We start from the raw sequence: 72,089 nt of genomic DNA, 5'->3' as shown, positions 1-72,089 counted from the left end.
GAGAAAGGACAGCCTCTTCAATAAGTGCTGCTGGGAAAACTGGACAGGTACATGTAGAAGTATGAGATTACATCACTCCCTAACACCATACACAAAAATAACTTCAAAATGGATTAAAGGCCTAAATGTAAGGCCAGAAACTATCAAACTCTTAGAGGAAAACATAGGCAGAACACTCTATGACATAAATCACAGCAAGATCCTTTTTGACCCACCTCCTAGAGAAATGGAAATAAAAACAAAAGTAAACAAATGGGACCTAATGAAACTTCAAAGCTTTTGCACAGCAAAGGAAACCATAAACAAGACCAAAAGACAACCCTCAGAATGGGAGAAAATATTTGCAAATGAAGCAACTGACAAAGGATTAATCTCCAAAATTTATAAGCAGCTCATGCAGCTCAATAACAAAAACAACAAACAACCCAATCCAAAAATGGGCAGAAGACCTAAATAGACATTTCTCCAAAGAAGATATACAGACTGCCAACAAACACATGAAAGAATGCTCAACCTCATTAATCATTAGAGAAATGCAAATCAAAACTACAATGAGATATCATCTCACACCAGTCAGAATGGCCATCATCAAAAAATCTAGAAACAATAAATGCTGGAGAGGGTGTGGAGAAAAGGGAACCCTCTTGCACTGCTGGTGGGAATGTGAATTGGTACAGCCACTATGGAGAAAAGTATGGCAGTTCCTTAAAAAACTACAAATAGAGCTACCATGTGACCCAGCAATCCCACTACTGGGCGTATACCCTGAGAAAACCATAATTCAAAAAGAGTCATGTACCAAAATGTTCATTGCAGCTCTATTTACAATAGCCCAGAGATGGAAACAACCTAAGTGTCCATCATTGGAAGAATGGATAAAGAAGATGTGGCACATATATACAATGGAATATTACTCAGCCATAAAAAGAAACAAAATTGAGCTATTTGTAATGAGGTGGATAGACCTGGAGTCTGTCATACAGAGTGAAGTAAGTCAGAAAGAGAAAGACAAATACCGTATGCTAACACATATATATGGACTTTAAGGGAAAAAATGTCATGAAGAACCTAGGGGTAAGACAGGAATACAGACAGAGACCTACTAGAGAATGGACTTGAGGATATGTGGAGGGCGAAGGGTAAGCTGTGACAAAGCAAGAGAGAGGCATGGACATACATACACTATCAAACGTAAGGTACATAGCTAGTGGGGAACAGCTGCATAGCACAGGGAGATCAGCTCGGTGCTTTGTGACCACCTAGAGGGGTGGGATAGGGAGGGTGGGAGGGAGACACAAGAGTGAGGAGATATGGAACATATGTATATGTATAACTGATTCACTTTGTTATAAAGCAGAAACTAGCTCACCATTGTAAAGCAATTATACTCTAATAAAGATGTTAAAAAAAAAGAGGGATAAATAAAATGCATGGAGAAGCTGACCATTGAATTTAGCATTTTCGAAATAAAGAGGTTTTCAAAAAAAAAAAAAAATCTTCCAACAAACAAAAGTCCAGGACCAGATGGCTTCACAGGTGAATTCTATGAAACATTTAGAGAAGAGCTAACACTCACCTTTCTCAAACTCTTCCAAAAATTGTGGAGGAAGGAACACTCCCAAACGCATTCTATGAGGCGACCATCACCTTGATACCAAAACCAGACAAGGATACTACAAAAAAAGAAAATTACAGACCAGTATCACTGATGAATATAGATGAAAAAATCCTCAACAAAATACTAGCGAACAGAATCCAACAACACATTAAAAGGATCATACACCATGATTAAGTGGGATTTATCCCAGGGATGCAAGGATTCTTCAATATACGTAAATCATTCAATGTGATAAACCATATTAACAAATTGAAGAATAAAAACTATATGATCATTTCCATAGATGCAAAAAAAGCTTTTGACAAAATTCAACACCCATTTATGACAAAAACTCTCCAGAAAGTGGGCATAGGGAGAACTTACCTCAACATAATAAAGGCCATATACGACAAACCCACAGCAAACATCGTTCTCAGTGGTGAAAAACTGAAAGCATTTCCTCTAAGATCAGGAACAAGACAACAATGTCCACTCTCACCACTATTATTCAACATAGTTTTGGAAGTCTTAGCCATGGCAAGCAGAGAAGAAAAAGAAATACAAATTGGAAAAGAAGAAGTACAACTGTCAGTGTTGCAGATGACATGATGCTATACATAGAGAATCCTAAAGATGCCACCAGAAAACTACTAGAGCTAATCAATGAATTTGGTAAAGTTGCAGGATACAAAATTAATGCACAGAAATCTCTTGCATTCCTATACACTAATGATGAAAAATCTGAAAGAGAAATTAAGGAAACACTCCCACTTACCATTGCAACAAAAAGAATAAAATACCTAGGAATAAACCTACCTAGGGAGACAAAAGACCTGTATGCAGAAAAGTATAAGACACTGATGAAAGAAATTAAAGATGATACCAAGAGATGGAGAGATACACCATGTTCTTGGATTGGAAGAATCAATATTGTGAAAATGAGTATACTACCCAAAGCAATATACAGATTCAGTGCAATCCCTATCAAATTACCAATGGCAATTTTTACAGAACTAGAACAAAAAAATTTTTAATTTGTATGGAGACACAAAAGACCCCGAATAGCCAAAGCAGTCTTGAGGGGAAAAAATGGAGCTGGAGGCGTCAGACTCCCTGACTTCAGACTATACTACAAAGCAACAGTAATCAAGACAATATGGTACTGGCACAAAAACAGAAATATAGATCAATGGAAAAAGATAGAAAGCCCAGAGATAAACCTACGCACCTGTGGTCAACTAATCTATGACAAAGGAGACAAGGATATACAATGGAGAAAAGACAGTCTCTTCAATAAGTGGTGCTGGGAAAACTGGACAGCTACATGTAAAAGAATGAAATTAGAACACTCAGTAACACCATACACAAAAATGAACTCAAAATGTATTAGAGACCTAAATGTAAGACCAGACACTATAAAACTCTTAGAGGAAAACTAGGAAGAACACTCTATGACATAAATTACAGCAAGATATTTTTTGATCCACATCCTAGAGTAATGGAAATAAAAACAAAAATAAACAAATGGGACCTAATGAAACTTCAAAGCTTTTGCAAAGCAAAGGAAACCATAAACAAGACAAAAAGACAACCCTCAGAATGGGAGAAAATATTTGCCAACGAATCAACAGACAAAGGATTAATCTCCAAAGTATGTAAACAGCTCATGCAGCTGAATAGTAAAAAACAATGAACCCAATCCAAAAATGGGCAGACAAGCTAAATAGACATTTCTCCAAACAAGACATACAGGTGGCCAGGAAGCACATGAAAAGCTGCTCAACATCACTAATTATTAGAGAAATGCAGATCAAAACTACAATGAGGTATCAGCTCACAGCAGTCAGAATGGGCATCATCAGAAAATTTACAAACCATAAATGCTGGAGAGGGTGTGGAAAAAAGGGAACCCTCTTGCACTGTTGGTGGGACTGTAAATTGATACAACCACTATGGAGAACAGTATGGAGTTTCCTTAAAAAAACTAAAAATAGAATTACCATATGATCCAGTAATCCCACTACTGGGCATATACCCAGAGAAAACCATAATTCAGAAAGACACTTGCACCCCAATGTTCACTGAAGCACTATTTACAATAGCCAGGTCATGGAAGCAACCTAAATGTCCATCGACAGATGAATGGATAAAGAAGATGTGGTACATATATACAACGGACTATTACTCAGCCGTAAAAAGGAAAGAAATTGGGTCATTTTTGGAGACGTGGATGGATCTAGAGACTGTCATACAGAGTGAAGTAAGTCAGAAAGAGAAAAACAAATATCATATATTAACTTATATATGTGGAACCTAGAAAAATGGTACAGATGAACCGGTTTGCAGGGCAGAAATTGAGACACAGATGTAGAAGAGAAATGTATGGACACCAAGGGGGGAAGCAGTGCAGGGTGGTGGTGGTGGTGGTGGTGTGATTAATTGGGCGATTGGGATTGACATATATACACTGATGTGTATAAAATGGATGACTAATAAGAACCTGCTGTATAAAAAAATAAATAAAATTAAAAATTTTTTTTTAAAAAAGAAAAGAAGAAAAAAGAAGGCTGCCACCGGGCTTCAGGGAATGACCCACTTACAGCCAATTGCTTCCTTCCGGGTCATTCTGATGGATTAAACGAAGGACCATTTAAAACCACGGCCCAAAGAGCCAGAGGGAGAGGCTGTGGAGGGATGATGCAGCTGGAGCCCCATGCATGCTCGTGGAAGCTCGGTACCACCGTCAGGAAAAGCCCCAGGCACACAAGGGCAGCCTCAGCGAGCAGTCAGCTCGCACGAGCCACCTTGGCATAGATGCTGACCTCACTAGGCCAATTACAAAGAAGACCTTCAAGTAAAGTACGATAATTACAGAGTCCCGGGGGCCATCTGTTCGGCATGGGGCTTTGTCTGTCCTAACCTCTCTGCTTTCACTGCAAACTCAATACCCAGGGCCTCTGCTGTGCTGTGAACACTCTTAGTTTTGAGTGCATTTTCTATAAGGCGTCGGCAGGAAGAGTGTCTGAATAAGTTGTATTCCAGCACACCTCTGGGTTCATGTTGGATGTGGCTGGAGCTGTTTTGAACCAGGAAAACATCTGACTAAAGAATATTTCAGTCCAACAAGTATTGATATTTGCTGGGTCCCTCCTGCATTTCCAGTGCTACATTTGATGCTGGAACACAGAGATGAATAAGAGATGGCATCTTACCCTTAGTTAACAAATTACCATTGACTGAGGCCCTACCATGTGCCAAAGGCTTTACAAATGTTATTGTTCCTTATGACAACTTATTAAGGTTGATACCCCATTCATGTTACCAGTGACGAGTAGGAAGCCTAAAAACGTTAAGTTACAGGCTCAAGGTCACTCAACTAGTAAGGGTTGGAACTAGTAAGGGTCGAGTGGAGACAAAGATATAAAGCTTTTTTTTTTTTTTTTTTTTTGGCGATACGCGGGCCTCTCACTGCTGTGGCCTCTCCTGTTGCAGAGCACAGGCTCCGGACGCACAGGCTCCGCGGCATGTGGGATCTTCCTGGACCGGGGCACGAACCCGTGTCCCCTGCATCGGCAGGTGGACTCTCAACCACTGCGCCACCAGGGAAGCCCAGATATAAAGCTTTAACTACTATCCAGTCACTATAAACCCACATGCTATAAGTCAAGGCCAAGGGAATTGGACGCTGTAGCAGAAGTCAGAATGGAAGGCGGGAAGCAGTTCTGGAGTCCCTGCCACAGGCTGGAAGCTGTGTGCTTCTGGTTTCCCAACTCATTTGCAAATGGAAAATATTATTATGGTTTCTGGAGGAATAGACACCCTCTCTCGCCATTTCTTTCGGGAGGGAGAAAGAATAGCAGGGTTACACGAATTCAACTCTTGATCCTCTTCCAACAAAGCTCTGCTGTGAAAGACGGCACCCCAGCCCATACTCCATCCCCTGAGGCAGGGAAGAACTCAAAAGCCCCTCTGACAACAGTGCAGACCAGTTTGCAAGGGCAGGACAGGCTCTGTGTTAACGGAGAAAACGTTTCCTCATTTGGGCTTTAGACTGTCGTGTCCTATGGGGGAAAATGTCTGTCCTTGGGAGAAATGCCAACTTTATTGATCTGTTAATAAAAGAACTGGCAGCTTATAGTTCTTGCCGATGAGGCAACTCAAATCAGAGAGGCCAGGTTCACCCTTGGCCATCAGACTGGAGTCCATCAGACCAATTGCACTTTCCCCCTTCCCCAGGCTTGTAAAACTGGGCAGTGCCCACCCGGCAGCACCCACCTGGCTGAAGCCTACACCCTGCTGTAGCCCAGGGGCCAGACCAAAAGGACACTCTGAAGGAAGAGGGAGGGGCCACGGGAGGGGAGGGCTCACCTGCGGGCAGGGGTGGAATCTATCCAAGTGGAGACTTAAGAAATGGGTGCTTATGGGGTGAGGGGTTATCCCGCAGGTGGGCAGGCAGGATAACGGGCTGGAGGGACAGTCCACTGGGGAACCTCTCCTTGCAAAGGCCAAAGTTCCTAGATGTTTTGTCTTATAAAACTCAAGGGGAAGTCCAAGTTCTCCCAAACCCTAACATTTGTCTCTTCTGCATCAAAATGTCCCTTCTGAAACGGACCCGACCTTCAGTAAAGAAACCTACATTGGCCCGCCTGCCTGCTGGGGGTGCTAGTTTTGTGGAAACTGACGCCGGTGACCTGGTTCCCTTCTACCCTCTCCTAGTGCAGAAGGGGCCTGGCCAATAAGGCAAACCACGCCTCTTGTCCACGTTTCATTTTTGCAAATGCTTTTCCGGGTTTTTCTTTTTCTTTCTTTCTTTTTTTTTTTTTTTTTTGCCGATATTATAGAGTTTTAAAAATGTATCTCATTTAAAAAGTTTGCATTTTCTCAATTCCTCAATTGGCCATTTGCATTTCCTTTCTGTGAACTTATCTGAGCCTTCCCCTATTTTTCCAGTGAGTTGCTCCTTTTACTTATTGGTTTGTGAGAATTCTCTTTATATTCTGGAAACGAGTAGTTTGCTGCATATTTTTAGTATCTTCTCATTTTGGTCCTTCTTTGTTTCCTTAATATATTGCCATTAGAAGATATACTTTTGGGCATCTCAAGATGAATCAGTCTTTTTATTTGCCTTTTGCTTTGTGTACCATCTCTAAGAAGATTGTCCCTATCTAAGGATCATAAATATATTCGCTGTGATTACCTGCTAATAATTTCATATACGGTGTTTATTTTCTAGCGTTAGGTCTCTCCAAGCCATTTGTAACTTTCTTGTGAAAAGTGGAGGAGGGGAATTTCCTCTCACCCCCACTAATCTGAAACTCTTAAATGCATCTAACCCTGCTTCTCCTTCTTACCACAGTTACAATGGAAAGAGAATCCTTCCTCCCCTCAAGGGCAAGCCATCCACTTGGGTTCTCACCTCTATGCCTCCCTTTCTCAAGAACTGCCTTCAGTTGTACCTTACCTGTCACCATCACCCCTTCCTTCCCTCTTGGATCACTTCCATCAGTACAAAGACATGGTTTAATTTCTTCCACCTTAAAAAAAAATACCTCCATCCTTTGGGGTAAGATGAAATAGTTTGCAACAGGACAGAGCTACAGCCAAGCCATAGCAAATCTGGATAAAAATAAAAATTGTATTTCCCAAAGCATTAGGGAGCTATGGAGCAACCAGGACCAGAGGAACTAAAATTCTGGAGAAGGGGAGACTTCTCAGAGGTGAGCATCTGCAAATGCTTTTCCCTTCTGGTCATTTGATGATTCTGGGTCCAGGCTAGAGGGTGAAATAAGGCTGGGACACAGGGCTGGTGTAGAGTGACAAAACTGGAGGCTTGGGGGGCCACAAACATCCAGCCAGATTCCACTCGAGACGAAACAAAGCAGGACCCTATGGTTCTTACCCCCCATGTCATCCATCTGCCTTTTGTCTGTAGAGAAACGTTAGTCAAAGAATAAGTTTAATCAGAGAAGTGAGAAAATGCAGAAACAAAGGAAAACAGTCAAATGAGACCAAATAATAATAGTTTAGTCATTAAGCAAAGTCAAGGACTTTATTTCCTCCTCAAGGGCTACAGATAATATTCTGAGCCATATCCTTTGAGCTGTCTTATAGATACCAAAGCCACCTCCAGGTGGAAGAAGTTAACTACATGATGACCAGACTGCAGCCGTGACATAAGCTGCCACAATTCTGAGAACTGGCCTCAAGGAAATGGGAACAAACCGACCCTGAAACTGAAGATTACTGTACTTAAAATAATCAAGATGATGCTGGTCAGACCACCGATGACCAATTTCAAGATGACTGTCAGAGCTGACTGTGCTGTTTCTGCATGTAGCCCCCTCCCTCCGCCTATAAAAGCTCTTGCCCGCTGATTGGGGGGAGGGGTAGTCAGCCTTTGGACACGAGTCCGCCCTTCCTCTCCCAGCTGCCAGCCTCTGAAATAAAGCAAACTTTCCTTTCCACCAACCTTGCCTCTTTATTGGCTTCAGAGCAGTGAGCAGCTGGACCTGTGTTTGGTAACAGAGATATGTGTTGAATTATGAAGCTGTGTGACGTCAGAGGCTGAAAAACTAAGCTGAAGACCTCTGAAAACAGACTAGAATTCTCTGGAGTCTCTTGAAAAGACAAAGGCTCACCAGGGGTTGGAGTGAGGACAACCTGGTAAGAGCTGAAAGTACGGGAGGGAGCAATGAACTGACATCAACCATCAGGCATCTGTGACTGCATTTTTCCTGAGGACACTGGCTGATTCTGATGCATTTGGCCAAAGTGGAGACTTGAGGGACCTCATACTTAGACCAGTGCCCTCTCCCCAAAGGGCTTTTAGAATAGAAGCGGCTCGGGGCAGGATGCTGAAGAGCAAAGCCAAGCCCCGAAAGACAGAACAGAATCTCCTGCGGTCTCTTTGCGCTGAGACAAAGCCCCACCAGGCTCTTGACTGAGAGCCACACTATAGACATAGGGTGAACTTGAGGGAGGTAGACTGATGCTCACTGGAACTGGAACTGGACCTTGATTCAATTCTCTTCTTATCAGAAGTAAGCTGTTCGGTATCTCACTCTGTCTGCTCAGCAGAGGAAACAGTTAACTCCATCTGGGGGAAGACAATACTATCTAGAACTTTTCCGGGATTTTATACCCACTATTTGGTATTCACTTAAAAATTACTCCCAAAGAAAAAACATGTAATTGAAAACCAAGTGAAAAAGCAGACTATAGAAGCAGACCCACTAGTAACCCAGAAGTATCAGAAAAGAACTTTAAAATCACTGAGGAGTATGTTTAAGGATACAGAAAGAATGATGGACAAAATGGTTCGAAAGAGATTATCAGAGAAGTTTCAAATCTATAAAAAAAAGCATCAAATGAACATTTTGGACCTGATAAATATAATATTTGCAGTTAAGAAATCAACTTATTGGTTTAAGAGCTGATTAGACACAGCAAATGACAAGATTAATAATGAACTGTAAAATAAGCCGATAGGAGACATCAAAATTGAAGCTCAGAGAGGAAAAATGTTTAAGCCTCAAATAAAGCAGAACAGGGCATAGGAGGCATGGTACACAATTTATAAGGTGTAGCAAAGTGTAACTGGAAGCACAGAAGAAGAGAGAGAGAATGAGAGGAATAACTGAAGCTATAATGACTGGGAATTTCCCAAAATATTAAAAAAAAACAGTTAAGTGAATTTTTGGATGTAGGGACAATACACATAAATCAGTTGCTTTTTGCTATACCAGCAGCAAACAAATATAACACAGAGTTTAAAATAACACCACTTAAAATAGCATTAGTCAAATACTTAAGAACAAGTTTAATAAAAATAGAGGAAAATTAAAGACAACCTAAGATATGGAGGGGAGGGACACACACTATCCTGAGATTGTAAGGTCCAATATGGTATGGATGTCAGTTCTCTTCAAACAGACCTATAGATACAACACAGTCCCAATCAGAATCCTAGCAGGCTTTCTGGAGGAGAGGGATGGTAATAAACTGATTCTAAAATTCATATGGAATTGCAAAGGTTAGAGAATAGCTGAATTAGGGTTCTACAGAGATACAGGACCAACAGGGCATGTGTGTATATGTACATATATGTATATAGAAAGAGATTTATTATAAGGAAATGGCTTACATGAATATGGATGTTGGCAAGTCCAGTATCTGCAGTGTGGGCTGTCGGGCTGGAGACCCAGGAGAGTCAAAGGTGCGCAACCTGGAGAGGCAGGAGAACCAATGATGCAGATGAAGTCCAAAGACAGTCTGCTGGAGAATTCCTCCTTGCCTGGGGAGGCCAGCCTTTTCAGTCTATTCAGGTCTTCAGCTGAGTGGACGAGGCCCACCCACAATGTGGAGAGCAATCTGCTTTACTCAAAGTTCACCGATTTAAATATTACTCTTATCCCAAAACACTGTCTGAGGTGACACATAAAATTAACCATCACATTATCCAGGCAATCTAGACGGAGAATAAAGCTAGGAGATTTATACTACAAGATATCCATACCTATTTTAAGGCTATAGTAATTAACAATGTGCTATTGACACAAGGATAAAAAAAAAAGAATGGAATAGAAAAGAAACTCCAGAAACAGACCCGTACATATATGTTCCAGATTTATGACAGAAGTGATAATACAATACAGGAGAGAAGGGATAGTCTTTTTAATAAATGGGATTAAGTTAATTTGATATTAACATGGAAAAAGATACTCTAGATCTTTTCCTCACATCACATACAAAGATAAATTGCATCTAAATATAAAAAGTAAAACAATAAAACCTTTAGAAGAAAACAGACTATATCTTCAATGCCTTGGAATAGACAAAACTTCCCCAAACGCTCATTCTTCAGTTCCATGGCTGCGTCGAGTTTCTTTTATCATCCTGCCAATTTAATACTGTTGATAGTTTGAAACAAGCAGAGCTGGAACTTGGATGTTTTTGCCTGTAATACTGCCTGAACCATCTCCATCCAGTCCATTTCTAGGAATCCCTGATTACTGAGTCACTCTTTTGTTTTATCATTAGTTCAAACGTTTATCAAGTGTGTACTTATGCCATTTCCTTTCCCAAACACTGTCATTGCTCCTGATCAACTTGATCAAAATCAACTAGTTGGATTGGCATCCTTGCAATGAAGCATCAGCATCCACCTCCCCACACATACCACGACCATATTCTCATCCTTCCTCTTATGATGAGCCTGCATCCTCAGCACTGGCTAATCCTCATTATTCTCTGACCTCCAAATACATCCTGAATGTCCCCTCTCCATGTCTTTATTCATGCTGGTGAACAACCCCATCTGTGCCATGCTGTTTCCAGGCTATCCGCCTCCAGTGTCCTGCCTGCCTTGGCCAATTTGGGCTCAGTACATGGGAGGAGATGAGCAGAATATGCAGAGATCTTGGTGACCAAGACCCAGCCTTCCAAGTCCTGCTCAGTGCCCATCTGCGGTCTAGAATCATCCCCTTAGGCTGAGTGCCCCAGCACCAGGACACCTGGACTTAAGGTTTGTGAAGGGCGCCCTCCGCTGGAGGAGGATAGCATTGGGTCCAGGCATGACTACACTGTCTTTTTTTTTTTTTTTAACATCTTTATTGGAGTATAATTGCTTTACAATGGTGTGTTAGTTTCTGCTTTATAACAAAGTGAATCAGTTATACATATACCTATGTTCCCATATCTCTTCCCGCTTGCATCTCCCTCCCTCCCACCCTCCCTATCCCACCCCTCTAGGTGGTCACAAAGCACGGAGCTGATATCCCCATGCGATGCACTAGCTATCTATTTTACGTTTGGTAGTGTATATATGTCCATGCCACTCTCTCACTTTGTCACAGCTTACCCTTCTCCCTCCCCATATCCTCAAGCACAGCAAAGGAAACCATAAACAAGACCAAAAGACAACCCTCCGAATTGGAGAGAATATTTGCAAATGAAGCAACTGACAAAGGATTAATCTCCAAAATTTACAAGCAGCTCATGCAGCTCAATAACAAAAACAACAAACAACCCAATCCAAAAATGGGCAGAAGATCTAAATAGACATTTCTCCAAAGAAGATATACAGACTGCCAACAAACACATGAAAGAATGCTCAACCTCATTAATCATTAGAGAAATGCAAAGCAAAACTACAATGAGATATCATCTCACACCAGTCAGAATGGCCATCATCAAAAAATCTACAAACAATAAATGCTGAAGAGGGTGTGGAGAAAAGGGAACCCTCTTGCACTGTTGGTGGGGATGTAAATTGATACGGCCACTATGGAGAACAGTATGGAGGTTCCTTAAAAAACTACAGATAACTACCATACGACCCAGCAATCCCACTACTGGGCATATACCCTGAGAAAACCATAATTCAAAAAGAGTCATGTACCAAAATGTTCATTGCAGCTCTATTTACAATTGCCAGGACATGGAAGCCACCTCAGTGTCCATCAACAGATGAATGGATAAAGAAGATGTGGCACATATATGCAATGGAATATTACTCAGCCATAAAAAGAAACGAAATTGAGTTATTTGTAGTGAGGTGGATGGAGCCAGAGTGTGTCATACAGAGTGAAGTAAGTCAGAAAGAGAAAAACAAATACCGTATGCTAACACATATAAACGGAATCTAAGGGAAAAAAAAAAGGTCATGAAGAACCTAAGGGTAAGATGGGAATAAAGACGCAGACCTGCTAGAGACTACACTGTCTATACAAGGCTCTGCCCGGAGCTATCCTGGAGAGATCAAAGGGCTTCCCAAAGGCTTTGGTGATACCCACCCCGGAGAGTGAATCCTTCAAATTGCAGGTACCAAAGATGGACACTTGGCCAGGAAACATTGCTGTATCTCAGACATGATATGGGCCTGCAATGGTCCAAAGGACATTGGTCCAAATTTCTGTTCTCATAGCCCGCCAGTGATCTTCCTTCCATGCAGGTCCAAGGGGCCCGGGATGGAGCCCATGGCATGAGAAGGGAGATCAGTGAAGCACTTCTGTTCATTTTCAGTGGCGTGAGGTGGGGATGACAGTCTCTAGCTCATGGAGTTGTTGGGAGACGTAGATGAGAGAACACATGTACAGTGCCTCATGTGGCACAGATGCTCTGCACGTATTGACCAATTCTGCCCCCACCCCACAGACAGCCACATACCTGCTCATCTTGGAGTGAGGTTGAGAATACTCGTACATATCTGTGATATGGAGTGACAGAGATAAATACTGGTTGCATTCGTGTTACAAAGGGTGGACTGATGGATTTTGCTCAGGAAGGGGACAGGTCTGGGAGCATAGCTAGGACCTGGCATTTTGCGAGTACTCGCTATGTGGTAGAGGCACTGCTCTTTACACACCATCTCATTGCATCCTCAGAGTAACCCAGTGGGGTTGGTGCTTATAGCAGACAGGCTCTGGGGAACCCCCTTGAGCCCTGACTCCCGATATCCACATCCTTGTATAATCCGTCACCCTCCTGAGTGTGGGCAGGACCTGCTCCTAACCAATAGAATATGGTAACAGATGTATGTGATCGTGTTATTCAAGACCGTAATGCCCCTCGTCTCCTACGGCCACTCCAATCCCACGATAGAAGGAAAAACACCAGGGGAGGAGGCGGAATTGCTGTGAAAAGAGGCTCTGCCTCTGCAGAAGCTGCACAGTGAGCTCCTCAGAGGCAGGCATCCTATGTGCCACTTACATCAGCCTGCCCAGAGGAACAGCGTCATCTCATTGCTCATTCTCAGATGAATAAGAATCACACTTGCGGTTTTCAACAAGAAAATGACCATATTCACGTTGCATTCATCAGAAGCCCAGGGTGCTTACCACACGGGCCTGCCTCTTGTGTCTGTGGCCTCCTGGCAAAGCAGAGCTAATAAGATGACCAGGCCAAGCGGGTGCTCCGGACCCCATGGTCAAGGATAGGGTGTGCAAGATGGCCACACACCCTCCTTCCTGTGGCCTGGTTTCCCTCACACTTTATACGATCCCGACTGCAAATGCCCCTGGGGCACTGGCTCATTTTCTGTGGAGAGGGAGCCTGATCTGCCCAGGAGGTTCCTTGGCCAGCTATCTCCAGGGGCAAGAATCCACTGAGCTCACTACCCCAAGGGTTCGTGATTGGGGTCCTGCTGAAGGAATGGCCCCGGGAAGATGCCCTGGAGGAAGGTCAGGGCGGTCCCTGCCAGCTCAGAATCTGGAGCTCGGAGGTTTGCATAAGGCCTGGCAAGTGCAGAGGATGCCAGCGATAGGCTGCGGAGGCATCAGCGGAAGCAGGGGAGCGTTGATCTTAAGGAACCAAACTGCCCCTGCGCAGCGGCCTGGGGTGGCTCTCTACCTGGGGAGCTTCTTATCCGCCGGCCCCTGAGGCTCCCGACTCCGGTCCGCGCACCTCCAGGCAGGTGGGCCCAGTTCCTCCGACTCCTGCTCTGTGGCCCCGCCCCTGCCTGCCCCCAGAGGCAGAGGGCTCCTCCCCGCTCTGGCTCTGCCCCTTATTCAACCCCCTCGCACCCTCACACCTGGGCTCGCTGGTCCCTGCGGCCCCTGCCAAGGCTCACGGGCCCCGCCCCCAGGATCACCGGCCCCACCCCACTCGGGAGCCAGTCCACTTAAGGAGGCTGAACACCTGGGAGGTTCCATGTGTGCCTCGAGGCCTGCGCTGGGCACAGCCTTGCAATGGAAGCAGAAGCTTCTCCGCCCCTTGGGTCGCCCCCATGCTGCCTGTGGTTCCGGAGGCCGGGCATCTACGAGGATGAGAATGGAAGGACCTGGGTGACTGTGGCCTTGCAGATCAGTCCCTCCCACAGAGCTTGGGGCAGGGGCTCCCCTGGCAGCACGGTGAGTCGTGGGACATGAGGGGAGGCAGCGGAAGGGTGGTACATGGACTTTAGCCCGTGGGGGCGCTGCATATTATGCAATGAGGATGCAGTTCTCACTGGCGCTGGAAAACTCGGCCTGTGTGGGTTTGAGCGTGCTGACCAGGAGCCCCTGCCTGGAGGGGCCACAGGCAGAGCTTATCTACAGGAGATGAGGCAGTCCTCCGTGGGGAGGCTGAGAGAGAGGTAGCTCAGGGCCTAGTGTTGCCCCTAGTGCATGCTGAAAAGGCTTCACACATCCGGCGGCTATTCAGGTGGGCTCTGCGGGATGAGTAGGAGTTCTCCAGGATCAGAAAGGAGACAGGACAAGCAAAAGCAAAAGCATTGCAATCTAGAGCAGCAGGTGGGCCAACAGTATAAAATTTACCTTGGCTTCAGGCTCCTCACCTGCAAAATGGGAATAATCTACCTCTGTGGAGGTCACAGACACAGCTCACCATCTGAATGGCCTGGGCGAGCATTTGAGAGGTAACACATTCTAGAATTCCACCTTGGAAACTGATTCAGGAGCCTTGGGTGGAGTCTAAGACCCTTTATGTTTTAAAAGCTCCCCAGGTGATAAGGATGATCACTCAGATTGGAAACAGCTGCCCTAAACTAGGGGTTTGGATCACAGCCCATCTTTGAGGGACAAAATATAAATACTTCAGGGTAATATGGTAAATACTTATCCAGGTATTAAATAAACAGTTCACGGTCATTTTAAACAATATAACACATTTCCTAGCTATCTTCAAATAGGTAATCCAGAAAGTTTTTTGTTGAGAACACTGAGTCTTTTCCACCCAATAAAGCATGCAGAAAATTCTGGACAAAATAGTTTCGTAAGTTTTCAAAAAGCATACAAAAGTGTTCAATGGGAAAAGAATGGATTCTTCAAATAACTTAGCCATGAGTGGGGGAGGGGAACCTGGAGGCTGAGCATGGCTTTCACAATTTGAAATGATTATTTCTGAATAGTAGATCTGGGTTTTCACATGCAGTCTTAGGATAGGAGATGGCTTTCTGAGCATGATCGAATGCAAGGGTCAGCAAACTTTCTGTAAAGAGTCTGATAGTAAAACTTTTCAGCTTTGCAGATGGTAAAGACTCCATAGCAACTACTCAACTCTGCCCTCTAGTGCAAATGCAGCCCAAGACAGCACACACAGGAAGAAGTGTTTGTTCATTTGCAATAAAGCTTTATTTACAAAAGCAGGTGGTGGGCCAGATTGGGCCCATACTGTGCAGACGCCTGATCTAAAGACAGAATCCAAAGGGAAAGAGATTTTGCCGCATAATTAAAAATATCCCTCTTGCAAAACCGGCTCATAAAGTTAGGACAACAAACAGAGAAAAATAACTTGCAACATGTATGACTGATAAAGGGCTAGATTCTTAACTTGGAAAAACGTTCAGCACAAAGACAAATACTCTGATAGAAAACTCTGTAAAAATCTTCCCATTTAGTTGCAAAACACATGGAGCTTTGATTATAGTCGTCTGGTGACTTTCCCTCATTTTTATACCTTTCTGGATTGGCTGATTTTTTTTTTCTTTTAATGTTCACAACAAGTAGTGATGGCCATGATCAAAACTACAAAATATTTTTAAGGGAAAACCCATCACTCCCAGATCCTGAGGTCTATGGATATCTTATTTTTATTTATTTATTTTTTTAGATCTCTTATTTTTAGAAAGAGAATTTTTAAAACTATGGAAGTGGCCAAGACAGAGGGCCAACAGAGTAATCAGTGTAGGCCCGATGTTGCGGACAGGCTGGAAACAGAGGCTAACTTTTCAGGGTGTGCTGGGGTGAGTGGGATGCAGGTCAGTGGGAGGATGGTACAGAGGAGGCCTGGAGAGAACTAGTCCAAGGAAAACCCCCAAGTGATGGTGCCAAGGCTCTGGGTGTGGGATTCTAAAGGCATGCCCATCGACCTGTGGTCTGGGCAGCCCACCAGCCGGGCCAGGGGATCCAGGACCCTGGTTGTGTGTGTGCAGCTCAACCGTCCCTGATGCGCCCCCTCCTCTCTGGTCCCTTCAGCATGAAATCAGCGTCACAGTCCACATGTGGCAGATGCCAGTGCACCCCCAGACGCCCAGGTCCCCCAGCCATCTGCTCGTGTTCGGGCTGCCCCCCAAGTGGGAGCTCTACCCCGGGCGAAGGTACCAAGCAACGGATTTGAGACTCTGGGAAATAGTGGACCATGGCCAGGCAAGTGCATGGTGGCCCAGGTGAGGGGGATGGGCATTAAGTAGTGACCGTAGGTGTGCAAAGTGGGGCAAAGGATAGGAGGGATCCCTTCCCCGGGCCCCTAAATCCACAAACCCGGGTTCCCATCTGCTTCATTTGGATAGAAGAGCATCTCCCAGGGGCTCTGATCACTGCTCCCCCGTTCTGCAGATCAACTCCATGGAGCAGCTGATCCTAAAACGTCTGCCAAGTGGGAGCCGCTGATGGGGCTGCTGTGTCAGGCCTGGAGCCTCGCAATGCGGACAGTGGACACTAGCAAGGAGGACGCCCCTCTTTACGGGAGGGCAATGCTGGTCACCTTGGCCTCAGGCTGCTCCCTGAGTTTTTCTTACATAGCCACCCGTTTACGCCCCCTCCCAACCCCAGTGGATGTGATTTCCACTGTGGACAGACCCTTAGTATGTTCACAAAACACTGAATAATGGTCATCATTTAATTCTCAAAAGAATTCTCTGAGGTGTACATATTAACATCCCGTGTTACAGATGAGCAAACAGGCTCTGAGGGCTGGAATGATTTCCCTGAAACCACAGAGCCTGGAAATAGCCGTGATCAAGCTTGGATCCAACGAACGTGGATCTCTAGGTCCGGCCGTGGCACTGGGGCGCCACAAGTCCAGTCAGTGGCAGTGGCCTTCAGGGACCCTGCGTCGACCCACAGAGCCTTCTTCCTGAGACTGGCAGCAGCTCGAACTGCACTGAGGGCCCGGAGCGGGGCTTTTGCCCTCCTACCCCTGGTCCTGCTCTGACGGGCCACCGCCCGGCTCTTCTGAGGTTCCCTGACTGTCACCTTTTGTCTCCTCCCAGGCCCTGCTGGCCCTGTGATGTTTATGCACTTGTTCTTTGGTTTGCACACCTACCAGGGCCTCCTTGGGGGGTCGGAGGCAGTGGGCCCCCTGTCCACTCTGCATTTCCCATTTCCCTCCGTCTGCGCTCAGGGTGACCTGCCATGGCTTCTCTTCCCCCTTTGTGTCCCTCACGCCGATCTTCCAGGTGCCACTCCCCCAAACACCTCCCCTCCATGCCCACCAGACCCAGTGCCCAGCCAGAGCCCCGAGCCTCCAGTGCAGCCTAAAATTGGAAACTTGCCCTCGGCCCTGCTTGGCCTCAGGCAGGGAGTGGCTTGAAGAGCGCCAGGTCTGGACTTGACACTCAGATGCGCCCTGGAGGTCACTTTTGCTGACGCTTTGGCCGGGAGTAGATCAAGTGCTGGGCAGGCTGTTAGCTCCTGAGCCTCAGTTAGCCCATCTGCGCAAGGGGCATGTGGAGCGACGGATTTGGCCTGTGGTTCTCCCGCCCCATCAGTCCCAGGAAGTGATGCTGGTCCCTGAAGGTCGCCTCCCAGTGCTGGGTAATTAAACGTCATTGCTCGTTCTTCAGCCTTTGTGCGGAATCGGAGCTTAGCTTAAACTGGTTCCTAGTGTAGCAACGCGGCAGCTGACACTGAAGGTAGGACTGCAGTTATCCCTTTAGTGTTTTTCCAAGCAGGGAAGGAAGTTGGGATTGGCCCATTTCAGCAGCAGGACGTCGGCAGAGGGTAAGGGAGTGGAGGGTGGGCTCTTCGTGAGGCTGGGCTATGAAAAGGCAAAGACTGTGGCAGCTGCAGCAGGAGATCCAGTAGCAGGCGTGAGCTTTCACAAGGGGTGATGTTCCCGCTTGTCCTGGGTGAAGAGGGAAGAGCCCTTGAGCGGGGAGGGGTGAGGCAGAGTCCGGGGCCCTGACGGGTCTTGCCCTTGGAAGCAGAGGGAGGAAGAGGACGGCGTGGATGCAGGGCAGGGCAGTAATTTGGTGACGGCAAGATGAGGGAATTCGCTCCCTCACACCCGTCATGAGAAGAGATCACCAACAGATTAAAGTCCTAACCTTAAAAATGAATCCGTAAAATTACTGAAGAAAGCGCAGGGGAGTATGTTCACGATCTTGGGATAGAAAACACCTTAAACAAGACAGAAAGCAAAAGACAGTGTGAGACAATTAACTTTCTCAAATTCAGCATTTTCTGTGTGACAAGATGCTAAAAAAGCAAGGGTGGAAATATCAGGACTAGATACAAAGCACTAGAGTGCAGAATACATAGAGAACTCCTAGAACTCCCTAAGAAAAGAAAAATGGGCGAATGCCAGGAATGAGCAATTTACAGAAGAGGAGACGCCCAACGTTGGGAAGTGCAGGTTTCAGAATTCAGAAATGTGTATCCTCGATTTTGGCAGAAGTCAAGCCTTAATGTTGTGGGAGTGGATCGTTATAGACACCCTGGAGGTTTGGTGGACAATTCAGAAGCATTTATCAAGTTTTAAAATGGCACACAGAGCCATACCTAGAGTATTTACCAAGAGCAGGGTTTCTAAGCTCAGCGCCGTGGACATTTGGACCAGATAATTCTTCATCATGAAAGGCTGTCCTGTGCACTGTAGGATATTTGGCACTATCCCTGGTCCCTGCCCATAAAGTGCTGGTAGTAGCCCTTTGCCCAACCCACCCACCAAGTTGTGATTGCCAAATGTCCCCCCCCACCCCGGGAGGGGTGCAAAATTTTCCCCAGTTGAGAATCACTGCCCTAGAAAAACACTTGCATGCATGCAGAAGAGGGAAGGGGAGGGAGTGCTGTGGTCACAACTCAAGTCCGCAGTGGAGGAGAGGTTAAGGAAAGGGAGACCCGAGAGCAGGGGCTGAGCTGAGCCCCTTCCACTTAGAAGCTCCTGTGATCTGACAAACTGGCTCTTCAGAAAACCCTCCTCCCCTCAGCTCGCCTTCCCCTCCCCTTGGCCTGAGATGGGTGGGGGCATGTCGGATGCAGCCTGCAGCCCAGCCACACACAGGGAAGGATTCCAGGAGACATACTGGGCAAGACTTCCCTCCTCCCTCCCCTTCCTGCCCCGACTCTGGGGCAGGAAAGGCAGCAGGCTCTCCTCTGCTTCTCCTAGGTCATGGAGCTCTGTTGCTAATATGCTCGAGGACAAGAAAAATCTGGAAATCCTTTCACAGGATGGCAGCCTGGCTGGCAAGGGTGCCGTGCTGCTGCGGAATCCAATTGCAAATGTCAGAAGCCTTTGATCTCTCTCCGTGTCCTTGGAACAAAGTCTAAGTCTGCCCTCCCCTCCAGGAGGTAGCTGTCTCAGGCCATCCAGGACAGAGGTTTGGCATGTGAGAGAGCAAAGAGAGCAGAAGCACATGGAAATGTTTAAAATCACTCCGGGGGCATATCCAGGAGTGCTTGCACCCACGAGCTCGAAGTCCGCAGTGCGGTCTCCCTCATCCTCTGCGCGGCTCCTGAATGCGTGTCTCCATGCGTTCATCAGTGGGGTGTGGGTCTGTGGTGTGGGGTCCTGGAGTCTGGGTCTAACACCTCTTGACAGTTTGCTTTGGTGCAGGTGAGAATATAGTTCTCAGTTCCATCTGCCCAGAGCTGAAGACTAAAAGCAGCTACTAGGGATTATGCTAATGACTTCGGGTGATGGACACAGGAGAGGTTGTCCCGCAGAACACAGGGAAAAATATCTTTTTGTAAAGGATGATGGGCAGCAACAGGTGGTTTAATTAGTATGTATAGGAGCCTCGTATGTCAGCATCACTCACCATGAAGGATGCTCTCTGCAGGAGTGTTCTCCCTCCACTCGGCCAAAACCAGGGGCCACGTTTGAAAGCCTGCACTACCCTTGTTGCCTACGCACTGACCAATGGGAACAGACGCTGGGCACACATCCTGGGATGCCTGCATCCTGGCTGAGCCCAGGCTTGGCCCTTCCCAGGCCCTTCCCACTGAACATCTTCCTCCGTGGGAACGATTAGATGTTACGTGCCAGATCTCTCTGCCCGGCCATATTTTTTTTTTTTTTTTTTTTTTTTTTTGCGGTACACGGGCCTCTCACTGTTGTGGCCTCTCCCGTTGCGGAGCACAGGCTCCGGACGCGCAGGCTCAGCGCCCATGGCTCACGGGCCCAGCCTCTCCGCGGCATGTGGGATCTTCCCGGACCAGGGCACAAATCCGTGTCCCCTGCATCGGCAGGCGGACTCTCAACCACTGTGCCACCAGGGAACCCCCCCCCCCCGGCCATATTGCTCATCTGTGTGTCTGTTTCTCCTCGTGTCTGGGAGCTCCTTGAGGGCATTTGGCCAAGTTCCACAAACATTTACAGAACCTCAACTCTGGGCCAGGCCTATGCTGAGTTGAAGGAAAGAGAAATGGGCAGGAATTCATCCCTGCCCTCAAGACTGAGCACATACCCAGGGGACTGTGCATCAGGGCTGAGTGCAAGGGAGGCCTATCAGAGTGTGTCAAGAGAAGGAGGGGGCGGGTGTCATGCAGCTGGGGGATCCGGGGAGGCTGCCTGGAGGAAGAAGCAGCGTAGAAGAATCCTCACCGTTACTCCATGCCCTGCCATCCTCACAGCACTTTATGTTACAGAGTCAAGGTGGAACAATGTGATGTGAAAGCTTGATCCTTAAAGCAAGCCCAGGAGGCAGGTCAGGCCCCGCAGTGTCTATTGTTCTACGTGAGGAACTCGGGCCTCAGCAATGTGCCCTGGTCCGTAGTCACCTGTGGCAAAGCCAGGGCTGGAGCTCAGGTCTCCCAGCTCCCCATCCCGGCTTTTCTCCTCTGCCCCACCAGGCAGAGTCTGTGGGAATGGAGAGGAACGGACAGATGCAAGAGCAGCTGAGGAGAGAGAATGGACAGAGTTTGGTGACCGAGCAGATGTGCGAGGATGGGAAAGCTAGAGACAGGTTGCCGCTCAGGGTCAGTGGTTTGGCCAGCGGGGTCCCGAGTTGGGAACATGCAAGGAGGCGAGGCAGAGATCCAGGGTCAATCAAGCCATGAGTTGGGTTTGGGATACTGAGTTTCAGATGCATGTGGGGTATCCATGTTGAAATGCCCTGGACACATGTGTGGGTCTAGAGAAAGGTTTGGGCTGAATTCATAGGTTGGGAGGTCATCATCAGAGGTCATTGCTGCCAGAGGAGAAGAGAGAACTATCTGGAACAGAGGTCAGCAAACTCTATACAGGGCCACACAGTATTTTTGGCTCTGCAGGCCACGTGGCCCTTGTAGCAACTCCTCAACTCTGCTATTGTAGCATGAAAGCAGCCACGCGAGACGCATAACAAATGGGCGTGGCTGTGTCCCAATAAAACCTTACTTACAAAAACGTTCAGCAGGCCAGATTTGGCTCCCTGGCCATAGTTTACTGATCCCTGATCTACAGAGCAGGTATGACAAGCAAAAAGAAAAATGCCAGATTCTTAGCATGACAGAGAAAGAATCAGCAAAGAAAACTAAGTAGAACCAGTCCAAAAGGTCCATGCTGGAAGGCAGCCAGCTGGAAGAGAGAGAAAAGTGTCTATGCAGAGAATGAGAAAAGGAGTGTAAAAAGGAAATATAATCTTCCTCTTAAAGATAGCAAATGGCTGAAAAAACAAGGCACCATCTTTGGCTGCCCAGGTACGCAACCCCGGGGACACCACCCGTTCATAGTGTGAGGGAACGGTGCCCCCCAGCGCTGTGCATGATGGTGGCCTGCTCCCCTCAAATGATTTATAACCACACAGAACATAACAAGTACAAGATAATGACCAAACACTAGAAAACACCACCACTGACAGTAAGTCCACAGGGACCTTGACCCTTGGCATTTCACAGGGCATCGTGCTGGTCACTCTATTGAAGACTTCGTGCTACTTGACCTGATGAGCAGGAAGTGGTCGGCACCCCAGCTGCCCTCATAAGATACATGTGTATCCAGAAATAGGAGTTAACCCCCCCATGAAGGTTCAGTGAGGTTTTAGGGTCTTGTGGTTTGTGGCAGGACAGGACATCTCCTCCAAGCTAGAACATGGCCTGCTTGAAGCGGGGCCCAGAGCAAGGGAGGGCTCTGCCACGGATCTGTCCTGCCATCAGGACCAAGTGATGCAGCAGCTCCGAAGGCAGTTTTCTGGTTCCCCGCTACGTGGAGCAGAGCGGCATTCTCAAGTGCAGTTCACGCTGCCCTCAAAAGCCAAGGAAGCCCAGCCAGTGCCAGGTCTCTTTAACAGTGGGAGACGAGAGGCGAGGGGAGGGGAGAGGTGTGAAAACTCCTTTAGCAGGATACCATTCATACAGCCCCTGCCCCGCAAAAAAATCATAAAATGATACCACATAGTTCATTAGGTATATGTAAGTATAGATACAGAGAAAAAGGACGACGATGATACATCCAGAAATAAAAATAGGAGTTAGGGGACCTCCCTGGTGGTGCAGTAGTTAGGACTCCATGCTCCCAGTGCAGGGGCCCAGGTTCGATTCCTGGTCTGTGAACCAGATCCCACATGCATGTCGCAACTAAGAGTCCACATGCCACAACTAAGGAGCCTGCCTGCTGCAACTAAGGAGCCCGCGAGCCACAACTAAGAAGCCCGCCTGCTGCAACGAAGACCCAATGCAACCAAATAAATAAATAATTATTTAAAAAAAAATAGCAGCTAGTACACCTGGGTTTCGGGTGTGGTCAAATTTGTAATGTTTTATTTTCTTATAAGGAAAATATACTTATGTCTCACTTGTGCAATTAAAGTTGATATTAAAGAACTGAAAAACAACCTCCCACCAAAAAATAATTACAGGTGGTTCTCCACCTACTTATCTTCACTGCCAGTACCTCTTCATCTTCCTATTTCCTACCTGGACTAGAGGGTGACAAACTGTAGCCTATGGGCCACCAGGCCCCCTGTTTTTATAAATAAAGTTTTATTAGCACACATCCACGCTCACCTTTATGTATTGCCAGTGGTTGCTTTCAACACGACAATGGCAGCTGTGTGGCTGCAACAGAGACCTTTATGGCCCACAAAGCCAAAAAGCTTTACTATCTGACCCTTTACAGAAAAGGGCCTCTGCCCTAGATGCCTTCATCGGTTTCTCCGCATCCAGGCCTGTGCCTCTACAGGAGGTGAGTCAGATGCTTCTTGGCTTCCCCAAGGCCCCTGGCACAAAATTATCTTCCTGGCCAGCAAGGCCTTTCTCAGGAACACGGGGCCTTGTCCGCCCCTGCCAGGCCTGCTTGGTGTTCCCCCCAGCTGAGAAGCCCACCCCTCGGCTCTCAGCACAGCTGGCACCGTCACCTCCGGTTCCAGCCCCAGTGTCGCCGCCTCAGGGGGGCTTGCTTGATTGGCCCACCCACAGTCGACCCTTCCTGCATCCCTGCTCACTGCCCCCTGTTAATCACCATCAAGGCACTTCCTTCTGGGCTGGGATGTGCACCTGCTGCGTGCATCTAGCTCAGGGCCAAGGACTGAGCTGAATACACGAATACTGGGAGCCAGAAGTAGGACGGATCCTGGCACCCTCTGGGCCACACACTTACTAACTTGGGGCAAGTAACCACACTGCTGAGCTTTAATTTTTCAGTAGGAAATCGGGGATAACAAGAGTACTTACTGCTTTGTGGGGTTAAAAGGAGATTATGTTAATCACGTATCACACTAACTAGTCCCTCTCTGGACAGAAGAGGTGACCAAGGTGCAGAAAGGGGCTGGTGCGACTCATTCCTGCAGGAAGTTAGTAAGTTGGGGCTGAAACCCCAGCCTCATGACTTTTTGTCCTGCGTTACAGGCCGTCAGCCTCGCATTGCCAACCAGTGGGCTAATTACACCGAGCCTTTTGGAACTGAAGGATAGGGGTCCCCCATTATCCATGGGGCATATGCTCCAAGGCCCCCAGTAGATGCCTGAAACCATGGATCGTACTGAACTCCCTCTATATTATGTTTTTTCCTATATGTACATACCTGTGATAAAGTTTAACTTATAAATTAGGCACAGTAAGAGATTAACAATAATAACTAATAACAAAATAGAACAATTATAATATACTGTAATAAAAGTTATATGAATGTGGTCTCTCTCTCAAAATAACTTACTGTAGATTTAATGCCTTTTCCATCTTTTTTTTTTTTTTTTTTTTTTTTTTTGCGGCCTCTCCCGTTTTGGAGCACAGGCTCCGGACGCGCAGGCTCAGCAGCCATGGCTCACGGGCCCAGCCACTCTGCAGCATGTAGGATCTACCCAGACCGGGGCACGAACCCGCGTCCCCTAGCATCGGCATGCGGACTCTCAACCACTGCGCCACCAGGGAAGCCCACCTTTTCTATCTTAATTAAGCGTTTATCATGCACTGTGGCCCTAACTTTTGTAGTTTGAGTTGCAGCAGCAAAATTAGCACGAATTTCTTTTTCCTTCTTCACAATTTCATGGAGAGAAGATTCCTTCTTACTGTAGAGCTTAATGGTATGATTTTTTTCTTTCGTTATTGAGAACTTTCACCTTTTTACTTAAATGAAGCACTTTACCGCTTCTCTTTGGTGTATCCGAATTGCCAGCATCACTACTCTTGTGCTTTGAGGCCATTATTAATAGGATAAGCGTTATTTAACACAAGCAGTGTGATACTGCAACAATTGATCTGATCAGCAAGATGGCTACTAAGTGACTAACAGCTGGGATATGCTGGAAAAGGGATGATTCATTGTCCTACACAGGACAGTGTGAGATTTCATCAAGTTACTCAGAATGGCCCACAATTTAAAACTTATGAATTGTTTATTTCTGGAATTTTCCATGTAATATGTTCTGACCCCAGTTGACTGTGGGTAACTGAAACAGTGGAAATCGAAACCACAGATAAGGGGAGACTCCCGTGGCTGTGTACATTTAAAGAATGCTGGGATTAACGAAAAGTCAGGATGCGATACTTACAAATCTCTGTCTAAAAGGATTTCTAGAAACGTGAGAGGGAAAAATGCATAATACCGAAGTTTTATTCTTTTGTTTATATATACAAAGACCTGTGTTTTAAGTAGCTACAAAGCTAACAATACAGTTTTATTTCAAGTTTACCTTTTCATTCTGTGGTATTAACACCTGGATAAATTCATTCTTAGGTAGCTTGAAGCAACCAGGGATGGGGGTGCCTGTCACCTTGCTAAACAGTCTCCAAGGGAAGTAGAAATGTTGAAAAAAGGCAGCTGTAACTTGGAGCAAAAATCGACCGAATTATTTGTGATTATATATGTCATGTTTTTTAAGGTGAGCCCCTCAAATAAACCAATTGTTTGACTCTTTTTTAATAGAGCAAATTGTATTGTTCTTGCAATATATTTCGTCTCTCTCTCTTTTTTTTTTTTTTTTTTTTTTTTTGCGGTACGCGGGCCTCTCACTGCTGTGGCCTCTCCTGTTGCGGAGCACAGGCTCCGGACGCGCAGGCTCAGCGGCCATGGCTCACGGGCCCAGCCTCTCCGCGGCATGTGGGATCTTCCCGGACCGGGGCATGAACCTGCATCCCCTGCATCGGCAGGCGGACTCTCAACCACTGCACCACCAGGGAAGCCCTATTTTTTATTTCTTTAGCTGAAGACCAAGTCATTCCTCCCCTCCTGTTTAAATAATATTAATAAAAATAACAGATATTGACATCTGGTTCGTCCCTCAACTTTTTATGATTCCTTTTTTTAGTAAGGTAAAATTATCTTAGAAAGTTTAAAAATTTTTCCCCTTAAGAACGCCGTTAATGATACTTTCCACTCAACACAGAAAATTTCATAAAGGAGGAATATTACAACTGATCGAATCTACTATGTGCCAGACACTTTCCAGCTTTTAGCTGATTTAATAGTCACAATGACATTCTGAGATAGGTTTCAACGCACCTATCTTACTACAGTGAGGAAACTGAGGCTCTGAGAAGTGAGACATTTTACTGTGGGTCTGAGTAAGAGGTGGACTGGGCTTCCATCCAAGCGTGTTTGTTTCCAAGTCTGTATAATATCATGGTGACTAATAAGAGCATGGACTTCAGCCAGGATCCCTGTGTTTGGATGCAGGTCTGCTACTTACTAGCTCTGTTAACTTAGAGCAAGGTAGGTAATCCCTCTAAGCCCGTTTTCTTGTGTGTAAAGGAGGCATCATTATAATAATATATCCCTGAGGGGTAGGTTCTCAGAATGGCTCTTACTTAGCCAAGCAGGCTTGCTTTCAGTCCTGGGCCTCCTCCTGGCCTTGGCCCTCTCCTGGAACACCCCAGGACATTTCTCAGCAGACCGAGTCTCACTTGATTTCCAGAAAGTGTTCCTTGATGAGTCCTGTTCGTTTGAACTCTCTCCCCTCCTCCCTCCCTTCCCAATTCAAACATTCTGAGCAGGTGTACTAGGAAGAAAGGAAGCAGAAAAAGAAAGAAAATAGAAAACCCGAAATTAACCACAGCAGCTCCGCCTCCTAGGAGAGATTCTTCTTGGAATGATTCATCCTTTATTTAGCAAAACACTTTGATGGGGCATTGAATTCAGAAAAGCTAGCCCCAAGTCAAACAGAACCAAGTTGTTCTGCATAATAAGGTAAGAATGTTAGCATTTCAAAGATTAGTTATAAGAAGGGAGGCGGGGGGGTCTGTGAAGGAGGGAAGAGCCCAGAAAGATGAGGTGATGGGCTTAGCGCGGAGGGGCTGGTAATGCTCTAACAATGGCTAAGGGGCTTTACAAAACCAGAGTGTTCAATATCCCACTTTAAAGCATAATCTGAGTGTTGAACCAAAAACCTCCCCAAACCCTCAAACTTAACTCCAAGCATGCCCCCAATGTCTGTCACCTGCAGCCCTCTGGTAAAGGAATGACAGAGGTGCCCAGTGGGAGGTGGGGTGATATGCATGGAACAGGAATGGGATGGATGGGAGATTACCCATAAACCAAGGAAAATCAGCAGATGCTAGAACTTGAAGTAAGGGGTGATGGGCAGATGTGTGACCCCATGAAATCTCTGGAGGGGTAGTGAAGTGTTATATGGAGGTCGGGGGGGGGTTCGAGCTAAATTAAATCTTGTCTATGAGGATGGGGTGCCCCGGGTGACAAACATACCACATCAAACACAGGGGATTTCACAATGAACCAGATGGGATTATCAAATTATGATCCAAGTCTATTATTCTTCTATAAGAGATGCTAAATCTGTGCGTGTCCCTTCCAGGACGAAGACTTACTATGGTTATCCATGGCCCTCAAGAGTCATAGGATCAGTAGGAATGAGACACTCAGATATTTAACCCAGTACAATCCAACCAAAAAGGTGGGAAAATGGACATGGCTTCTTGGTGCCGTTGGTTGGTGGGCTGATGAGGCCAGTGTTGAGCGGAGGCACCATCCAATCAGAGCAGCACAAAGTTCCCTAGATTTTAGGCTTTTTGGCTCTCCAAATTCACAGGCCCAGGTAACTGGCATCTTAACCAATGAAGCTGCTGTATAAAGTCCCGTATCATCTGGACCAGGTGCCAAAGTTGAGTTTATAAGTTTGATTACTGAGAAGTGCAAAGAGCTCTCCCATATTATTGAAATGTTCCATTTAATAGTTTCAAGGGCTATTGATTTTTCACCTCAAAACCATGAATGTTCAGCATTTTCTTGGAAAATTTCTCACTACAATTTATAAATTGTGTTTGCCCTAGGAGGTTCACTCACTAAAACTAGGAGGACTCACTCACTGACAATGACTTAACTGGACTAGTTCAAGATAACTTGTTTGGTATAAAGAGATGGGGGAGAATCTTTTAGAATTAGTATATTTCTAAAGACATTTCCCCTTTGTATATAAACTTGTTTTGTAAGCAAAATACAGTGACACTAACAAAGTGGCTTTAAAACACAATAAGGATCAGGGCAATTTAGTAACAATGGCATTGTTTCCAATCTCCTCAAAGCCCCTCACAAAATCCAGCAGAGCAACAAGGATAGAAATAGAAAAATAGTGTAGAAAGTAGAAATAAATCAGTAGAAGGATTCTTCCAAAGGAGTCAAGTGAAAGTGATGGATATAGGGGACAGGCAAAGAAGATCCAACATATACATAATAAATCCCCCCCACACCCCCCCAACCTCAGAAAAGTAAGGCTGTGGAGTAGAATATACAAAACTATTTTTTAAAAACTTTCCTGAAAATAAAACAAACAAAAAATAACTTGAACCTGTGTATTTAAAAAGGACATGATGTACCTGGGACATACAACCAAGAACAGTCAACTCCAAGACATAGTCTATTCAAATTATCAGATTTTATAGAATTGAAATCGTTTGGCATAAGGTAAAATGACCAAGTAACTTATATGGGATTAGACCTTCATTGTATACTTTTAAATTAAAACATAAGGGCATAAATGGAGTAACGAAGTACAGATACCCAAGAAAGAAAATGTGAGCCAATAATGATTTTATTCAGCCAAAGTGACCTTCAATTATAAAAGACATAAACTGTGATGAAGTTGAGGGAATCAGGGAATATTGCTTCTGTGTGCCCTTCCTGAGAGATCTACTAAACAATAAGTTTCAGACAATCAAGATTCTTTAGAGAAGCTTTTTGTAAGAACTACTTGTGAGCACTGAACATACGTAACTGTAGAATGAAGACTAGTTGGCACAAGGGTGAAAAATACTATGTTATATCCTCCAGTAATGAAGACATAATTCATCTATCAAAAATGGGGTGAGCAGGGAAAGATTATGTAGAAAGTAAGCTTGCTGGTTGCCTCCAAGGTATTATTTAGCACTAAATGGATATCACTTTAGATACTTTGGGGAGAGGAAGGGAGGGGAAGAAGAGGTTACTAATTTCAATAATGTTCATAGTAGGGAACCAAAAGACCTGCACCATCCAACATGGTAGCCACCAGACAGACATGGCTATTTAAAATTGTTTTTTTTGGCCATGCCGCTCAGCATGTGGGATCTTAGTTCCCTGACCAGGGATCGAACCTGCTCCACCTGCAGTGGAAGCACAGGGTCTTAACCAATGGACCACCAGGGAAGTCCTGGCTATTTGAATTTTAATTAGCAGTAAATAAAATTTAAAATTCAGTTTCTCAATCATATTAGCCACATTTCAAGTGCTCCATAAGCTACTACATGTAGCCAGTACACCTTCCACATTAGAGAACACAGATACATAACATGTCCATCATTATAGCAAGTTCTTTGGACAATGCTACAACAGATAGCATTTTTAAAAGAAGGAGTAATAATATTGCCCTAAGATATTAGTATAAAGGTAACCATTGAAACAAAATACCCAATCTATGGTATTTTGATTTGGCAGCCTAAGTAGATTAATACAGACAGCAATTCTCTCCATATTAATATACAGATTCAACACAGTCTCTATCAAAATACAAGCTGACTTCTTTTCAGAAATTGACAAGCTGGTCTTGAAATTCATATGGATATTCAAGGAATATGGAATGTGGAGTAATGAAAACAATCTTGAAAAAGAAGAACAGAGACTTCCCTGGCAGTCCAGAGGTTAAGACTCTGCTTCCACTGCAGGGGGCACGGGTTCAATCCCTGGGAACTAAGAGCCTGCATGCTGCACTGTGCAGCCAACAAAAAGGAAGAACCAAGTCGGAAGACTCACATGTCCCAATTTCAAAACTTACCACAAAGACATAGTGATCAAGACAGTGTGGTATGGGCATAAGGACAGGTATGTACATCAATCAGATAGAACTGAGGATCCAGAAATAAACCCTTACTTTTACAGTCAATTGACTTTTGACAAGAGTGCTGAGACAATTCAGTGGGAGGAAGAAGTCTCTATAACAAATGGTGCTGGGGCAACTGGCTATACACATGGACCCCTACCTCACAACATACATAAAAATTGACTCAAAGTGGACTATATACATTAATGTAAGAGTTTAAACTTTAAAACTCTTAGAAGAAAATGTAGAGTAACCTTATGACTGTGAAGGTTAGGCAAAGCCTTCTGTGATATTGGTTGGCCAAAAAGTTCGTCTGGGTTTTTCCATAACGTCTTACTAAAAACCCAAATGAACTTTTTGGCCAACCCAATATAATATCAAAAACACAAGTGATGGGCTTCCCTGGTGGCGCAGTGGTTGAGAATCCGCCTACCGATGCAGGGGACACGGGTTTGTGCACCGGTCTGGGAAGATCCCACATGCCGCAGAGCGGCTGGGCCCGTGAGGCATGGCTGCTGAGCCTGCGCGTCCGGAGCCTGCGCTCCACAACGGGAGAGGCCACAACAGTTGAGAGGCCCGCGTACCACAAAAACCAAAAAACAAAACAAAACAAAAAAACCCACAAGTGATAAAAAATAGATACATTAGATTCATCAAAATTTAAAAGTTTTGTGCTTTAAAGGATACCATCAACAAGTGAGAGGACAATACACAGATTGGGGGGAAATTTGTAAATTTTATCTGATAAGGAAGTTGAATCCAGAATATATAAAGAACTCATAACTTGGTAATAAAAAAGAAAATAACCCAATTTTTTAAAGTGGGCAATAAGTCATGATGACTTAATGTACAGCAAGGTTACTATAGTTAATAATACTGTATTACACATTTGAAATGTGCTAAGAGAGTAAAAATTATTTATCATCACAAGAAAGAAATCTATGTATGAGGTCTGATGTTAACTAGACTTACTGTGGTGATCTTTCCAGTGTGTACAAATATCAAATTACTACGTTGTATACCTGAAACTAGTATGTTTTATGTCAATTAAACCTCAACTAAAAAAATGGGCAAAAGATCTTAATAGCTCTTAATAGGCATTTCTCCAAAGAAGATATACAAATGGCCATGCCGTTTGATTTCTGATATACAAAATCAAAAGTACAAGGAGATATTTTATACCTTCTATATGGCTAGAATCAAAAAGCCCAATAACAAGTGTTGACAAGGATGTGAAGAAATCGAAACTCTCATACACTGTTGGTGGGAATGTGCAGCCACTTTGGAGAACAGTCTGGTAGTTCCTCAAAAAGTTAAAAAAAAGTTACCATATGACTCAGCAATTCCACTCCTACGTATATAACCCAGAGAAATGAAAACACGTGTCCACACAAAAACTGTGTGCGAATGTTTGTAGCAGCATTATTTATAACAGGCAAAAGGCAGAAATTACCCAAATGTCCATGATTGTATAAAATGGGGCATATGCATGTAATGGAATATTATTCAGTCATAAAAGGAATTAAATACTAATATACACCATAATATGTGTGAACCTTGACAATATTATGTTAAAGAATCCAGTCACAGACGAAGACATACTGTATGATGACATTTATACGAAATACGCAGAATAGGCAACCATGGTGATGGTTGTAAAACTGTGAATAGACTAAAAACAACTGAATTGGACACTTTGAAAGAGTGAATTGTATGGTACGTCAATTACATTTTTTTTTTTTTTTTTTTTTTTTGGCTGTGTTGGGTCTTCGTTTCTGCGCGAGGGCTTTCTCTAGTTGCGGTGAGCGGGGGCCACTCTTCATCGCGGTGCGCGGGCCCCTCACTGTCGCAGCCTCTCGTTGCGGAGCATGGGCTCCAGACGCGCAGGCTCAGTAGCTGTGGCGCACGGGCTCAGTTGCTCTGCAGCGTGTGGGATCTTCCCAGACCAGGGCTCGAACCCATGTCCCCTGCATTGGCAGGAAGATTTTCAACCACTGCGCCACCAGGGAAGCCCTGTCAATTACATTTTAGTAAAGCTGTTACATAAAATATCTATATAAAAATTTAAAAAGAAAATAAACACTCAAAAGAGCTAGAAAAGGGACAACAGAAACAAATATAGAACTAAAGAACTAAAGATAAAAACAGACATCAATGATATAGAAAACAAACGAACAAAACAACAGAATTAATAAATGAGTCAAAAAGTTGGCTGTTGGGGAAATAAAATAGACAAACCTAATTTTACTAAATGGGATAAAGCACAAAAAAGACAAAATAAGAAATGACAAGGGGCAATAATAATCCAGAGAGAATATTAAAATCCCAGAGACTATTTTGAATACCTATGAAAATAAAATATAAAACCTAGATGAAATGGATCCTTTTCTAGGAAAATTTATTTAACCAAAGTTGAATCCAGTACAGCTAAAAAGCTTAAACAGCCAATTTCCACCGAAGAAACAGGAAGTTGTAGAAGTGCTCCTTCCAGAAAAGCACCAGGCTTGAATGGAATTCTCCCAAGCTAAAAAAAAAAGATAATCTTAACGCAGTTTACAGTAGTACAGGGTAGAACAAAAGAAAAGCCTCTAAGTTATTTTTATGAAGTGAATACAACTTTTATGCCAAAATCTGACAAAGATTGAGAGGGGGGAAAAAAGAAAAAAATTCAGACCATTTTAACTATGATGCAAAAATTTAAAATAAAATATTAGCAAAGAGATCCACCAATACATTAATGCGTTATTCATCATGATCAACTGTGGTTCATTCCAGGAATGTAAGAAAGAGTCAATACCCTCATATCAATATAATACTAATAGAGTTTAATAAAAGTATCATCTAATCATCTCCTTAGACTTCAAAAGGCATGTAACAAAATTCAATACCTGTTCATGTTAAAAATTCTAAAATAGGAATTGAAAGATACTTCTTTAACTTGATAAAATATAAATATTTCAGCTGCAAAGACAGGATCATACTTAACAGGGAAACTCCAGAGGCCTTCCCAATAAAGTTAAGAAAATAAAAGAATGCCTATTACTGCTTATGATAGCTTTGGAGATATTAGACAAGAAAAAGAAACTACAACAATAAGAGTTAAGAAGGAAGAGGTAATAATATCTCTACTTGCAGATGCTATCACCATGTATCTGGAATACCCAAAGAATAAATTAAAACTACTGTAAATAGTAGGATATTTTAGCTGGAGAGGGTGTGGAGAAAAGGGAACCCTCCTGCACTGTTGGTGAGAATGTAAATCGGTGCAGCCACTATGGAAAACAGTATGGAGTTTCCTTAAAAAACTAAAAATAGAGTTACCGTATGATCCAGCAATTCCGCTCCTGGGCACATATCCAGAAAAGACGAAAACTCTAATTCAGAAGGACACATGCACCCCAATGTTCACAGCAGCACTATTTACAACTGTCAAGACATGGAAGCAACCTAAATGTCCATCAACAGATGAATGGATAAAGAAGGTGTGGTATACATACATACAATGGAATATTACTCAGCCATAAAAAAGAATGAAATAATGCCATTTGTAGCAACATGGATGGACCTAGAAATTTTCATACTAAGTGAAGTCAGACAGAAAAAGATAAATATTATATGATATCACTTATATGTGGAATCTGAAAACTAACACAAATGAACTTATTTACAAAACAGAAACAGACTCACAGGCACAGAAAACAAACTTACAGTTACCAAAGGGGAAGTGGGGGGGGGATAAATTGGGAGTATGGGATTAACAGATGCACACGACCATATATAAAACAGATGAACAACAAGGATTTACTGTATATCACAGGGAACTATATTCAACATCCTGTAATAAACTATAATGGAAAAAAATTGAAAAAAGAATATAGATATATACATATAAATATATGTATAACCAAATCACTTTGTTACACACCTGAACTAACACAATATTGTAAATCAGCTATATTTCAATTTAAAAAATAATAAGGTATTTTAGTAATATAGCAGAATATAAAATTGACATACAGAAAATAATAGCTATTTTATACACACATGCATACACATACACCCCTCAAGCAATATCCTATTAAAAGATATAATGAAAGGGAAGACACCATTACGATAACAAAAAGTAAATTAAATGTCTGAGAATAGTTGCAACAAGAATATGCAAAACTTTTACAGGGAGATCAGCTTGGTGCTTTGTAACCACCTAGAGGGGTGGGATAGGGAGGGTGGGAGGGAGACGCAAGAGGGAGGAGATATGGGGACATATGTATATGTATAGCTGATTCACTTTGTTACACAGCAGAAACTCACACACCATTGTAAAGCAATTATACTCCAATAAAGATGTTAAAAAAAAAAGATCCTGCACATGGCAACGAAGATAGTGCGTGCCGCAACTAAGACCTGGCACAGCCAAATAAAGAAAAAAAAGAAAGAAAAAGAATACGCAAAACTTTTATGATTAAAACTATAAAACATTCCTGAAAGACACAAATGTATAATTAAATAAAAGAGAAACCATATTCTTGGACAGGAATGATGGTACATCATAAAGATGCCAAAGGCGCAGATGACAGGTTGATGGCGAACGTCATGACGGATGATAGATCAGTCTCACCCAGAGTGGTACCCTGACATCATGCGCTTCCTGACCTGATGCAATGAGCAGCACACAGCACCACCTGTGGGTATCTGTGCCCAAAGAATTAAACCAGAATCTAATCAAGTCTCTAAAGACAGGAAATAAGAGGAAGAGAAACATATTAAAGGACATTCTGGGATGCCGTCCACCAAATCCAGAACGTCTACAGGACAGTTTACCTGGTTTGTTCTAAGGAAGGAAGTGGGTTATAGATCACAAGAGACTTGAGATGCATCAACCACACGCAGTCTGAGTCTTGATTTAAACCAGCTGCAGAAAGACATTTGAGATAACGGGAAATGTGAAAACAGACTGGGCTTTAGATGTATTGAGGAATTATAGTTAATTTTATTAGGGGTGACAATGGTATTGTGGCTATCAGGAATAAAAAGTTTTCTCTGTGGAGATACATAATAAAATACTTGTGGGTGAAATATTAAGCCTTTAAAATACTTCAGCAAAAACACAAACCCTAACTTTGTATGGGGGGAAATGAAACAAGACTGGCGTGATGCTGATCGCGGCTCAAGCTCTCTGTCAGACGCCAACATACATCTGTGCCTGGGCCCATCCCACTCAGCTTCCTCAGGAATGCTGGTCCTTTGACTACAGACTCTCTGCTCTGCCTCATCAGCTTGTCCCTTCTGCTGGCCTTTTCCTTGGGCTGCACACACGGGCTCCATCACCTCCCGCTGAAGCTGCCTCGACGCCACCCTCCTCCACAGCAAAGCTCCTAGAAGGGCTGCCTCTCCCCACCTCCCCTTCCCTCCTACGCCTACCCCAACCGGGCCATGCCCCTGTCACAGCAAACTTTCCCTGACAGTGTCACCACCAGCCTCCACGTGGCCAAATCTGATACCCACTTCTCTCTATGCAGCCCCTCATCGGCGTGCTCCCCAGCCCACCACAGCGGCCCTCTGGAAACACTTGCTTCCAGGTTTCAAAGATGCCACCATCTCTCCAAGAGGGACCTAGGTCAGGCCCCTGGCTTTCACTGCTATTGATATCTTAATGATTTCTACATTGATATTTTTAGTCCTGACCTGAGTTCTAGATCCATATTCAATCAACAGTCTATCGACTCGCCAACTGGAGGTGTCACTATTCCATCATTGTCCACCCAGCTGTCTCAGCCACAACCCCAAAGTCATTCTTGTTGTGGAAAACTGAGATTCTGCATCACATTTATAGTTAATTTATTAGGGCCACTTATGCTCATAAAAGAGCATTTTCTTTTAGTGAGAAGATCTTTTGCTGTTTCAGTTTCCATAGCAAATTTTTTAAAAAAATAATTTATTTTTGGCTGTGTTGGGTCTTCGTTGCTGTGCACGGGCTTCCTCTAGTTGCGGTGAGCGGGGGCTGCCCTTCATGGCGGTGCACGGGCTTTTCATTGCGGTGGCTTCTCTCCTTGTGGAGCACAGGCTCTAGGCGCATGGGCTTCAGTAGTTGTGGCTCGTAGGCTCTAGAGCGCAGGCTCAGTAGTTGTGGCGCATGGGCTTAGTTGCTCCGCGGCACGTGGGATCTTCCTGGACCAGGGCTCGAACCCCTGTTCCCTGCACTGGCAGGCGGATTCTTAACCATTGTACCACCGGACAAGCCCTCCGTAGCAAATTAAACCTGCACAGCACTTGCATCTCCTCGTCCTGGGACTCTCCTGCCTGATTTAAGAAGAATCTAGATCCCTCTCATTTTCAAGGTTCAATCTTAAAGGCTACCTACACAGGTGGGAATTCCTTCACCACCTGACCTACCTCGCTACCAGGTTACTGTGTTCTGTTTTCATTGCAGGATTTTGCACGTTCCAAGCTTCTTGTTCTTCTTTTTCCAGAATGAAAGCTGCATGAGAGCAGCTTAGCTTTGTTCACTGCTGTATCTGCAGCCCTCAGCAGAGTTCACGGTGATGGCCAAAGGTTCACGAACAAGAGAAGTTTGCACAAGAACTGTCTTGGTCTGCTCGGGCTGCTGTAACAGAACACAACAGACTCCGTGTGGTGTGGTGGTGGCAGCTTAAAGCACAGAGGTTTATTTCTCACAGTTCTGAGGCTGGAAGTCCAACATTAAGGTGCTGGCAGATCCAGTGTCTGGTGAGGGCCTCCTCCTGGCTCGCTGACAGCTGTCTGTTCGCTGTGTCCTCACCTGGCATTTCCCGGGTGCGTGCAGGTGGAGAGAGTGATCTTTCTCTCTTCTTCTCCTTAAAAAGGCACTAATTCCATCATGAACGCCCCATCCTCAGGACCTCTTCTCACCCTAATCACCTCCCAAAGGTCCCACCTCCAAATACACACGTTGGCGGTCAAGGCGTCAACATCTGAATTTGGGGGACACACAAGCATTTAGCTCCAAATGAGAACTTTCCTCTTCCTGGACCTGTTCCTAAAGTGAGGCCACTGGCTGATCACTGATGTTCCTCCTGGTCTGATGTTTTGACGCTTCGACAGACCAAACTTTTACACTGCCGAGCACCACGCAAGGCGATAGGGTTAAAATGATAAAAGATGCACACCTGGCACGCGTGGTACCCGACGCTTATCTGTCTAGGGCCGAGTAAGAAGACTGGGGTCAGAGAATAAAATATAGGAAATGTAGTATTTTCTTATATAATTCTCGTATTAGATACTTAACAACCTACTTGTGTCATTACCCTGACATCGCTCTGTGATGAAGAGCTATAGACTAAAGTCACACTAAGTGGAGAGGAGCAGTATTCCACACAGAATGGATTCCTTTGACTGGAAGGCATCCCTTTGTAATGCCTGAGGTCCTGCTTACCTGTTCAGAAGGTAGACGAGGGGCAGCAGATCTTGAGAAGGAAGCAGGAGGCATCGGGGCTGGGCTGTGACTGCGGGGCACGTGAAGTAGGTAAGGGACTCTGGCTGGATGGCTGGGTACAGTTTCAGGGAGGAGGGACTCCTGCTGGGATTGGAACTACCCAGGTGAGGACAGAGGAGCTAGAGCTGGCTGGGCCAGGAGGGTGAGGAGGACAGGGCCGGGGGTGGGGGGTCTTGAATACCAGGAGATGCTGATTGAGACTTTTTGAGGTCACTTATTCCAATGGTTGTCAAAATTATACCTCTAAGAACACTGGGCTTTTGAGCATTTGGATTATACGGAAAAAAAAATAAAATTCCAACCTTTCCTCCAAAGTAAAAATATATATACACTAAATTCACGAATATTCTTTCCATTTCAAATATTCTTACTCAGTGACCATCTGCTCCCGCTTCTCTCCACTAGAATCTGGGTCAAGGATAGAAGCTGGTCCGGCACAAAGTTAGATGAACTGTCTTACATTTAATCAACCAACATTACAAAGTGTTCACGCTACATACAACTTCATAACATCCAGGTCTGCGGGCACCTGTAAAACAGGGGGACCTCCAACCTCTATCCTTCTACAGGTGGGCAACCCGAGGTCCCGTCCACAGTGCTCGCCTGTCCAGCCTCCTGCCACATCCCAGGCTGGGGACCGCTGACCGGCAGGCCTCTGGGTCCTGAGCACAGACCTGGGCCCTCCTCAGGCCTTCACTCGAGGCTGCTGGGGCAGGGGGCGCTGGCCGAGGTGTGGGCATGTGTGGGCCGGCGCCACAGGAGACAGCTGGTCCAGGGGCTCAGAGACCAGGCTCCGGCGAGTAGGTCCCATCCCCTACGGCCGGAAGGACACAGAGCTGAGGTGACAGAATGAGAAGCAGCCCAGGGCATTCCGGATGTGACGCTAGTTGCTGGGAGGGACAGAACGGGGACAGAGGCTGAAGACCATCGGGCCGCTGAGAAAGCCGGAGACACGGGTACGGCGGGGCAGGAGGAGGAAGCTGTACCCGCACACGACCTCTCCGGCAGGCAGGTCCGGTGTGGGGGGCTCATCCTCTGCCCATCCTTCCGCTCCTGGACCTGGGTGTGGCGGAGCAGAACACACAGGGCGGGTGCACGAAGGTGAACACGAGCACGAACATCGCCGCGGCAGGCTTGGGGTTCAGGGGGCGGGAGGAGATGGGAGCTGCAGGACCTGGGACGAGAGAAGACAGGGTCAAGGGCAAAGGGAAGGAAGGGGCAGGGTGTGGGGTGGGTGGGAGTGGAGCTGCCGGGAAGAGTCTGGACGGGCGAGCTGGGTGGTCGGTGCCGGTCTCCAGAGCCGAGGCCTTGCGTCCGAGCCAGCGGCTTGGTGTCGGAAGACCCAGATCTGAAACCTGGCTCTGTGACCTGGACCAGTCATTGTGCCTCTCAAAACCCCTTTTTATAACCTGTAAAGTTAATACTACCCAGCTTGGTTGATGCGATGATCAAGGGACAGTGGCCACACCTGTGAAGCACTGTGCAGCTAGCTGTGTGCCCCTAATATGAAGGGGGCCTAAAAATGGTTGGCTTCTGAGGTGTTAAAGGAGAGAGCCTGGATCCCCCACCCTGGGGACCATCGCAGGGCAGCGCAGTCGGGGGGTGGGAGTCAGTTCTGCCTTCACGGAGGGCAGGAGGGGCGTTCCCTCTCCTTGACCTGGCCCCGGGGGCTCACCTCGTCACTCATACTCTGGGTCTGCCATCTGCTCCAGGAGCATGTCCTCCGTGTCGCCAAACTGTGAGAGAGAAGGAGCTGGAGGCCAGAGTCCGGGATTCTCCTTCCCCTCCCGGCCCCTGGGCTTGGAGTGGCAGGCGGGAACTTGCATGGGGGGGACCCCAGGGGCCCCTCCTCCCACCAGCCTTCACCCTGGGACTGCCCGCCACAGAGGCTCCTGCCACCCAGGGGCTTCCGCTGGAGACCCCCGAGGGTGGTTGGTCATTTGCTTCTAATGTCTCTCCAATCTGGTCCTTTAAAAATCTGCATTTGTAAAGTCCCTCCATTGTTTTAGCTTCTGGTACAGAAATGGAGGGAACAGATAGACCACAGAGGCCAGACATGGGGGAAGGGGAGCAGGGCCACCCACGATGCCCTGACGGGTCCCCGGAGAAGCACACTTGCCTCGATGTGGTACACTATGCGCCAGAAGCTGGAGTCTGAGCCTCGGTACCTTCTTCCGGGGTAGAGCTGCCACATGACGGGCAGCAGGTACGGGCCCAGCTGGCTGGGGCACACAGGCTCCCCCAGGGGGACATCTTCCTGACGCATGAGGACTTGGAGGCTACTTTCTAACTGAAGAGAAGAGAAGGGCAGGGCACACTTCACGGTCCTGCAGGCACAAATACCCACGGTCCATCCTGCCACCCACCCAGCCCAGCCCGCATCTAAGATGCTGGTGGTCACTGTTCCCAGAAGCTCCAATCCCGAAGCCAGGCACGCTCCTCTCAGGGACTCTGGCTGGGCCGAGATGACCAGCACTCGAATGGGTCTAGATACCCAGACAGGGCCACAAAAGGTCCACTTCGTGACAAATGCCTGGTTGCCGGGGTATGCCATGGGGCCCCAGAGCTTCTGTAACTATGGAGTCTGGTGCCTATTTCAGCTGATGGGGGATTTTCTTGGATTCTTCTTTATCATACAACCTCTTTTAAACAAGATCTCCCCAGACCCCAGAATCAGGTGACAGCCCACTTGTCACCATCTCCGCCACTGTTACTGTTTCATCACCTCTCGCTGGGCTACTGTGACAACTGCCCATCTTGCCGCCTACTCGGCCCTGTGGCCCACAGCCGAGACTCAGCACCGCAGCCAGGTGTGCACCTAAAAATCACGTCACTCCCCTGCTGGCTGCCCTCCGACACCTTCCAATCGCAGGCAGATGAACTGAAATCTTCACCATGGCCCGAAGGCCCCCAGAGCGGCTCCCTGCCTCTCTCACCTCCTTCTGTTCCATCCTGGACCCTCCACCCATTCCAGCCACACAGGCCTCCTCGCAGTGTCTGGGATGTGCACACACCCAGAAATCTCTCACACCTGCTGTCCTCTGCCTGGAACATTCTCCCCTAAATCCATGAAGGGCTCACACCCTTTTTTTAAGGCAGGTCTCTGCTCAAATGTATGTCTATAAAGACAAATGTCAGCAAAATCCAACTTTTATGATATACATAAGAGGCATGTCCCAGATGTCCAGAAAGGTTTCAAAGAAAATGATGGGCAAAATGTGGCAGGCACATGCAAATTAAAACTCTGGAGGGGAGGGCTTCCCTGGTGGCGCAGTGGTTAAGAATCCACCTGCCAACGCAGAGGACACGGGTTCAAGCCCTGGACTGGGAAGATCCCACATGCCGCGGAGCAACTAAGCCCGTGCGCCACAACTACTGAGCCTGCATTCTAGAGCCTGGGAACCACAACTACTGAAGCCCACGAGCCTGGAGCCCATGCTCTGCAACAAGAGAAGCCACCACATGAGAAGCCCATGCACTGCAACGAAGAGTAGCTCCCGCTCGCCACAACTACAGAAAGCCTGAGCACAGCAACGAAGACCCAACACAGCCAAAAATAAATAAATTAAAAACAAACAAACAAGAAAAACTCTGGAGGACTAGCCTGAAGACCTCACCCCACTCATCCTTGCCTGCCCTCCCACTGTAGTTATCCTACAGAACTTACCACCGGCCTCAATTAGTGTGCTGTCCTTCTCCCCCAGCAGAATGTCAGCTTCACAAGCAGTGAGATTTAATCACATTCACTGCAAAACCCCACAGCCTAGAATCCTGCTTGGCATAAAAATTGGACTCTTATCTTTGTTCAATGATTATTTTTCCAAAGTGGAAATAGCTTTTCAAAATTTTTGTCTATGAAGTAAATTAGAACTCACTGTTAAAAAATAATTCAGATCACCCTGCAAGGTGTAAGTGTGGAAATCACCATTCTTGCTGTGTTAGTATATAACCTTCCATGTCCTTTAACCATTTTACATTTGTTTATTCATCTCTCTCTTGTTGACTTATGTAAATCTTTACATATTAAGAATACTGGTCCTTTAAGTTATGTGGGGAAATTCCTGCCCCATGGTTTGCTAAAGGGTTATGTTTTGTCCAGAATTTATAATGATTAGGTGAAAAACTCTGCTTCGCAGTTTCAGCATCATGTTGAAGAAGATATGTCCCAACCAGAGATTAAAAAAAGATATTCACTTAAATTTTCCTCAAATACTTGACTTACAGTGAATATTTGACTTGATTTTTAAAAGTATATATACGGGGCTTCCCTGGTGGTGCAGTGGTTGAGAGTCCGCCTGCCGATGCAGGGGACACGGTTCGTGCCCCAGTCCGGGAAGATCCCACATGCCGCGGAGCGGCTGGGCCCGTGAGCCATGGCCGCTGAGCCTACGCGTCCGGAGCCTGTTGCTCCGCAACGGGAGAGGCCACAACGGTGAGAGGCCCGTGTGCCACAAAAAAAAAAAAAAAGTATATATATGTATATAAATATGTATTTCAAAATCTTAAAAGCCAATAAAGATGCAAAGTTTAGATGGTGCTTATGACTCTGGAATCCCAACCCCATTACCTACAAGCAGCACTACTTTGAACAGATTTACATTTCTATGCCTCTGTTTCCTCATCTATAAAATGGGAACACAGTCACTCTCAGTAACTTTTAGCTGTCCTGATATTACATTACATAAATGTTCTAATGCATTTAAATTTTTCTTTTATACGTTCTTTCTTTGGTTTATATATGGAAAGTTTCAACATTTTTCACCTAAGTTTGAGGAAATCCATGCTCCGATGGAAAGTGCTGTAAGAGAGTTGTAGTTCTTAAAAAAAGAAAAGAAAATTAACTAAAGAGCCATCTTAAGGCATTACACATAAAACAAAGCCAACGTCTACTCAATACTGGCTTTTACACTACTATATACCTTGTGAAGTTTGTTTCCTCCAGAGCTCAGAGGAGGTATGAAATATTCCAAACTCTAGAGCAGTGCTTCCCAAACTTGGTTGATCGTAATCTGTTGAGGGTTCTTTCAAAATACAGATTTCTGGGCTCATCTATGGAGATTTTGATAATTGGCCATGTGTGTGAATCATACTTTGGAGATTATTCCCATCTTATGGATTAGAACCCTGAGGCCCAGAGAAGTTCTATTTTACTCAAGATCATATTCATACACTCCAGACACACTGGGTCCCCATCCTTTGGCCAACGTGCCTCTCTCTGTGTTTCTCCCACCCTCCTTCCTGGCCCGGAGAACTGTTCATCCTTGCACTCAGTGCAAAGTGGTTTCATCTGTGAGTCCCCGGCCGCCCTGGGTGGACCTGCCCTTCTGAGCCTCCCCGCCGCCCTCGCCCTGCGGCATGTGAGGGGCTCCTCCAGGGCCTGCACGGCCTGGGGCGACCCGGCTCCAGAGCCCGGGCCACGGATGGGACGCCCATGCTGCCCCGCGCGCCCGACCCCAGAGCGTCTGTACCTCGATGGTTACGGGCAGCCAGGTGCGCTGGTTCTCGTCCACATACACGGCCTTTTCCCAGATCCACAGGTGGTCCGGGTGCAAGGCCGTGTGCGCCCTGAAGAAAGGGAGCTCGCCCATGGTGACGCGAGTGGTCTAGGAAGCAAGGATTGGAGCCTCTCCGGGCTTCTCGCTGGTCCACGGGCTCCGGAACCTCGGTGCTTTATAACGGGACGGTGCACGGGCGACCCCACGCGGCGGGGCGGGAGGAGGGCGGGGCGGGAGGCGGGCCGTGCCGAAGCGACAGGGCACGACAGGATCTGACCCTGCACCGAGGCCTGCCTTGTGCCCTGAGACCCTGGCAGCGTCTAGGAGCGCAGATCCAGCCCCACAGACCCAGGACTTCCTCCATACTCACAGCCAGCCAGCCTTGCCCTCCGTCCCCTACTCCCCACTGCTGGGGAGGCACTCGGGTCTGTGGCTTTGGCCTTTTCTTCTGTCAGAAGGCACCTGCGTCCTCCGCTCCCCTCGACACCCGTGCCCCACTGTCCGGGACAGCCACTATGTGTGGCCGCTCAAGACTGGGTCTCGAGCCTCTGCTTGGAGCTCACAGTCGACATGTGGCCGCCCGGAGCCAGGGCCCCTGCACATCTGGGATCAGAAGAGATGGTGCAAGCCTGAAGCAGGCCTGGACTTTCCCAGGTTCACGGCACCACTGTCAGCCTGTGGATTTGGGTATCGCAGTCAATTTCCTTGGTAAATTGCAGCTCTTGAAGCCCCCCTTCCCTCTCTCCAACACGTTTTCCATTCATTGATGATGCTGTGGTCATCTGATAGCTATTCTGAAACGTGGTAGTGAAGAAGCATGGGTTTTTCCCTTTATAGTCTTTGAATTCATTAGTGAAAACATCCGTTCCAAAATGAATGCTTAAAAAGAAACCCCTCCCTCCACCCCAAGATCAATGGATTTGAAAAGTCCCTGGGGTTCTAGAGTCAAGCATTTCTCTGTAAATTACATCGAATAAGGAAAACAATTTCACTTCATTTTGCTGTACCACATGCCCATGAAGGCAATTAAGAAAATAAAATACAAGAAACATGTAAAAGGAGCTCCAGCCTGGTTGCTCAAACGATACCAGTGGTGCCTCACCTTCCAGCTCTTTCTTGTCTCTCTGACTAGGCACTAAGAAAATAATTTATGATCTTTTGAAATGTCTCAGAAGTGAAAATGAGCTTAACACCTGATCCCTCTGTCAGCAAAGGTATGTATCTGCTTCTCTGCCTAACCAGACAGCCTAATTCCCAGGAAGGTGCTGAGGTGAGCTAAGGTGATGGAGATATAATTAGATTTACCATGAACACAAAATAGAAGACAAAAGCCAAGTAAAGTTGGGAGCGGAGGCAGGTGACATGAGCCCAGCAAACCTCTTTCCCACTGCAGCCCCTAATGGTGCTACTGTTTAATATTCAGACTTGTGGCTTTCAGGCGGCTTTCCCTGTGAATGGTTCTTAATTCCGGACCCAGATAGCCACTGGGAGCAAGATAATACGGTCATATACTCTGTTGAGGAAGTCTCAGCCCCGTCCTAAGCTTTGAGGTCAAAACGAAAACAAGTCCAGCTTAAACAGTGCTGCTGGGATGACCTCTTGTGGCAAGGGAAGGGGGCACCCAGGAGCCATTGTGGCCACTGTCTCAGCCACATGGATGGCTCCAGGACCCACAATGCCACTGGGTCTGCTGATTTCATTAGCACTCGTTCTGCTTTTCTAAGAGGCCACAAATAATGGACCAAGAATCAGAACCATTTGGCTGGATATGCTTCTGAACGTTCTGGGAATATGATTCCCCCTCTCCTCCCGCCCCCATTTTGAAAGAATAATATACTTCTTCAGTTTCACACGAGGGCTTCTTAACATTGAATGGGAGTATACATCATTCTTGTGTAGGATTTAGAAAATCATTTGAGAAGCGGGTCCAAAAAATGATCAGTGAAATAAGCATGACTGTGGAGTTCATCGAGCAGCTGCTGTTGGAGACCTGAGCCTTCTTTATGGAAATTCTGTGAGAGGGAAAACATAGCACCTGGGGGGTCTCAGAGACAGGGCAGCCCCTTCAGCATGTTATCTGCTCCATCTCAGGGCTCACGGCCAGCCAGCCTAGCTTCAGAGTTCTGTGCTCCTTTCCAGCTCTGGCCTTTGTTAGTCTGCAAGCTCCCTGAGGATAATCAAGCCGATATTTCATACAGAAAGTAACTTTCATATAGAAAGTAACACAAAGCAATTACGTGGACTCCTTTTTTTAATAACATCCTTAACTGACACATGTCCTGACTTGGAGCCCGTTTTGACTTTGCCTGTATCACGTATGAGCTTAGCAAATCCTCTGCTGTCTTGGCCCCATCTCCACACTTTTGTAATGGATGAGTCAAGCTAGATGGAAGCTCCGGGCCCTACAGTGAGTGGCTCCACACCATTAAGCTAATGGATCAAAACCCTGTTCATTAGAATCACCTGGGAAGCTTTTCTAAAACACCTGTGCCTGGACTCCACCCCAGAGCAATGAGACCAGGATCTCTAAGACTGAGGTTTTGGGTTTTATTTTTTAAAGGATTCCTCAGGTGAGTCTAAAGGGCAGCCAAGGTTGAGAACCACTTCTCTAAGATCTGAGTTACTGTTTTGGAGGTATGACCAAGACTTATACAACTAAATAACCGTGAAAATGTTAAAGCCATTCTTTCTACCGTCAGTTCTCATTCTGAACCTCACCCAAGCCTGCTCTTCCTTTCCTAGGCTCTACTTTTAATTCGCTGCTTCCAATCTTTTGTGTACAGGGAACCATAACACCAAGATTATTAGGCTCGTGAGGGTCTGAAATCTCGCCAATGTGTGAAATATAGAAGCTGCATCCATGCTAATTGCCTGGAGTGTTTTGTTGTTCTTCTCGTTAATTCCTATACCTGGGCCATATTTTAGATAATTAAGGCTGATGACTAAGTGAGCTCAGGGTAAAAGGAATGTTATAACTTTAACCCATAGGGATGAAATTTTGTCTCTAGGTTAATGGAGAATCTGAGACAAGGATATACTAAGTAAAACTCAGGGACTGATCATAGCTTTAATCCTTGCATGGCTACTGTCTCTCTCTAAACAGAGTTTTCTTTAAGTTTTAAGCCCTTCTCAAACTCTAAGGTGTATATGGCGAACTTGGTAAAATGCAGACACTAACTGGATAGAGTTGGGTTGAGATCCTGAATTTCTAACAAGCTCCAAGGTGGGGCTGACGCCGATGGTCTATGAACCACCTCCAAGTAGCAAGGTCCTATGCTAACCCAATACACACACAACACAACTGCAAAAGCAGACACCCATAACCCCTACTCAAAACACACAAAATGGTTGACGCTGACAAACTGGTGCAGTGAGCAGCATGTAGGATCAATAGAATTGTAACGGACACTTGGAGCTAGAAACGGACACTTGAGGCTCCCATTTGCCCGGAGACAGGTTAAAACTTACCTAAATTTGTATCCGAAGCCCTTTTCAAGCATGGGATTACTCCACACGTTGGGTATTATACCCACCCTATCGCTGGGACTGCCCATCAGCCTGGTTCTTTTTTTTTTTTCTTTTTCACAGGCTCCGGACACGCAGGCTCAGCGGCCATGGCTGACGGGCCCAGCCGCTCCGCGGCATGTGGGATCCTCCCGGACCGGGGCACAAACCCGCGTCCCCTGCACCGGCAGGCGGACTCTCAACCACTGCGCCACCAGGGAAGCCCCAGCATGGTTCTTCTTGCTGCACCCTTAATTCTTCTTTAATTTAGTTTGATTGCATTAATTTGACCTCAGAAAAATATTTTGCATTTCTCTTTATTCCTCCTAGAAAAGTGGCTCTTCATCTTCATGCTTCTAACATATACAAACTGAGATAAATATATTAACTGTATAGCGCTTTTAGTTTTCATACTGATAATGTCCTCTGTCCCATTTACACAATATCTCTTGACCTAGCTTTTCAATTTTAGGATATTTTAAATGGAATTCTCATCAGTTAACAGCATGGGGGACTTATTTTTACATGAGATATATAAATATAGTATGTATATACTAATATGTATATTTTATGTGCTAGATCAGAATCTAGTTGTATCTTAATTTTTCCAAATTTTTAGTCAGTCTCCCAAAGACTGCTGAATAATTTATCCTTCCACACAAGATTTCTGACAGCAGAAATTTTTAAAATAAAATTATTTTATTGTTTTGGCCACACCACGCAGCATGTGGGATCTTAGTTCCCCGACCAGGTAGCGAACCTATGCCCCCTCCATTGGAAGCACAGAGTCCTAACCACTGGACTTCCAGGGAAGTCCCTGATACTGCCCCTATTAAATATGAAGTTCCCATGTACAAATGAGTCTGTTTCTGGGCTCTGTTCTGTCGCATTTGACTGTTACTATGGTAAAACCACACTTAAAAATTTTTACAGGGCTTCCCTGGTGGCGCAGTGGTTGAGAGTCCGCCTGCCGATGCAGGGGACGCGGGTTCGTGCCCCTGTCCCGGAAGATCCCACGTGCCGTGGAGCGGCTGGGCCCGTGAGCCATGGCCGCTGAGCCTGCGTGTCCAGAGCCTGTGCTCCGCAACGGGAGAGGCCACAGCAGTGAGAGGCCCGCGTACCAAAAAAAAAAAAAAAAATTACAAATTTGAATTTGAAATACTTGATGGGATAGGTCTTCTCTCTGTTTTTTTTTCAAACTTGTACTTTTGCATCTCTGTATTTTTTTTTTAACATCTTTTTTGGAGTATAATTGGTTTACAATGGTGTGTTAGTTTCTGCTTTATAACAAAGGGAATCAGCTATACATATACTTATATCCCCATATCTCCTCCCTCTTGCATCTCCCTCCCACCCTCCCTATGCCACCCCTCTAAGTGGTCACAAAGCACCGAGCTGATCTCCCTGTCTGTATTTTTTCTTAATACTTTTGGGATTTTTACTGGCAGTTCATTGAATTTGAACAGTTAAGGAAAACCTCATATTCTTTAAAAACATTTTGTAATACCTCCTTTGAAAGTGTTACATATTTTGTTTTGCTTACTTCTAGATATTTTGTAGTTTTGTTGCTTTTCTAAATGGTATATATTTTTTTAATTTGCCATCAGAATTGTTGTGTCCATCTCTGTCACTGCATGCCAATGGAAACATATATTTTCTCTGTGTTTGTATCAGTGAGAAGATAACTATGCCTTAAAAGTTGGAAAGGATACACTTAAATTATTTCTCTATTGACCTATAACATACATACAGAAAATTGCATGAGGGAATGCATGAATGGTATTTTTTTTAGAGATTTTAAGCTTTTTTAAAAATGAAAGTATAGTTGATTTATAGTTAGTTTATTGTGTTAGTTTCAGGTGTACAGCAAAGTGATTTGGTTAATATATATACATATATATATATATATACACACCAAATATATATATTCTTTTTTAAAAATTCTGCTACAAGATATTGAATATAGTTCCCTGTGCTATATAGTAAATTCTTGTTGAATGGTATTTTTTATGCTCCTTTCTGGTGTAAAATTTTGGTGTTGACTTTGCACCCAGCATCCTTGCTAAGCTCTTGTATTAGTTTTGATGGTTGGTTTATCTGCAAATAATAGTTTCTTTTTCCCTCTTCCTTTCCAATCCTTATACTTCCTAATGTCTATCTGTTTCCCTCTCCCTCTCCCTCTGTCCCTTTCTCTCTCTCTTTCTCTCTATCTCTCTAGGTCTCTCTGTCTCATTGACTTTTGGTGTTTGTTAAAATATGTTAAGTAACAGGAGTGGTTGATGGTAGGTGTTCCTGTCTTTAATAAGAATTCTAAAGTTTAACCAGTAAGCGTGATCTTAGCTGAAAGTTTTGATAGATATGCTTTATCAGTTAAAGAATGTCCTACCATTCCTAGTTCTTCAGCTTTTTTTTTTAACATATATGTTGAATTTTATTGGATGCCTGTTTTGCATCTATTGAAATGATCTACGTTTGTGGTGAAGCGGTTACTGTAATGCCGTAGGTTAGCTACCCAGCCTGCATTTCTCTTCTTCTTCATGCTGCAGAACCCTCATTTTGGGGGGTCTCTCCCTCTAAGTTCTTCAGGTAACTGGGAGTAATGATGACCCAGTTCATCGGTAAATCCTGATTTCTCTAAGGTAGTTCTTGGTTTGGGGTGACCACATGCCTTAGCTCTGGCCCAGGAGGCCTAAGCTGTTTTTTATTTAGATCTAGAAAGTTCTCAGCTATTACTTCTTCAATATGGTTTGTCTCACATTCTTTTTATTTTCTTCTTTTGGAAGCATTATTAAATAGGTGTTTATATTTCTGCATTCATCCTCCATGTCTTAGCTCATTTTTATTCTTTCCTTCTCTTTTAGCTAATACATCCCAGGAGACTTCCTAAGACTGATTTTTCAGTTCAGTAATTTACTCTTTACTGGTATCCATTATGCAGTTTAGCCTATCTACTGAGTTTTTCATTTCAGGAGTTTTATTTTTATTTCCACAATTTTTCTTTTTTTTTTTTGGTGAGGGATAGGCAAGTGAAGAATACAACTTAAAAACTATTGCAAGAAAAACATAAGACTGCTTCTATGACCTTGGGAAGAAATGTTTTTTTTTTTTCACGAAGAAACAAGACCCACAAACAAAAATGGAAAAGAATGATAAATTGAAAAAATTGTTTAGCAAACACAAAAGGTGGTTTAAAAGATAAGCAACACACTCCCTTTCTTCACCTCTCCCTGTCTCTTAGTCTCTCTCCTCAAACTCCAGACACTTTACAAAGATACTTTAAAACTGACTCAGGGTTTATGAAGAGTAATGGTGGGGAAAAAAAGAAATTCAATTGAAGGAGAAAGCAGTGCAGGCCTGCTTGCAAGGAAGTACATCCAAATGAGGCATGAGTCACAAGATGGGAGAAATGCACAGAAATGGTCACACGTAGTGGGAGGAGGGAATGGAAGTGGCAACAAAAGGATTAACTAGAATTTTACAGCAGGGCGTTTGGTCCAGCTGTTGTGAAGATCTCACTGCCACCTCCACACCCACCGCCCTGGTTAAGGGAAAAATTACATCTGTTCCCTGGAGGAATGGTACTCAGGAGTTAGGGCAGTGCCCTGGAGGGGGGCAGGAAGTCCATAAATAAGCAGACGACCCCCACCCCCGCCCACTGGAGACCCAGGCAAACTCCTTAGCCCTGGACAAGAAGAGAAACAAGCCCCACAGAGGTTCTGCCCATCCCCCAGATGGATTTCCAAAGCCAGGACAGCTGAAACTCCTATAGGGGAGCACAACTTCTGAGATGAGCTCACAGAAAGGAATCACAGGAGGGTGCAAGAACACACACGCCACGCAAAAGAGGCAAAAAACAGAAGAGCTTACACCTAAGGGAAGAGAGCAGTCCAAACGGCGAGAAGCAGTATTTAAAACAAGCCTAATTGATGTGCAACAGAAAGTAAGGTTGTGTTTTATGGCAATGACACAAGTATAAGTGGTTATTTAAAAAAAAAAAAATAATATTCTGGAGATGCAGTACTGTAGGGGTACAAGCACAGGCTCTGGAATCGGTTGCCTGGATCTACATTCCGTCAGTCGCTTACTGGGTCTGTAACCTTGGGCAAGTCCCTTACCTTCTCTGTGCTTTGAGTTTGTTGGGAAGATGGGAATAATAAAATTACATCTACTTCATGGGGTTTTTATGAAGATTAAATAGTTAATATTTGTAAAGTGTTTAGAGTAGCTCCTAACATATAGTAAGTACTCAATTAATATTTGTTCTTATTATCTTGGAAACAGAATATGCTGTTGTTGAAATTGAAGACTCACTAGGTACGTTGAATAGCAGAATAGATAAGATCGAAGCCTGGAAGGTTGCCTCCCTGAATGCATCCCAGACTGAAAGTTGGAAAGTGTGAAATTAAGAGACCTGGAGGATAAATGCACAAATTCCAATATCTATTTAATAAGAATTCCGGAAGCAGAGAAAAGAGAATAAAAGGGAGGCAATATTTGATAAATAATTGAGAAATTTCCAGAACTAAAGACAATTGATATCATCAGAATAGAATAAATAAGGGAAAAGATATCTAAATACATTGTAAAACAATTATCAAGGATAAATTTTTTTAAAATCCTTGTCAACAAGCAAAAAGGATTGATCAATCAGTAAATAGGTAGATAGATAGATAGCTCTTATTGGTTCTATTTCTTTGGAGAACCCTGACTAATACAGAGGCAATATTGGAGGGTGGAGGCGGAATACAGGGCTTCAACACTCAGGTGCACCTGGGCAGGAGGCATGCTGGGATCTGGAAACAGACCTGCAAGGATGGAAGGAAGCGGAGATCAGGCCAGATGTCTCCAGTGGGTGGGGCATCTGGTGGTGCAATGAATCAGTGAATAAATTCTAGTCCTATGTAAATTACTCAGCAATGAAATAGAGCTGCGGAAGATTAGCTAAGATTACACTATACTTATAAACATGGATTTTAAGCACATTATTATTAAAGAGTAAAACTGCAGAGAGGGCTTCCTGGAAGGTTCATTAACGTTGGCAAAGTGGAACAAAAATAGCAACGCTGTTTATTCACGTTGCTGGGAAATGAGTCAGAGATTGCAGTCTGAAATTCAAAGCTAGGTACCAGGATCCTGGAATTGTATGTACAATTTTATTTGGATGGAAATATACGACATTTTTCTAGGAAGACGGTCCAAGACTCTACAAATTAAGAATTATCCATCATGTGATTTGTGATTCTTGGTAACTGAAGTTTCCCGTCTCCTTTAGGACAGCTTAAATCATTTTTAGGGAAAAATCTCTCTCCTCCGGAGTATGACATCTGTCCTTGAGTTCATACAGATAGTAGACTAAGTATAAATAAGCTTTCTCTTATTGACTTCTCTGGTAAAGTGATTAACCATATTATGCTTTGGAAACATTCATAAGAAGTTTTAATACCCAGGCGGACCTTCTCCCTAATAGCTTGTACGCCCCCTACTCCTGTGCCTTTTTAGTTCTATTTACTTCTGAAGGCATTTAGTTACTTTCTCTCCTCTTCCTGTTCACCACTCCTTAATGAGGGGCTGTGTATCTTCGTTCTTCTAATCTGTTGTCTAAACTTACATGACATTATCTGGATGAGGGGCTAAGGATGGCAGAGGCTGCATAAGGGCCGTTTTTCTTAAAGCTTTGTGTCCTCACTATGATCTTGTTCATTTCCTGGTTTGTATTTGTGCCAAAAATCTGACCACTGGATTCATCTGGGCATTGCTACATTTTGTTAAAACTAAACAAACCAGTTGTGGCAATAACCTTGGGAGACTGGAATATATTTCTGGAACAGTTGCCGTTTTTTTCCCTCATTCTAATTTACAACCCTCTGCTGTTGGTTTGATCTCGTCCCAGGTTTCTGAGGGCTGCTGGAGAAGGTCATAGCTTTTTTCTGATTTGATACATTCATCATGTCTGATCCCACGCAGCCCACTCAGCAGTCTTGCTGATTTATTATCTTACTCATAGTGAAGATTTCCAAGTTACTCTTTTTCTAACTCCTCACGGGAATGTAAGCTCCATAAGGGCAGAGGCTTGGTCTTGTTTCCTTGTATCCCGAGCACCTATGAGAACCTGACACCCAGAAGACATTTAAGAAATACTGGAATGAGAAAACTACTGTCCAGAAAAGTCTTACATTGGGAAGTGGCAGAAGCACATTCTCCCATCAACTGTTGGGTCACCCAGAGTGGGGAGTGGAGCAACACAGGGAGTCACCAAACTCAACCCTAAATTCACCTTTAATAACATTGGTAAATGGGATTTCATGAAATTGAGAATTTCTCTTCATCATAGGGCTTCCCTGGTGGCGCAGTGGTTGAGAGTCCACCTGCTGATGCAGGGGACGCGGGTTCATGCCCCGGTCTGGGAAGATCCCACATGCCGCGGAGCGGCTGGGCCCGTGAGCCATGGCCGCTGAGTCTGTGCGTCCGGAGCCTGTGCTCCGCAACGAGAGAGGCCACAACAGTGAGAGGCCCACGTACCGCAAAAAAAAAAAAAAAAAAAAAAGAGAGAATAAAAACCCAGAGTGTTATATTTGCAAGGTCTAGAACTGACAAACTGCTCGCATCCAGAATACATGAAGAATTCTAACAAATTAATAGAAGCATGGGCAAAAGACCTGAACAGACACTTCACAGAAGAGGATATCCAAATGACCGATGAACATATAAAAAGGTGCTGAACCTCCTTACTCATCAGGGAAATGTCAATTAGACCACAGAGAAATCCTACCCACCACAATGGCTAAAATGGAAGATACATCCCAATCCTCCAGGGTAGTTTCTTCACTACCCTGATGTCATAAACATATATAGTTATATTTGATTCAGAAATATTAAAGTTTATTTTTTTAACATTTAGGTTTCAGTATGCCTGGAAGCCATTTTGGGGGTTACGTAAAGTAAAAGTTCAATTTTTTCCACACAAAATTTCCTAATTCCATTAAGCAAATAGTGCATTTGTTACTTAGTGCCCTATGATATACTTCTTCCATATGCCAAGTTATCATAGGATCATAGGTGTGGACATATATCTGAGCTATCATGTTCCATTTTCCTATTTATCTATTGCTGCATCAATATCATACTTTTACTTACTTTACATTTATGATAACTTTTGATATCAAAATTACCTTTCCTTTATACCTGATTTATACCTTCCTATTGCCTTCTGGAAAAAAAATTCTTTAGCAGCCAAGGCCCATCATAATCTGGCCTTTAACCTCCACTACCCTCTCCTCCCCTACCCCACACCCTATGCTCTTTGTTCCAACCATAGCAATATCTACTTAAGTGGTCAAAATGTATCATGCAGGCAAAGACATGGAATGGGAAGTAAGGAAAGGGCACTGAATATGTAAGGCTTATTGTTCTATGAATAAGGAATGATTTTTAAAGAAACATGCTCCTCAAAATCCAGTATTAAACATAACATAACAACATAATTTGGGGCAGGAGGTTAGGAACCCTATAAGTGCATCAATGCTGAAGTTCTTATCTTGGCTGAAAGGAAGTGGTGGAGAGAAGACATAGGTATTAATAATCTTTAGCAGAGATTAGGGAAAATTAAGCAAAGATAAAAGATTTCATAAGTCAAGAGTAACTAAAAGAAAGCATAATAAACTAAACAAACAAAAATACCCCACCAAATCCCAGGAATGCCAGGTTAGTTTAACACTCAAAAATGAATTAATGTAACTTACCATATTCACAGACTAAAAAATAAGAAAAAAAATATGATCATCTCAGTAAATGCAGAGAAAGCATTTGACAAAATCTATCATCCATCCCTGATAAAAAGTCTCTGGAAACTAGGAATAAAAGGGAATTTGCCCCATCTGATAAAGGGTAATCTATGAAAATCTATAGCTAACATACTTAATGGTAAAATAGTTAATGCTTTCTAAGTTTAGGAACAAGGCAAGAATGTCTCTTCCCACAAATTCTATTCAAAATTGTGAAGTTTCTAGTCAGGGCAACAAATTAAGAAAAATACATAAAACAGCAGTCCCCAACCTTTTTGGCACCAGAGACCGGTTTCGTGGAAGACAATTTTCCACGGACCAGGGTGGGATGGGGAGGGGAATGCGGACGGTTCAGGCGATAATGCCAATGGTGGGGGGCGGCAGATGAAGCTTCGCCTGCTCGCCCACCCTCACCTCCTGCTGTGCGGCCCAGTTCCTAACCAGGGGTTGGGCACCCCTGGTATAAAAGACATCAGATTGGAAAGGGAGAAGGAAAACTGTCTTTATTCACAGTGGACATGATTGCCTACGTAGGAAATCTGATGAAATCTATTTTTAAAAAAGCTACTAGAAGTAATAATTTTAGAAGATCAGTATATAAAAATCAATTGTATTTCTCAATATTACCAACAAACAATCAGAAATTTTAAAAACATCATTTAGAATAGCATACAAAATGAGATGCTGAGGGAGAAATCTGGCAAAAGATGTGCAAGAGCTGTACACTGACTACTACAAAGCATGGCTGAGAGAAATGAAAGGAGGCCTCAATAAATGGAGAGAAATAGAATATTTATGGCTTGGGAGATTCACTATTGCTAAGATGGTAATTCCCCCTAAACTGATCTGTTGATTCAATGCAGGCCCAATCCAAATCCTAGAAGTCTTTTTTTTAATTGACAAGCAGTGGGGAAAGGATGGTCTTCTCAGCCAGTGGTATGGGGGGAAGTGGATATATACATGAACCAAAATGAATCCTTATCTTATACAATGTGCAAAAAATATTTCCAGATGGATTGCAGATTTAAATGAGATAGGTTAAATAATAAAACTTTGAAGGGAAAACATAACAGAATATCTTTGTGATCCTGAAGTAGACAAGCTTCTTAAGTAGAGCGTAAAATCACTAATCATAAAGAAAAAATAAATAAATTTGGACTATATTAAAATTGAGGAAGCCTACTCACATAGTACACTATAAAAGAATAAAGAGTCAACTCACCAAGTGGGAGAAGATATTTTCAGTACATGTATCTGACAAAGGACTCTTATACAACATATGTAAAGAACTTCTACAAATCAATATAAAAAAAAAGGCAATCCAGTAGATAAATTGGCAAAATACTTGAACAGGGACTTCACTAAAGAGGTTATCCAAATGGCCAATAGACATATGAAAATAAGGTCAAGTTCATTAGGCATCAGGTTTAATGCAAGTTAAACCCAGTATTAGAGACCACTGTGTACTAACCAGAATTGATAAAAGGAAAAAGAAAATATCAACTTCTGGTTAGCTTGTGAACAACTGGATCTTTATGCCCTGTTGGTAGAAGTGGAAATTCATGCAATTTGGAAAATCATCTGACAATTTCTACTAGTGCTGAAAACACATGTACCTGATGACCCAACAATTCCATTCCCAGGTACACACCGCACAGAAATGTGAACCTATGTCCACCAGAAGTCATGGACTAGAATGTTCATTGCAAAACTGTTCAGACTGGAAACCACTCAAAAGCCCATCAATGGTCAAATGGTATTCATTCCATCATGGTATTTCCATACAATGGAATACAACTTGGCAATGAGAATGAGCAAATTACAGCTATGCACAACAAAATGGATGAATCCCACAAACAGAAGGGTGAGGAAAGTTACAGCCATGGGTGAACTCGCAGACATTGTGTGGGCAAAAGAAGCCAGGCTCAAAGGGGTACGTGCTGCATGACATGTACACTTGCATTCACGGAAAGCACCAAGAGAAGCAAAGCTACTCTGTAGCGGCGTAAGTCGAGAGACTGGTTATTCTCGGTCGGGGAGATAGTGGCTGGAAGGGGATACAGGGAAGCTCCTAGGGGTCTGGCCATGTTCTTCTTTATGGGCTGGTTCCTGTGGCACAGCTGGATTCAGTCTGTGATCATTTAACATGCTACACACTCACCATACTTACAATTTGCTGGAGATATACTATATTCAGTTAGAAGGTTTCTATTGTGAAAATGAAATGACCATCAAGTGTTAAATAATAAAGACAGAGAAGTTATATGGAATTCTGATAATTAAAAGCCAAAGGATCAGCACAGGCTTAGATGCTATTGGAACTTGGAGGTAAGAGTGGCTGGCGTGGCCTGGAGCGCTGCCAGTGGTCTTTGTGGGGGAGGGGTACTGGAACGGCCTCAAAAGACAGCCTCTGGATGAAAGGGAATAGGTCCTTCCGCTCCAGATAAAAAATAACCTTTGAAAAGTGGGCCAATGATTATAGCCTATTCTTTCTGTAAGGAACGGCACCAAGAAACGGAGGAGAGCTTAAACAAGCTTTACTTGGGAACGCTCCCGGGTGAGGTTCACTGGTCCGAGAGAAAGGGGCCAGAGAAGTCGCGCCCGGGCGAGGGTTTGGGCAGAATTTACAGGGGAAGAAGGGAAAGGGGTGTGGTGAATCCGGGAGGGCGCAGGGTATTCCTTATTTGGTGGTCTTTTTGGGTATCGTGGCAATATCTGGTGCCAGTGGCATCAGTCTTGGGACTGTTAGTCCCGCCCCTCGAAAGGCGGAAAGGCTGGGACGGGTGGAAAGTCCCCAGGTCAGTTTCTGGAACTGGGTGGTCCGGAAAGTCTCCAGGTCAGTTTCTGGAACTGGGTGGTCCGGAAAGTGTCGGTCTGATGCAACCTGTGAGTCTGATTGCGTTCCCCCGCCTCAGGCCATTTGGCCTTACACTTTCCACGCAGAGAAGTCTTTCTGACCAGCCCTTTAAAGGAAAAGATTAAAAGGGACTTTCAGCATATAGTGGGGATGGAGACATACCTGCATGATCTGAGTCAAGTTACTTTGCTTCTCTGAGACTCAGTTTCTTCATCTGTAAAATGAAGGGAATAAGTGTCCCTTCAGAAGATTAGGGGAGTTACATATGATGGTTGACATAAAAATGTTAGTTAAAAGAAAATAAAAGATGGGCCCTAGATGGCCTTCCTTGGTCCCTAAATAAACTGTGTATTATAGTTTCAGTTTAAGCATAAAGCTTTTTCTGGACCTCCTCCCCACCAAGCACCTGTGGGTGACAATGATAGACATAGAAATAGCAGACTTCAGACTCCCTGCCCCCCAGATGGGAGCTGCTGTTAATCAGCACAGAGGCCGAGGGCATCGGTGCTGGGGTGATCGATAGAGGGGGCTGCAGTGGGTCTAGGCTCCTTACAGTTTATTAATTTAATTCCCTTTGACTGCTCCATTCCCTGCCTGGAGATGAAGCAGCACTTTTACTTGAGGACAAGAAGCCTGCTCGTGGGTTCTCAAGTCCCCTGATGCCAAATGTGCATGAGTCTTCAGATTCTGAGACTGCTCCCTGCCCCTGAAATCTGGGAGGTCAATGTTATGAGTTGCAGGACTCCCAGGAAACAAGAAGTGGAGGGCGAACTCAAAACATCTATTGCAGGGCTTCCCTGGTGGTGCGATGGTTGAGAGTCCGCCTGCCGATGCAGGGGACACGGGTTCCTGCCCCGGTCAGGGAAGATCCCACATGCCGTGGAGCGGCTGGGCCCGTGAGCCATGGCCGCTGAGCCTGCACGTCGGGAGCCTGTGCTCCGCAACGGGAGAGGCCGCAACAGTGAGAGGCCCGTGTACCGCATAAAAAAAAAACCACCCCCAAAAATCACATCTATTGCCAAATGTCCCACTTCTTGGGACTTTACCACCTCTTGCCTGGGGTTCTCGTGGGAGCCTCCTAAATTACCTCCCTGCCTCTAGACTCTCCTTATCACCACCCTCCACTCCCGCCACACCCCTCCCACCAGAGTAAGGGTGAAGTTCAAACTACAGAGCAAGCTATACAGGAGTCTTTGGGCTCTGGCTCCCTGCCAGAGACCGGCGAGATTGCTGCTGTGCGCTGGGGAGGGATGGCGGTGGCCCATACGAAGGCAGAGGCAGCTGAGATGCTGAGAAAGAAACTAGCTGTTGAAAAAGCTCGCAGGAAGTAGAATCAACCGGAAATAAAGAAGAAGCAGCAGGAAATAAGGTAAAATCAATAATTAGGAGGATAAAATCAACAGGAAGTCAAATCAAACCAACAGAAAATAAAATAGAATCAACAGAAAGGAAATCATTTGGATGGGTTTTTTTTTTTTTTTGCGGGGGAGGAGTAAAGAAGGGAGAGGAAGAGTAGGGAATCTCTCCCCAGATTCTTTCCTGGAACCAGTGTGGATGGCGTTGCCATTCCCTGTGATGGGAAACACAGCAAGAGGATGTCTTAGCCTGGGCCCCCTGCAGACAGAACCCGAGAGAAAGGCTTGTAGTGGGGCTGTTCATTGGAGAACATAGGACCAGAGAGAAGGAGGGAGGGCCTGGGGAAGTGAAACAGGAAGGGAGAACCCAATGCAAGGAGGCCTTATTAAACTGGCCACCACTCTGAGCGACTGCTCCGTCCCATGGACACTCTGGGTCACTTTATGAAATGCTTCTCAGGACTGTGCTCCTGGGGGAAGGCAGTGGGAGGCATCGGCTCCTATCCCATTGGTCAAGACCTGCCCGTCGGTGTTAACTTCCCACACTTCCGGCTGGGCAAGGATGAGTGCCCAGGAGTGTGACACCCATGAGAGAAGCCCTGGGACAGGGCGTAAGAGACACATGGCCAAAAGCTGAGACCAAGCGACCCTGTACAAAGCTGATCAAAGCTCAGCAGAAAAGGCCAGGGCAGCAGTGGCTGGAAACAGGTGAGGTGGGGGCGGGGGGTGTGAGAGCCTTGTACTCAGTTAGAGAGAGAGGTATGCGGGAGGCATCCCATACCCACTGCAAAGGAGAATAGATTAAAATAGAAAGGTCATGCCCCTGTGCTTGAGGAGCCCACAATCGCATAGGAATGCACAAAGAGGGACAAATTACACACGAGGTGTTAAGTGTGCCCTTACTGCTAATCTCTGTCAATGTCTATTTGCTTTGTGGCAGGTACTGATGTGAGTTAAGTGCTTTACCATGGATTTGTTCATTTAATTCTCACCGGCAATTCTGCAGGGAGGTACTATTATTAGCCCCATTTCACAGAGAAGTGATGCATTGTCTGAAGGCATAATCTAGTAAATGGCAGAGCCAGGATGCAAATCTTTTAACCCCTTTGGAGTTATCAGAGGAAGGAGAGGCTGAGTTTGGTGGGTGGGAGGGGGCAGATCAGCACGAGTTGATTGGAATAATACCTCTTGGTGTTTGTGCAGAGGTGTTCACATCTGTGATTTAATCAACGCTAATAATACAAGGCAGCACTCATCATTATTCTCTTACATTTACTGAAGAGGAAAGAGAAACCCAGAAAGAGGTGAAGCATCTTTCTCCTGGCCACCCAGAGCATCAGCGGTGAGGTCACTGCAGGATGTCGGCCAGATGACAGAAGGGTAGACCCCTTCCCCACTTCCGCCCTCTAAGTGGGCAGCCTGCTCCGGGAGAGGGGTGACCAGCAGGGCCTGGGCCCACTGGCATTCCAGTGCTGTCCCCAAGTGAGTCTGGCACCCCTAAACAGACTCAGTTTTACCTCTGGTAATTTCCTCCCTCCATAAAGATTTGGGGCTACAGAAAAGAATGGATTCCTCAACGCTGAAAGCAAATGCCCCTTGATTCCAGACACGGGGAAATACTTATCCTCCTTTAGATCACATCTCCTGGGTCTTTTTCCCCGAAAGCCAGTCTTGGGGCAGTGGGCCACCAAGCTTACGGCAGCAGTCACACTCCAGATAGCAGAAGACATTTGTGTTCCCTTTGGTTTAAGTCAACAAAGAGAGTTTTCGTGATGCACAGAGCCGCCTGGACGGTCATCGTCTCCAGGGTAGGTGGGCTAGTCCTGGGGTGAAACCATGAAATGGACAATCACAAGGTATTTTATAAAGTAATCTCGTATATACACACTTATATATATTTATACTCATATATATATGTATGTATAGTATACATATAGTACCTATATAGTGCTCATAAGGTGCCAGCCTCCTTGTAATCCTCTCAGCAGCCCTATGAAGCAGGTACAATTAATGTCCCCATTTTACAGAGGAGAAAATTGAGTCAAGCAGAGGTAAGTGATTATCCAAAGTCTCACAGGTAAGCAGGGGAACTGGGATTCAAGCCCAGGCAGTCTGGCCCCAGAGTTGTACTTTTAACCTCTAGCAAGTGTGACGCGTCTAGACGAATGAACATCGGACTGGACATTGGATTGGAGATGGACTGAATTGGACAGGTTGCCCAGATGCAGCTCATTGAGTAAGATTTCTGTTGCGCTCACCCCTCCTCCCCATCTACCCCATCCCCTAAGTTATTCTGCAGGCAATATGACCCCAAGGGGTACTGGGACCCATTGCTTTGACCCCCTCTATGCTGCCGGAGATGACCCATCTGGCTATCCTTCTTGTGACTCAGAGGTTATTTTCCCTGAAAATGTTTGCCATGTGCCTTACTCAGCTCCTTGGCCCAGTCGTCTTCTAGTGTGACATCAGGGCTTCAGGCTGGGGCCAAGGTCCCCAGACACCCACACGGCCTCTGGAGGAGCAAGCATGAATGACTCTGGGGACAGAGGGTGGAAGGATGCCTTAGGAAGAACCCAGGTGCTTTCACCTGGACCTTAGTGGGAGATGCTTAAGAGTGAAGACTTTGGGACACCAGTTGCTTCCCAGCTGATGACCTTGGGTGATCTGACCCCTCGTGGGGCCTCAGCTTTCCCATCTACAACCTGAGATGATTCCTAAGGTTCTTCTTGTTTAATTTTTTTTTATACATAGGATTTTATTTTGCACTGCTATAACAATTTCATTATAGTCCAAGGGAGAAAAAGAAAAAGAAGGCTAAAACCACCACACTGAGCAAATTACTGAAGCTTTTCTACTTTTAACAGGATTTTCCATCTGGTAGGTTTATTGTCATATCCCCTTCAAAACCGACAAGATGCTCACCATATTTTAAAGATTATAGGTGGCCACTGAAAGAAAAATTTTACACAGTCACTGTACATCAAGGTTGAAAAACTGTCCTGCGTGAAAAATATACTTAGAAATCATGTGAATAAAAGAAAACGTGATTGTGTTCAAGGAAAGATTAAAGTCCTCGTAATGTGCCGTCTAAATGTGGACACTCACTCCTCCTGGAGTCTCTCAGGCCGGGGGCAGTTCTTTCTTCCGCCCACCTCACTCATTATACTGTGTTTTTACCCAACAGTATGCATTAAGGCAAATAAATCCTTTTCTGAAGAGGTCTTAGAGAACTGTGGACAAACAGCAAACTTTTGGCGTTAAAACAGGTTAACACACACATAGCCTTTAGAATGTACATTAGGCCTATTTCTCTCAGGCTAGTGACAAGAAAAAGATGAACACGCTTGTTAACAATGTCAAAAAGTTTAAAATTCAGTGTCCAAGCAATTCCTAACGATGCTTCTGTAGCTTTAAGCTCTAAACGGTATAGAATTTATGCAAATGCATTAAAGAATCCAAGCTTGGCAAATTACACCCAAGCAGGTTATTAAACTATATATACAGAAAGTAAATGATAAAATACAGAATTAAAAGAGTCCTTCTGTTTTCCTTATAGCCTTGAAAATTGACAAACTTTTGAGGACAGTTCCATAATATTAAACATTAGGTAACCACAGGTGTGGGGACACCTAACTACACAAACCAATTTAAAATACTCAGGATGACTTTGTAGTGTTCAATACAATTCGGTGCGTAGGTAAGGGCACAAGACAACATTGAACAAAAATAATCACGTCAATTGACCTAGAAATCAAATGCAAATAGATATGAATACAATCTCCAAAATCTGTCTCTTTAAGTGAACATTAACCATTTATTCAAAGTTACACAAGAATTTGAAGGATTAAAGTCTTCTTCTGTGACATAAAGCCATTTCGAAGAGTTTCATGTCTCAGCTGAGCAGGTGGGTGAAAGAATAGGTGAGTAGCCCCTTCTGGGCAGCGAGACAGTAAAAACAGACTCAACAGCAGCCTCCCCCGGCAGGCTGTCCTCCCTGACTGCCTGCGTGCTGCGTGGCGTCCGTAGCAGCATGCTGACGGCCAATTTTAATACCATTTGCCTCATTATTAATGTCAAAGACTCCTTGGATTTTTTCATACATTTCTTTTGCTGTATTAATAAATGCCTCTTTACATTAGAAGCAGTCTTAGCAGAAGTTTCCATGAAGATAAGTCCATGTTCTCGTGCAAAAGCTTCACCTTCTTCTTTTTTTACTTCTCTTCTAAATTCTAAATTGTAAGGAACGGCACCAAAAACGGAGGAGAGCTTAAACAAGCTTTATTTGGGAACGCTCCTGGGCGAGGTGCACTCGGCCGAGAGAAAGGGGCCGGAGAAGAGACGCCCGGGCGAGGGTTTGGGCAGAATTTATAGGGGAAGAAGGGAAAGGGGTGTGGTGAATCCGGGAGGGCGCAGGGTATTCCTTATTTGGTGGTCTTTTCGGGTATCGTGGGGGACCGTTAGTCCCGCCCCTCGAAAGGCGGGAAGGCTGGGCCGGGTGGAAAGTCCCCAGGTCAGTTCCTGGAACTGGGTGGTCCGGAAAGTCTCCAGGTCAGTTTCAACCCGGGAGTCTGATTGCGTTCCCCTGCCTCGGGCCAGTTGGCCTTACATAAATCACTTTTATTTCCAGTAAGCATAATGACCATGTGGGAATTGGAATGCTGGCGGGCATACTGTAACCAGGTTGTCAAGTGGTTGAATGTGTCTCTCCTTATAATATCACACACTAGTAAAGTCCCTGCTCCACCTCTGTAATACGACCTTGTGATGGAACGAAAGGACTCCTGGCCTGCTGTACCCCAAATCTGAAGTTTTATCTGTTTCCCATCAATAGTTTTCATTCGAGCACCGAACTCTACACCAATAGTAAGGTCATGCACTGGCTGAAACCTCTTGTCTGTAAACTGTAGCAATAAGCATGATTTACCAACGCCTGTGTCGCCGATGATAATGTACTTGAACAGACAGGCGTACGCCATGGCCGCGGCCGCCCGGCGCCAGGGCAGACGGCTCCCGTTCCGCCGCGCCCCTCACCACGGCGCCGCTCGGCCTCGAAGCGCCAGGCTCCGCCCGCCGCAGCCGCCGCCGCCGCCGTCGTCAGCCGCCGGGAGTGAGGTGCCGAGAGGAAGCGGGAGAAATCGACACCATCGGAGGCAAGGGAGAAGGCGCCCAACGGAGCCCAGCTGAACAATAACAGCGGCCCTGGCACCTCCGCCCCGCCTCCCTCTTCTGGTTTTAACAGCCCCCGAATCTGACCGTTTGTCTTCCGCTCAGATCCTCCAATGGCTCTTGGATCCCTAGGGCTGTCTCTGGTCTCTTTTCAAAAACAGGTAGCACAGCTGGGTGATTCTTCAATGCAACATGCGTTGCTACAGGGAGGACGTAGGCTAATACCTTCTACTGCTCCAAACAAAATAGCCTTACAGTCTTTTATTGTATTTTTTAAAGAGGAGAATAAAAATGGAGAAGTACCCTGGTAGAATGTTGACTTTGCCATCCTAGTTGAATCTAGGGGAGAATCCTTGCTGAAAAAAAAATGCCAACAAAATGTATCTTCTTATTTTTTAAGTTGAGAGTGAAATGGTGCATTTTCTAGGCAGTTATAACTTCAAGACAAGTTTCCTATCTCCCCTGGTGGTAAGATGGCCACCCCTAAGCCCCTACCATGAAAAAAGTCTGTGGCGACCACTGTAGGGACACAAAGAGATAAACAAATTAGTGCAGCAAGGCCTTCCAGGTATTGTGATAAAGGTCTTTATAAGTCATAATGGGGACACAAAGGAGAATCAGCTCCTCTTGGGTGGACGGTTGGGCACACATCTGCTATTAGTTAGGACAAGTAACCCTAGCTGCTGTGAAAACCATGCCCCAAATTTCAGTAGCTTAATGCAATACAAATTGACGTCTCACTCCAATGTCGGCATTCTTGCTTAGGGGTGGTCTTTCCCCCCACCATCCTGGGACCCTTCCACACTATGGCTGTGCCCCCCCCTGGGGTCTTGGAGTCTGCTGCTGGATCCTCTGTCTCTGGCTTGGTGATGGGAAAGGAGAGAGACCAAGCCCGAGAGGTTCTCATGGGCTACGTTGTGAGTGACTCTCCTCACTTCTAGCTCACAGTCCAGAACTCAGAGACCCAGCTGCATCCAGCTGCAGAGGAAGATGAGAAATGGCGTCTAGCTGCACGCACAAGACGAAAGGAAGTAGGTTTGGAGCTGTCAGTCTCCACCACGAGCCTCCACAGCAAAGCCATCTTGTTCCCCTGCAGGTGTGTGAGTGCACACTCCCATCTGAGTGTGCACTCTGCGGGGGTGGTCGGCCGTGTGGGTTGCAGCGCCGCTTCTTATTTAGAATTCCAGGCTGGAGCAGAAGGTTTGGGGCTTAAAAGGTGCTCTGTACGTTTCTATTGGCAGGTTGATGAGTGCATGAATGCTTGAGTTGGATCTTATTTGAATTTAATATAATTTTGAACTAACACTGTGCTTTGCAAAGGCGATGATTCGTTGTATACGAGAAGAGTTCTAACTGGCGAAGGAAAATTCTTTGAATGTAAAGGACCTTTATCCCTTGCAAGCCTACCTGTCCTGACCATGAGATCAAGTCTTAACACCATCATCATTCATGGGATGGCAGACTAGGGAGATGGTAGACGGAGTACGCAGTATGCGTTAAACTAGCCTGTATGCTATCGTAGCATGAGTCTAAAACCCTTATCTAAAATAGGGTGGCAATTATCATCATTCTATGCAAAAAAGATGACTTTTTCTTTGGTAATAACTCTCATTTGGGGGCTCACGGTGGTAACCGTGGTAGGTCAGGACCTCCCCCTCCAAGGGCCATTTGCCATTAAGTAAAGACAAGGAAAGGATAGTGGGAGTAACAGCAGCTGCTGTTAAGGAGACCTTGAAATATTATCTAGACCACAGTTTCTTAACTTCAGCACTATTGACATTCCGGGCTGGACCACTCTTTGTGGTGGGGTTTTTCCTGAGCCCTGTAGGGTTTTCAGTTGCATCCCTGACCTCCATCCACTAGATGCCAGTGGCACCCTCACACACACATCTGAGTTGTGATGACTTAAAATGTCTCCAGACACGGCCAAATGCCCTTGGGGATCAGAATCACCGGAGTAGAGAACCCCTGATGTGGGGAATCCCTGATGAGACGTGTAGATGTGGGGCCACATTTCCTAGTTCTTGCTCCTGCTCTCTTTAAGGCACAGCACACGAATCCCCAGGCACTATTGTACCTGTTTAAGGAACATGTGGCTGAGAACTCTACCTGAGCTGTCAGCATCCCCTAACTTCTGAGCAAAAGGTCGGGTTGGAGGGATGGGGGTGAGCCATCAGGCTGCCTTGAAGGGTCCATTCCGGCAAGATCGTTCCATGCTGACCTGTTTCACCAGGCAGCATCCACAGAGTCCATCCTGATGGAACCTAAAAGGGCATCTCTCCGGTCAGGTTCAAGGGACTTGGTCAGTTCCAGCTACTCATGGAGAGAACCCCCCAGAACCAGGAGGCACAAAAGCCACCACATTCCTCAATCACCGCAGCTACCAGAAGGGCGTCACCCTTCTTCTCTGCACCCATTGCCTGAACTCAGAGAACAGAGAGCTTTGCTGAGGGTGACTCCTCTACCGTCGATAACAAAGCTTGTCGAGGGGTTTCTGGGTCATGACTCTTCACGTCTGGTGTCTTCCTTGTTTCAGCTCAACAACCTTGGAAGTTTCATAGAGTGAAGATAACTAGCTCCATTTTATAGATGAGTAGACTGAGATGAAGGGAGGTTGAGTGACTTTTCCAACGAGAACTCAAACCTCAGATCATTCAAATCTCCAATGATGGTCCTTTGAGTCCAGGTCCAAGGGCTGTTTCCACACTTGCAGAGCTGCTGTTTACAAAGTTAGGTGGGATTTGGGGCTGTTCAAATCCCTGCAGTCATTTGCCATGATGAACTCTGGGGAACGTGTATGTCTCTCTCCCTCCCTTAGGTAGGATGCCCTGGGGGTGGGAACACGATCTCTGGGATCTGACAGCTGTGTTCATGTTTTAGCCCTGCCGGGCCCATACCTTCTCACCTTGAGCAAATGGCCTAACTTGCCTGACCCTCAGTTTCCCCACCTGCAAAACGAGGATAATAACAGTCACTCCCTCCCCTGCTTGCTGTGAAGATGCCACGCGGAGCCGTCAGCACAGCGCTCGGCAGCCGTCCTGCCCACTCCCCGTGAGCTGTGATTGTCTCTTGACTTTTTTTCTGCCAGTTAACACCGCTAGCTCTGCTCTCCATAAAACGGGGGTGAACCCCTCCTAGCAGAATGGGTATTGTTTTTGTTTTTGAGAAATGTAATTGAAATCTGGAAAGAGTTCACTAAATTCCAGACAGGAGATAAGCCCTCTCTATGTGGCTTGTCCCCTGAGTCTACTGCACACACCATTCTTTATTCTCTCTCTCTCTCTGAGCAATTAGCGTTTATCAATTTAGCCATTTTTAATGAAACAGGTGATTAGGGCTCAGTAAGCTGGCAACGTAAAGTGAGTAGAGGGCACGGAGGGTGGGAGTCCAGCTCAAAGGGAGGCCGGGGGGTTAACTGCATCTTCCAGAGGGTCTTGGGGGCGTTCAGGAGGAACAGGACACTGGGACACGTGGATGATCGAGGGCTGGAAGGGCGCTCCTGCCAGCCTGGACTTGAACAGCAGGCGTCGCACTCGTATTCACGTCTGAGCCTCACAACCACCTAATGATGAGGAATGACTCTTCAGGAAGGTCTGAAAACCCCAGCCTGGCTCCAGTGAACTGATGGATTTATGGGCTTTTCAGTGCCGAGGTCCTTTAATTTGTTATCCCAGATTTTGTGCCTTGTATATTATTATCTCCATTGACAGATGGGGAAATTGAGGCCCAGACTAGTTAAGTGTCTTAAACTGAAGCAGCTGTTAACGGCTTAAAGCAGCAGAACTTTGTGGACACCAAGGCCTACTCCTTACGCGGCACCACGCTGTGTCTCAACCTCTATCAGAATAAGGTGGGACAGCCGGAAACGAGGTGGGTCTGGACCAGAGGAAAGACAGTGGCATCTTTCTGGGGAGAGAGGTTGCTGATGCATTCAATGGAGAAACAGCTTCACAGCATTTAGCACTTAGCATTTTGCATCCCTCCCGCCGTGGGCAGTCCAAGATTTGGGAGACAGAGACGAATTAGATTGATGGGAACCAGAGGGGCTGAGTGGAGGCATAATGGACAAGAAGCTAATGTTTGGAAGGAAGGAGTGATCCTCGGGGCATGGACACTGAGTGACACAGTGGGCATCCAGAATACATTTGGAGAAGGAGAAACAGAAGCTGAATATGTAGTCCAAGCACCTTCCTAATTCGAATAACCAGAGGGATTGCAGCGAAAATGAGAAGCGGGGAGTGAGAGTGACTTCTGTAACTCAGACCGTGGTCATGCTCATCAAAGACTTAACATTCAGTTCTCCAAACAGCCGAGAAAGGGAGCCATTTGATCCCTATTTACTTTCTGTTTCTAGACTCTGTCGTGTCCCCCTTCTCAGAGCCACAAGGAGAGTTTCAGAAGGCATCACCTGTGTTAAGCCAGCAGGCCGTGGCTTCCATGTGGCTCTTCTGATGCACTTAAATGGCCCATTTCCCTGTTATTGTTAAGACTATTATTAAGAATGTTTTATGTGAAGGAGAAACTATTTTCTCTCTTAATCAAGTTTTCTACCTTGGTCTGTAAAATAGAAACTTTTTTTTCTTTTGGAAATGTTGGAAAGTGGTTTCTACCCTTTAGTCCACTCTATCAATTGACTACTTCTGGAAGCAGGAAGAACGACTTAATTGGCTGGAGGGATGGGTAAAGGGACTGTACATGAGTGTCTTGGACCCTTCTGGGCTCTTTCTATTGGCCTCTGCAGACTCTAGAGGGTAGAGCTTCCCTCCCACTCCTCTTCTCCATGGGGTAAGCAGCCCTGGGTGGGGCCCAGGCCAGTCCTGGTAACTCACTAGATGTTCTCCTGGCCCCTCTATGATTGGCAGGGTATGAGTTGGCCCCAATTCTCCTCTAGCTACTTGACTCCCCCATTGTGTAATTCCATGATCTGGGCTTCCCGGAGCAGGTGACAATTATGCTGAGATGTGAAGAACTCTTAGAAATTAGCCATGTGAAGATAGATAGAAAGGAAGCTGAAAAAGGACAAGTAAAACGTTTTGACAATGACATGGGTGGCCTGATCTAGGAAAGACCATGAATTTTTAGCAGACCTAATCAATGCAGCTTGCTATAGGGATGATGAGACTGGAATGGATCATCTCCAAAGCCCCCACTGGGTCTACGATGGGATATGCTAAAACCGGCTAGACCAGTGTCTCTACTGCTGGACACATACAGCCACCATCTACTCGACATTCCACTTAAATGCCTCACAGGCACCTCAAACTCAACCGGACAGAAGTTGATGTCGTATTTTTCCTCCAAGTAGGCTTCTCTCCCCGAGTCCCCTCTCCCAACTGATGGCTGCGCCATCTGTAACTCAGGTCAGAAATCTCATCTCTAACGTATCTCATATTCCAGTACTTTCCTCCTCTTATCCTCCCCATCACCGTTATCAACACCCTTTTCTCTGTGATGATTGCAGCCTCTACTGCTAGAGAGATTTTCTTAAACTATTAGTCAGAGCACGTCACTCCCCTGTTCAATAACAGAAATTCAGATCGTTAGTCAAGCATTCAAGGCCCTTCAATATGTCTCTAACCTCATTTCCAGCTTCATTTTCTGTGTCTTCCACTCATACATCCTTAGGTTCCAGCCAAATGAATCTAACCCCTGTTTGTGGCTGTTGAGTGTCCTACCTCTTTTCTTTCTTCAGGCTGTTACCTCTGCCTAGAATGCCCTTCATTCCCCACCCCCACACACACCAGTATGGCTTTTAAAATCCCACCCTGTTCTCAAGAATCAGGTCAAATGTCACCCCTTCCATTAATCTGATCCCCCTTTGCCTTCCTCCAACTGAAAGTACCACCGTCCCTCTGTGAATTCTCAGAGGACTTAAATTAAACCTCTTCTTACCATTTGCATTTTGTCTGGGCTTCAGATAAGTCCCACGTGTATCTAGCCATCCCTGTTCAACTGTGAGCAATTGGAGAATAAGGGCCAAGTGTTAATCTTATTCTATATGTTCCCTCCAAGGTACCAGGCATAAAAGGGACTTTGGAGTCTTGTTGGAGCCCAGTGGGAATCTGTCTACACCACTTAGAAGCTGTATGACTTGGGTAAGTTTTTGAACCTCTCTGAGTTTCAGTTTCCTCCTCCCTAAAACAGGGATAATGATACTGATCTCACAGTATCATTATGAGAATTAAATAAGGCAACAAGAGCAATGCAGTAGGCACTTGCCTGGCACATTGTAGATGTTAAATAAATACTTCCTCTTCCCTCCAAATCATAGCTTTGAACAGGTGAAAAGAGAAGTAGAATGACGTGAATCAGATGTTACCCGTAACTCTATTTCTGAGAGAACCTGTTTACTGGGCGAGGGAAGGAAGCAAGAGTAGAACCAAAGGCGATTTCTCCTCCCTTCCTGCTTCTATTACTTTCATTATTTTCTTTAATGAACATCTTTTACTGTTTAAGTTAGAAAGCATTGTTAGAAATGAATGTGTGCACAACTTATATTCATATTGATAAATGCTATTTTTCACTGACCACACATTTTCTAGGCTTCTTTTTAATAAATTTATTGATTTTATTTATTTTTGTGGCTGCGTTGGGTCTTCGTTGCTGTGCATGGGATTTCTCTAGTTGTGGCGAGCCGGGGCTACCCTTCGTTGCGGTGCACGTGCTCCTCGGTGTGGTGGCTTCTCTTGTTGCGGAGCACAGGCTCTAGGCGCATGAGCTTCACTAGTTGTGGCATGAAGGCTCAGTGGTTGTGGCACATGGGCTCCAGACACAGGCTCAGTCGTTATGGCGCACGGGGTGAGTTGCTCTGCGGCGTGTGGGACCTTCCCGGACCAGGGCTCAAACCCATGTCCCCTGCATTGGCAGGTGGATTCTTAACCACTGCGCCACCAGAGAAGTCTTCTGGGCTTGTTTTTGAGAGTTTCTATCCAAAGACTGTTGGCAAACCATCTGTAAAATGCTCATCTCTCTGAACAACCCTGAAGTTACCCAGATCCCCACAGAAATCCTTCTCTCCCCCCATTTTGCATTCAGTTTCCTTTCATTTGTCTCCAGGGTGACTCCTGCAATGAGAAGTTTTCATTGCTGCTCTCCGCCAGGATTTGAAAGGGTAGGAGTGGGTGATGGACGAGATGCATTAAAGTGGTATTTCCTCCCTGGATCATGTTGCCACAGCAGTACTGTTCTTGAGCCGGGGTGAGCCATCATACCAGGGATCCTGAGATATGCAAGGGCCACCCCAGATCCCAGAGGATGAGATGTGCAAGACAGGGGAGGAGGCCAGTGTGATTCCAAACAGTGATACAGCAGAAAGAACATGGGATGTGGAACCAGCCCCAGCTGACTTAGGTCCCAGCTCTGCTGTGTCTTTGTTTTGTGACTTGAGGCAAATGTCTTGTTTTGTCTCCCTGGTCCTCAGTGTGGTCCTTGGGAACTTGAGAATGCAAATACCTTCTTCCTTGGGTTTTTGGAGGGTTAAGTGAAGGCCATTAAAGTTCCCAGTCATAGTATTATGGCTCAACGGATTAAAGTCCCCTCTTTGCATCCGTGATTCCTCATCCGTCTGGAGAGGATGTCCTTTCAGAGGATATTGACATTCATGGGACATCCAGTTTCTGAGCAAGCAGCCACCATGTGTGCCCAGATGATATGGAAATATCTTCCTTTGCAGTCAGAGAGATGAGACTCTAGTGGAGCTTGGGAAAGGCTGATGAGATATTTTTAAGTCCTCAAGTCCAATACTGCTGGTTGGGCAGAGTGGAGTCTGAGGCTGCAGGAGACTCCAGAAAGCAACCTGTGCCCAAGACCTGGCTTCAGACAGCACAACCTCAGTCCCTGAATGTTGACATCTTCCCTTCATGGATGAAAGAAGGTTCCTGGAGGCCCAGGAAGGCTCAGGGGTCCCATTCAAAGACGCACAGCTGTTGCCTGTCATCAGGAACACAATGACCATTTCTCGGACAAATGAGTGAACAAGTGACTGAAGACCATCACTGTCCAGTGGTCTTCAGAAGGCATCTGGGCCTTCCCACCCTGTCACAACCCATCCTCCCAGCCTGCTCTATTCATCGTCCTGAGGAGCAGCCCTGATTACTTCAAGCCTTTGCTCAAGCATCTAGAAGCCCTTAGCATGGAATTAGCAACCTCATCTCTGATTACAGAGTTCTTCCTGGTGGGCCTAGGTTCTGGATCACAGAACCTTTCCTCTCACAATCCTTGTGGCTTCCTACCTCCATGCCTTTGACCACCTTGGTTCCTTTCC

At 45.4% G+C, this 72,089-nt stretch overlaps 2 protein-coding genes and 1 pseudogene across 4 annotated transcripts; 1 reads left to right on the top strand and 2 right to left on the bottom strand.

Moving 5' to 3' along the window:
- Window positions 1-14,283: 14,283 nt before the first annotated feature.
- On the top strand, window positions 14,284-16,923 carry TCL1B (TCL1 family AKT coactivator B; the record flags this gene model as incomplete). Its single annotated transcript, XM_079912785.1, has 3 exons — window positions 14,284-14,445; window positions 16,510-16,680; window positions 16,870-16,923. The coding sequence occupies 3 exons, from the start codon at window positions 14,284-14,286 to the stop codon at window positions 16,921-16,923; spliced, it is 387 nt and encodes a 128-aa protein (XP_079768911.1).
- Window positions 16,924-37,820: 20,897 nt separating this feature from the next.
- Window positions 37,821-43,883, bottom strand: TCL1A (TCL1 family AKT coactivator A). Of its 2 annotated transcripts, none has more exons than XM_079914179.1 (4): window positions 43,137-43,883; window positions 39,788-39,958; window positions 39,344-39,404; window positions 37,821-38,842 (listed from the first exon to the last, which is right to left on the bottom strand). In XM_079914179.1, exons 1-3 carry the CDS (start codon window positions 43,254-43,256, stop codon window positions 39,348-39,350), a joined length of 348 nt encoding a protein of 115 aa, XP_079770305.1. In that variant the 5' UTR covers window positions 43,257-43,883; the 3' UTR covers window positions 37,821-38,842; window positions 39,344-39,347. The 2 variants fall into 2 exon arrangements, with proteins under 2 accessions (XP_079770305.1, XP_079770306.1); XM_079914180.1 differs by having other exon boundaries at window positions 37,821-38,727.
- An 18,180-nt stretch (window positions 43,884-62,063) lies between these two features.
- On the bottom strand, window positions 62,064-63,636 carry LOC307182626 (ras-related protein Rab-2A-like; annotated as a pseudogene). Its single transcript, XR_013831732.1, has 3 exons — window positions 63,585-63,636; window positions 63,267-63,512; window positions 62,064-62,889 (listed from the first exon to the last, which is right to left on the bottom strand). The product of XR_013831732.1 is annotated as a ras-related protein Rab-2A-like (transcript).
- Window positions 63,637-72,089: the final 8,453 nt, after the last annotated feature.

Source organism: Stenella coeruleoalba (assembly GCF_951394435.1).
Source record: "Stenella coeruleoalba genome assembly, chromosome: 2".
NCBI lineage: Eukaryota > Metazoa > Chordata > Mammalia > Artiodactyla > Delphinidae > Stenella > Stenella coeruleoalba.
This window is presented reverse-complemented; position numbering and strand designations above follow the sequence as displayed.

Coding starts and splice junctions, on each gene's coding strand:
- TCL1A (XM_079914179.1), bottom strand. CDS start 43,256: ATGGGCGAGCTCCCTTTCTTCAGGGCGCACACGGCCTTGCACCCGGAC. Junction 39,959..43,136: donor GGCTGCCCGTAACCATCGAG/GTACAGACGCTC, acceptor TCTTCTCTTCAG/TTAGAAAGTAGCCTCCAAGT. Junction 39,405..39,787: donor GCATAGTGTACCACATCGAG/GCAAGTGTGCTT, acceptor TCTCTCTCACAG/TTTGGCGACACGGAGGACAT.